We start from the raw sequence: 72,089 nt of genomic DNA on the forward strand, positions 1-72,089 counted from the left end.
CGTAAAGCACTTTGAGAAATTTTGACATAATCAACCATCATAGAAATGCAAGCAGTATTATTATTCATTATTATTTTAGGCTGCAGTTATATTACCACTTTTATATCAATGGGAAGTTATCTTGAGTGTAGTTTGACGTGAAAGAATCAGTATAACTTGGGAGTCGGGACTTAATCTCACTTGTCAATATGCTAAAGCCAAGTGGCATGAGAACGACTCCTAGTGGCATGAGAACGACTCCAGGACATCACCTCACACCACTTGGGATTGGTGCAAAGTGCAGTATAACTCCAATCTGGCGTGAAGCTGGTTTTAAAAAGTGCTCAGGTTATCCATTGGATCTAATAAGCACTTTCTAAATGTAATACAGTCTGCTTAATGTTATATTGTCACCTGCTCCCTCCCAAACATTAGAAACCGGCATCATGGGGAGTGAAACATTGTGCCAACATATAAGCACGCTGCAGCACCTAGTTGACAGCTTTTAGTTCAGTGTAGCATAACTGTAACATTAAATAGCACCTACAAACTCAGCATAGCTCTTTGTTAGATCCAGACTGTATTGGGGCAGGAGTTTCCGATAGGTTGCGTTGGTCTTTTCGCCGCAATTCGCCCAAAATCAGCCAAAACAACGCAAAAGATTGAGGAATTTTAAGTGCAAATTATGTTCAGCGCAAAAATACTTTCTGCAATCTTTTGCACTAGTTTAAAACACATATCAATGGAAGCTGGCCCCGCCCATAAAACTGGTCACTCCCCAGACTGAATTCATCATTATCGCGAGTTTCCGCTAATTGTGCCCGTTCAAGGAGGCTCTTAAAATTAAGCTGCTTTATTTAGCCACAGGGACACTAAAGGGGCACATTGTTAAAGCTTTTAAATGTTAATTTTTTTTTAATTGACTAAGAAACTGACTACTACACACCAATATAATTAGTAAATGTTTCTGTGTAGGTTTTTCTAAAGTAATTTTAAATTGATGGACTAGACACTCTGATTTAAAATGCTATTTTTTTGTGATAAACACATTTTCAGCTGTATTAATCAAACTGCACCAAGTTACCACTCTTAAATATATCAAGGAATATATTTTAATGCAAAAATGCTATTTTTTTATTACATTTTAGAAGTCTACCGATTGCCCTGGTTCATGGCAGATTTTACGTTCAGCAATATGCAAATGAGTTTGAGTGGAAACGAGAAAAAAACATGTCTAAAATTAGAGCAATTTTGAGCACAATTTGCACCCAGATCACCGATTGCAACAAAGCGAAAACTCTTGGCCACAATGATTTTGCTTTTATTTTTACATTGGGTTTTGTTCAGCAAATATTTGCAATGTGTTTTTTATATAATATGATTTTTTTTGTGTAATGACTTTTATTCCCTGTGTTTTTTTTCTCTAGCCTCCTTTTGTTCCAAAAATTTCTATAATTTATTTGCCATTCTTTGTTGTCAGGTCACGTTTTAATGTTTAGTGCTATTCTCTGGCACTTTTGTGTAACAGACCGTTTTCCGTGCCCTGCAGTCTGTACGATGTACTTGGTCTCTGCTTGCTGCATTTCTTCTTTTGGTGTCCATTCACTCTTTGAGGGATAAGAAAATCTATTTGGCAATGTTGTGCGGGGTTGAGTACTTCATTGCCATTGTCAGTAAGAATGTATTTCCATTGTTATTTCACGCCATGAAAGATTTCAAGACAAACATATGTCTGTCAAATGGATTTTCAACAGCCATTCGTGGCGTGAACAAGTGTAGGTGAAATACTGCTGTTCAGGGCTCAAGAGACTATTAGCAAGGAACTGAGTCAGAAGGCACAAAGACAGTGGCACCTTGCAACAGATAAACCTGTCATACCTCTGTGCCATTTGCATCTATGCTTGGGCCTTGAAATAATATAGTGCTATATGCATCTATACAGGAGTTTGCTGAGAAATATGTGCATGTGTTGTTGGAGCTGTACTCACCCAGGCAATTACACTCCTGATTTGTGCCTTATAGATGGTGGAAAGGCTTTGGGGAGTTAGGAGGTGAATCACTCCCCTCAGAATACGCAGCCTCTGATCTGTTCTTGTAGCCACAGTATTTATGTGGCTGGTCCAGTTAAGTTTCTGGTCAATGGTAGCTGCCAGGATGTTGATGGTGGAGATTCGGCGATGGTAGTGCCATTGAATGTCAAGGGGCGGTGGTTAGACTCTTGCTTGTTGGAGAAGGTCACGGCCTGGCACTTGTGTGGCACAAAAGTTACTTGCCACTTATGAGCCCAAACCTGAATGTTGTCCAGGTCTTGCTGCATATGGGCATGGACTGCTTCATGAGGACTTGTGAATGGAACTGAACACTGTGCAACCATCAGTGAACATCCCCACTTCTGACCTTATGATAGAGGGAATGTAACTGTAAATTGATAGTTTTATTAATAAAGTATTTAATTGCATATTGCAATGTGTTGTACCAACATTGATCAAAACTGTAATAAAATTGGTGAAATGCAAAATTAGATGCAGTCATGTTTATTATATATAACATATATTGTGATAACATTTACAATTATGCTGATTAATCTGAAAACTATGCTGTATTTTACATGCCATACCTGGTGTAAAATTAAGCTTAGAAAGGGTTACTTCAAGTAGATAAAGCATTAATGGTGTTTGTTTTAAAATATAGGGCTTTTAAAACATCAACACAAAAAAAAATGTCTCCAATACTTATCCTTTGCTACTTGATAGAATTCAATCAACAATGAGAGCATTATCATAAATTAGAATTTGCAGCTGTAAGTACAAAGAATAGAGGCACAATATACTCCAGACGATTCTCATTTTCACCATCAACTTCACATTGGATACACCAGAAGTGAATATAGTTGATTTTAACAAAATTAAAAGTAAGTTTGGTCTTAAGACAAGTGGGATAGTAGTTCAGTACCAATATTTCCAAGTGCCTTTGCTGCACTGACAGGATTCAGGAGCACACCTCTCCATCCCACCCCCCCATCCCTGACCCGTCGCACACACAACATAACTGGGGATGTGGCAAAAGTAGAAAGAACAAAACAAAATCCACTAAAAATGTCTGCACGGAGCTGAGCAGGAAATGTGAAAAAATCTGCCTTCTTCCTATTGCCTATTGTCATGGTCTAGCCAAGAAGTCCGCAACACTTGTTAGGAGTAGGTGAGAAGGGCCCACTTCACCCCACACATATGGTAACCGATAGAATTATGATGGCACAACCAAAAGTCAGCAGAAGATGCAGGAGTTCCTCTTAACACTACTACCACTCTCTACTGAAAGCCACTTTGTAAGAAGCACTCAATACCGTATGTATCGTATCAAGCATACTAGGTGTTGGAACTATTGCAATAATTGCAATAAAATGCTAAAGGAGAAGGAGTAAAAGAGAAATACGATTACCTTGCATCTCATCTTATTTAATAACTATCTACTTACAACAGTGACTACACTGCAAAAGTACTTCATTGGTTGGAAAGTGCCTTGGGACATTCTGAGGTCATGAAAGGCGCTATATAAATGCAAATCTTTCATTACTGAATTTCCTTTGCTATTATTGACAGTAAGTCAGAATGTACACAGTTTAATAATGCCAACAATATAGTACTATGTAACACACAACATATTATTCTCCTGTTAATGCGGAGATGAGTTTGAATAGGCCTGTCCCTTAAAGGCTTTGCACGATCATACCTTTTGTCATTTAATCACTCCTGCCTTCCACCCTATCACAGTCCTTTTCTTTTGTTCTTTCCTCCCCTCCCCCCTTTCGCTGCCCCTGCACTTGCTTAAAATCTGTTACATCTCTTAACTTTTTCCAGTTCTGATGAAAGATCATCGACCTGAAATCTTAACTCTGTTTCTCTCTCCACAGATGCTGCCTGACCTGCTGAGTATTTCTAACATGTTTTGTTTTTATTGCACCTAATTGCTGTTTGGTGAGGGAAGTGTGCAGATGGAGGTGCTTGTAAATTTCTGGCTCCAAGTCAGGAAAACAAAGGCATGGAATGACTGCCTCTCATTTTTTATATTATTTTAATACTTCAAAGTGTGGCACCTGGAGTTTAAAAACGAATAACACTACATACATAAATAGATACATTGACAGATATATAGACAGACCGACAGACAGACAGACAGGCAGGCAAACAGATAGATAGATAGATAGATAGATAGATATAGACAGAGTTTTCCAGGAAAGCGGTAATGTTAGAAAGTTACTGGAATAGTTGTGATTTAGTCAGCTGTGTTCTATTGCTCTGTGTTAACTGGCCATATGTAAAAACAATGGGCCCAAATTTCCCCATGGGTTGCACCGTTTTTTTTGGTGTAACTTGATTTTTCTGGTGTATCTTTTTAGTTGCAAATATGGCCATTTAATTTGCGCCAGTGTGAGTGAGTTAGTTAGGTTTTTTGTTAGGTCAGTTATTTTTCACTTACACCATTTATGCCAATTTGGCCTGAAAAAGGTTGTACTAAACTAACTTAGGGCAGCGTATGTGTCCACTTTTGTCCGCACAGAAAGACCTTACTTACAGTTAAGGAATCGGCGCAAGTAACTACATTTAAAGCACCACCAAGCACCAAACAAAGCACAAAAAGTAATAAGCAATTAATTAACAAATAAAATAGAAGGAACCCTGCACCTAAAGCACCAAGACCAAAGTAATAAGCAAACAATAAATAACAAATAAAAAAAGAGAAGGAACCCTGCACCTAAAGCACCAAAATCAATCAGTAAATAACAAATAAAAACTAGAAGTCCTACCTTAGGGAACGCAGTAGGCCGCTGATGAGGGAGCCCAATCGGCCAGGGCTAGGGGCGGCGTGCTTCGGCCCCTCCCACACAGCCTGCAGCGCGCATTTGCAGAAACAGCCTGCCAGGTGCTACTGCACATGCGCGCAGACTCTAGCTTGCAAATGCAAAGCTCCTGGCACTGTTTTCAGCGCCGGGACCTAGCTCCGCCCCCCTCTCTTTCTTCTGCGCCATGCCAGTTCCACAGACGGCCCGAGAATCGGCCATGATCGCAAGGATTTTTTTTGGCGCTGATTCTGATGTAAAATGTCGGCGGGAGGCTCGGAGGTGTGCCGAATAAACCGGAGGGACAAATTTAGGCCCATAAGAACATAAGAAATAGGAGCAGGAGTAGGCCATACAGCCCCTCGAGCCTGCTCCGCCATTTAATACAATCATGGCTGATCCGATCATGGACTCAGGTCCGCTTCCTGCCCACTCCCCATAACCCCTTAATCCCTTATTGGTTAAGAAACTGTCTACCTCTGTCTTTAAATTTATTCAATGATCCAGCTTCCACAGCTCTCCGAGGCAGCGAATTCCACAGATTTGCAACCCTCTGAGAGAAGAAATTGCTCCTCATCTCAGTTTGAAATGGGCGACCCCTTATTCTAGGATTATGCTCCCTAGTTCTAGTCTCCCCTATCAGTGGAAACATCTTCTCTGCATCCACCTTGTCAAGCCCCCTCATAATCTTATATGTTTTGATAAGAGCACCTCTCATTCTTCTGAATTCCAATGAGTAGAGGCCTAACCTACTCAACCTTTCCTCATAAGTCAACCCCATCATCTCCGAAATGAACCTAGTGAACCTTCTCTGAACTGCCTCCAAAGCAAGTATATCCTTTCTTCAATATGGAAACTAAAACTGCATGCAGTATTCCAGGTGTGGCTTCACCAATACCCTGTATAGCTGTAGCAAGACTTCCCTGCTTTTATACTCCATCCCCTTTGCAATAAAGGCCAGGATTCCATTGGTCTCCCTGATCACTTGCTGTACCTGCATACTAAACCTTTTGTGTTTCATGCACCAGGACCCCCAGGTCCCGCTGTGTTGCAGCACTTTGCAATTTTTCTCCACTTAAATAATAACTTGCTCTTTGATTTTTTTCTGCCAAAGCGCATAAGCTCACACTTTCCAACATTATACTCCATCTGCCAAATTTTTACCCACTCACTTAGCCTGTCTATGTCCTTTTGCAGGTTTTTTGTGTCCTCCTCACACATTGTTTTACCTCCCATCTTTGTATCATCAGCAAACTTGGCTACGTTACACTCAGTCCTTTCATCCAAGTCGTTAATATTGATTGTAAATAGTTGGGGTCCCAGCACTGATCCCTGTGGCACCCCACTAGTTACTGATTGCCAACCCGAGAATGAATCATTTATCCCGATTCTCTGTTTTGTGTTAGTTAGCCAATCCTCTATCCATGCTAATATTACCCCCAACCCCGTGAACTTTTACCTTGTGCAGTAAACCTTTTATGTGGCACCTTGTCAAATGCCTTCTGGAAGTCCAAATACACCACATCCACGGGTTCCCCTTTATTCACCCTGCTTGTTATATCCTCAAAGAATTCCAGAAAATTTGTCAAACATGACTTCCCCTTCATAAATCCATGCTGACTCTGCCTGATTGAATTATGCTTTTCCAAATGTCCTGCTACTGCTTTTTTAATAATGGACTCCAACATTTTCCCAACCACAGATGTCAGGCTAACTGGTCTATAGTTTCCTGCTTTTTGTCTGCTTCCTTTTTTAAATAGGAGCATTACATTTGCAGTTTTCCAATCTGCTGGGACCTCCCCAGAATCCAGGGAATTTTGGTAAATTACAACCAATGCATCCACTTTCATTGCCGCTACTTCTCTTAAGACCCTAGGATGCAAGCCATCAGGTCCAGGGGATTTATCTGCCTTTAGTCCCATTTTCTTACTGAGTAACACCTCCTTATGATTGTGATTGTGTTAAGTTCCTCTCCCCCTATAGCCCCTTGACTATCCACTGTTGGGACATTTTTAGTGTCCTCTACCGCAAAGACTGATACAAAATATTTGTTCAGAGTTTCTGCCATCTCCATGTTCCCCATTACTAATTCCCCGATCTTGTCCTCTAAGGGACCAACATTTACTTTAGCCACTCTTTTCCTTTTTATATACCTATAGAAACTCTTGCTATCTGTTTTTATATTTCATGCTAGTTTACTTTCACAGTCTATCATCACTTTCTTAATCATTTTTTAGTCATTCTTTGCTGGCTTTTAAAAGCTTCCCAATCTCCTGTCCTCCCACTAGTTTTGGCCACTTTGTATGCCCTTGTTTTTAATTGGATAAAATCCTTTATTTCTTTAGTTAGCCACAGATGACTATCTTTTCTTTTACACCCTTTCCTCCTCACTGGAATATATTTTTCTTGAGAGTTATGAAATATCTCCTTAAATGTACACCACTGTTCATCAACCGTCCTACACTTTAATCTATTTTCCCAGTCCACTTTAGCCAACTCTGCCCTCATACCTTTGTAATCTCCTTTATTTAACTTAGTACGCTGGTTTGAGATCCAACTTTCTCACCCTCCATCTGAATTTGAAATTCAACAATGCTATGGTCATTCATTCCGAGGGGATCCTTTACTAGGAGATTGTTTATTAATCCTGTCTCATTATACAGGACCAGATCCAAGGTAGCCTGCCCCCTGGTTGGTTCTGTTACATACCGCTGAAGGAACCCATCCCTTATGCATGCTATGAACTCTTCCTCAAGGCTATCCTGACCAATTTGATTTGTCCAATCAATATGGAGGTTAAAATTGTCATGTATTCAACTGTCATTGTAATCCATGTATAAACTGACCAAAGTTGTACACCATGAGAACACTGACCACTAGGTGGTGAACTTGTGGGAGACACTCCTAACCTGGACTTTCAGGTATAAAAGGGGAAGGTCCACCCACCTTCATCACTTCAGTGCTGGTTAATAAAGGTTACTGATCACAGAGTGACCTTCTCTCAAATATGGACCTCGTGTGCATTTATACTGTATAGTAAGGACATATTATTGGCGACGAGAAACTGGGATTTAAACCACGCGAGCATGACCACTAGCAGCACAGATGAGAGGTACTGTGTTGGTGATGATTGTGATGATTTTATTGAGCGACTACAGCAAAGTTTCGTCACCAAGGAATGGTTGGGACAGGATTCGGCCGACAAACACAGGGCTCATCTCCTGACGGTTTGTGGAGCCAGGACATACGCCCTGATGAAGGACCTTCTAGCGCCAGAGAAGCCGGCGGACAAAACTTTTGAAGAGCTCAGTAAGTTGATTGGTGAACACTTTAAACCGGCGAGCAGCATGCACATGGCGAGACACCGGTTTTACACGCACCGGCAGCGAGAAGGGCAAAGCGTTCTAGACTTCGTGGCAGACCTCCGGCGACTGGCGAGCCTATGTAAGTTCGCAGATGCATGCAGAGCGGAGATGCTGTGAGACTTTTATTGAGGGCATCGGGAACGCTGGGGTTTTCAGGAATCTGATTGAGACCAAAGACCTGACCCTGCAAACGGCGGCTTTGATGGCCCAGACATTTATCTCAGGGGAGGAAGAGACCAGAATGATGTTTGACAAAAATTTTGGCTTAAATGCAGCAAATGGACAGGGAGCACGGTACACAGTTCTCCAGGCAGGCAGGGGCAATCGAACATGCCCGAGCATGTAGTCGAACCCAAAGGGGGAATTCAACAGAGACAATGGCTAGCTGATTGGATCTGACCTCAGCTTACATGACCCAGGAGTGGCAAGTGAATCGAAGAAGCTGACGACCATCACAACACACAAGGGGTTGTTTGAGTACAACAGATGTCCGTTCGGGATTCGCTCGGCCGCCGCGATCATTCAACGAAATATGGAAAGCCTCATCAAGTCGATTCCAAGGATGGTGGTTTTTCAAGACGACATCCGCATCACGGGTTGCGATACTGAAGAACACCTCCACAACCTGGAGGAGGTGCTAAGCAGACTGGACCGGGTAGGGCTGCGACTGAAAAAGGCGAAGTGCGTTTTCCTTGCTCCAGAGGTAGAATTCCTGGGGATGAGGGATCAGACCTACTGCGTCCAAAACGGAAGTGATCCAGAGAGCACCCAGACCCCGCAACATGACGGAGCTGCGTTCATTCCTGGGGCTCCTGAACTATTTTGCTAACTTTATTCCCAAATTGAGCACGCTGTTAGAGCCGCTACAGGTGCTCCTACACAAAGGTCACGATTGGCTCTGGGGGGACAGCCAGGAAAGGGCTTTTGATAGAGCACGCAATTTGTTATGCTCCAACAATCTGTTAACGCTATATGACCCATGTAAGAAACTTGTTTTAATGTGCGATGCGTCGTCCTATGGGGTCGGGTGTGTGTTGCAGCATGTTAATGCCAAGGGTCAGTTACAGCCGATAGCTTATGCCTCCAGAAGTCTGTCCCAGGCAGAAAGGGGTTACGGGATGGTAGAAAAGGAAGCGCTTGCATGTATATATGCAGTAAAAAAAAATGCACCAGTACCTGTTTGGCAGGAAATTTGAGCTGGAGACAGATCACAAATCCCAAAGTCCCTTTTGGCCGACAACAAGTCCATAAATGCAAATCCATCGGCCCGCATACAGAGGTGGGCACTCACGTTAGCCGCCTATGACTATACAATTCGTCACAGACCGGGCACTGAAAACTGCGCCGATGCACTCAGCAGGCTCCCACTAGCCACCATCGAGGGTCAACCGAGCATGCTGCTGAGATGGTCATGGCTTTTGAAGCTTTCGAAAGCGAAGGCTCACCCGTGACAGTCTGTCAGATCAAAGTCTGGACAAATAGAGACCCGCAACTGTCTTTAGTCAAGAAATGTGTCCTGAATGGGGACTGGGCAGCCATGTACGGGGCATGCCCTGAGGAATTTAAACCATTTCACAGGCGCAAGGATGAACCCTCGATTCCGGCCGATTGCCTACTATGGGGAAACCAAGTAGTCATGCCCAGATGGGCAGTGGGGTGTACATCAGAGAACTCCACAATGAGCACCCGGGCATTGTCATGATGAAGGAAATTGCCAGGTCACACGCTTGGTGGCCAGGGATAGATGCAGACCTGGAACTTTGTGTTCGAAGGTGCAACACGTGTGCCCAGCTGGGCAATGCGCCCAGGGAAGCCCCGCTTAGCCCCTGGTCCTGGCCCTCCAAGCCATGGTCACGCATCTATGTGGACTACGCAGGTCCTTTCATGGGAAAAATGTTTTTGGTTGTAGTGGACGCCTACTCCAAATGGATTGAGTGTGACATTCTTAATTCAAGCACATCCTCTGCCATGGTAGAAAGTCTACGGGCATTGTTCGCCACCCACAGACTACCGGACGTCTTGGTCAGTGACAATGGCCCATGCTTTACAAGCATTGAATTCCAGAACTTCATGCCAGGAAATGGTATCAACCATGTCAGAATGGCACCGTTCAGGTCGGCCTCAAACGGCCAGGCGGAATGAGCAGTGCAGATAATCAAACAGGGGATGTTCAGAATCCAAGGGGGTTCCCTACAAAGCCGCTTATCACGCCTCCTGTTGGCCAATAGATCCCGACCACACTCGCTCACAGGGGTTCCACCCGCAGAGCTGCTAATGAAAAGGACGCTCAAAACCAGGTTATCCCTTATACACCCCACCATGAAAGAAATTGTTGAGAGCAGGCGCCAGTCACAATGTGACTACCATGACAGGATTGCGAGGGCGCGATGTATTGATGTCAATGACCCTGTCTTTGTCCTCAACTACGCTGCAGGGCCCAAATGGCTCGCAGGTACTGTGATTGCCAAAGAGGGGAATAGGATTCTGGTAGTTAAACTTACCAATGGACAAATTTGCCGCAAACACATGGATCAAACAAAAAGGAGGTTCAGCAACCCCATAGAAGCAGCAGAGGAGGAACACGATGTAGAGTTCACTCCACCACAGCTGACCGAACACCGAAACCAAGTGGAGAAGAGCCCAGTCACTGTGGGTAGTCCGGACAGGCCTGAGGCACCGCAAACAGCAGACACTCAGGCCAGTGTCCAACAACCGGAGCCCCAACTCAGGCGCTCTACAAGGGAGCGTAAACCACCAGAGTGACTTAACCTGTGATCCCAATAAGACTTTTGGGGGGAGGTGATGTCATGTATTCAACTGTCATTGTAACCCATGTATAAACTGACCTAAATTGTACACCGTGAAAACATTGACCACTATGTGGTGAACTTGTGGGAGACACTCCTAACCTGGACTTTCTGGTACAAAAGGGGAAGCTCCACCCACCTTCATCACTTCAGTGCTGGCTAATAAAGGTTACTGGTCACTGAGTGACCTCCTCTCAAGTATGGACCTCGTGTGCATTTATACTGTATAGTAAGGACATATTAAAAATCACCCATGATTATTGCAGTTCCCTTTTTACAGCCCCCACTATTTCTTGGTTTACACTCCGACCAACAGAGTTGTTACTATTTGGGGGCCTATAGACTATGCCCATCAGTGACTTTTTCCCCTTATTATTCCTTATCTCCACCCAAACTGTTTCAACATCCTGATCATTTGAGCAAATATCGTTTCTCACTATTGCAGTGATTCCATCCTTTATCAACAGAGCTACCCCAGCTCCTTTTCCTTTCTGTCTGTCCTTCCAAATTGTCAAGTACCCCTGAATGTTTAGTTCCCAGTCTTGGTCACTTTGCAACCAAGTCTCTGTTAAGGCTACCAGATCATACCCATTTGTAACTATTTGTGCCGACAGCTCATCTAATTTGTTACGAATGCTGCATGTATTCAGATAAAGAGCTTTTAAATGTGTTTTCTTACCATTTTCTCCTGCTATGGTTCCCAGTTTCTGATACACTCTTATGTTTATAGATTCTGTCCCTTCCTGTCACCCAGGTTTTTGTTTCCCCCAATGCTACCCTGCTCTATTGCCTTCACCTTGTTCTTTGGGTTTTTAGGTTTCTGCTCACCTGAACCCTCCTCCCCACTAATTAGTTTAAAGTTCTCTCTGCAGCCCTAGTTATTCGGTTCACCAGGACCCTAGCCCCAGCACGTTCCAAGTGGAATCCGTTCCGACAGAACAGCTCCCTCTTAGCCCGGTACCGTGAACCAAAACCCATTTCTCCCACACCAGTCTTTGAGCCACGAGTTTAGCTCTCTGATCTTATTTAACCTAGATAAATTCGCTTGTGGCTCTGGTAGTAATCCACAGAATATTACCTTTGTGGTTCTGCTTTTTAATTTTGCCTCGAACTGCTCTTAATCTCTAAGCAGAACCTTCTTGTCTGTCCTATCTATGTCGTTCATACCCACGTGGACCACGACAATTGGATCTACCCCCTCCCACTCCAAGTTCGTACACCTCGGTGAAGATATATAGAAAGAAATTTGCATTTGCAGAAATCAAATACAAAAAATACTTTTATCTTTAGAAAGATAATTGCATGTCCGCAGCTAGGTCAGAAATACATAGACATAATACAAATATATAATACGACGCTTGCATCTGCGCACATTCAGAGGCTGAACTCCAAGCCATCGTCAACTTCTTCACTGAGGCGTACGAAAGCATAAGCCTTACACTAAACATCCGTAAGACAAAGGTCCTCCGCCAACCTGACCCTGCCAACCAGCACTACCCCCCAGTCATCAAAATCCATGGTGCAGCCTTGGACAACATGGACCACTTTCCATACCTCGGGAGCCTACTATCAGCAAGGACAGACATCGACGACGAGGTCCAACATCGTCTCCAGTGCGCCAGCGCAGCCTTCGGTCGCCTGAGGAAGAGAGTGTTCGAAGACCCGGCCCTCAAATCTGGCACCAAGCTTATGGTCGACAAGGCTGTAATAATACCCGCCCTCCTGTATGGCTCAGAGACATGGACCATATACAGTAGACACCTCAAATCGCTGGAGAAATACCACCAATGATGTCCCCGCAAGATCCTGCAAATCCCCTGAGAGGATAGACGCACCAACATCAGCGTTCTCGATCAGGCCAACATCCCGAGCATTGAAGCACTGACCACGTTGTACGCATGCCCGACACAAGACTCCCAAAGCAAGCACTCTACTCGCAACTCCTACACGGCAAGCGATCCCCAGGTGGGCAGTGGAAACATTTCAAGGACACCCTCAAAGCCTCCTTGATAAAGTGTAACATCCCCATCAACACCTGGGAATCCCTGGCCAAAGACCACCCTAAGTGGAGGAAGAGCATCGGGGAGGGTGCTTAGCACCTCGAGTCTCGCGTCGCCGAGAGCATGCAGAAAATAAACGCAGACAGCGGAAGGAGCATGCAGCAAACCAGACTCCCCACCCACCCTTTCCTTCAACCACTGTCTGTCCCACCTGTGACAGAGACTGTAATTCCCATCTTGGACTGTACAGTCACCTGAGAACTCACTTTGAGAGTGGAAGCAAGACTTCCCTGATTTCGAGGGACTGCCAATGGTGACATGGCAAACTTTCACATTTTAAGAGTTTTCTAAAATTTCATTAGTGACTATGAATGAACAAATTTCCAACCAGCACACATCCTCCATTCCTCTCTAAACCTCCTTTTTACTTTTGAACTATCACTGAAAATTATCAGAACTTCATGTTTGCAAATGGTACGACACAAGAAAAGGCCATTTTGTCCATCTGAAATAATACTTTCAACACTCAAAAGATTTAACGGGAAAAAAAAGATTAAACATTAAACACTGCTGGCAGATCGGAATTTAGGGAATTAAATCGATAAACAAATGTAAGGGACAGTAGTTGACCCTTGGCTCCAGGAGGCTGTAAATAGGTTTACTGGACCTGGTGCAACTTTATGAAGCCATGTTTTCACTTTTTTTAAATCTGTCATTCGGTTCTCAGGGCTTTCGCTTTCGATGCGAGTATTTATTCCCTTGGCCGTTAATTTTCAGTGAAATGAACACACGACAGTGGAATAACACATCACCAGTGTAATGGAATAGTACCTGAGCAGTACAATACATGTGCCTCTGATTGACGATATTCAACATGTTTACATTCTAGGTCATTAGTAAGTGGTTCGTAAGAAAACCAACGGTATCGCTCTGTTATCAATGGGTTGGTTGCCATTCTGCACCTTGGTGAGATGACAATTAGTCCCATTACTTACAAATTTAGCCCCGAAATCCTGGCGAATTCGTGAATAACTCATTACAGTCAAAATATTTATCACCACGTTTTTTTTTAAGTTTCCAAACTAATGCTGGTCACCAGCTCCTGTCTCAGTAGTAAAAAAATCCCAAGGCGCTTGGCAGGAGCTTTATCAAACAAAATTTGACTCCGAGCCACATGAGAAGAAATTAGGGCAGAAGACCAAAAGCTTGGTCAAAGAGCGGTGTTTTGTTTACCTTCAAATAAAGCTTTCCTGCCAGCGTTTTGTTTTATTATATTTAAGAACCGTTGTGGTCAGGCTGGTTAATAATTATTTGCACCAGCCATCTGGTATCTCGAAATTCCGCTTTAATGGGTTAGGAATCCCTGGCAAAAACTAACTCAGTTCTTATCAAGAGTTAGCAAGAGTAAAATTGCAGTAAGTGGCAACACGGTGGATATTTTCAAGTGCCCTTCACGGGAAGTGTTACTGGAACTCTAAGGGTCACACTGTACAATGTGGTCTGATGCAATGATTAGTACTGTACACGGGTTTGCTCTGAAGGCGTGGCGCCGTTTCTATGGGAATCCCATGGTGATCTGGGCGGCAGCAATCAAATTGCTTAAAACAAACAGACCTGCCGAGTGCCGCAAAGGCGTAAATGTAAAATATTCACAATTGCAGAGCAACTGTTCCTGGCTCCTTTCTAACTGGATGGTCGCTGGAGCCTTCTTGTTTCGATTACTTTCTAACTAGTTTCTCAGTGGCTTCCTATTGGGGAGGTTCAGACGGCCCTGGAACTGCACTCCCACCTTCCATCCGTGTTTACAGTAGCGAGTCCGTTGCGTATTTGTCTGGGGTGAACGGCAAATAGAGCTGGTTATTGTTTAACCGAGTTAGCCAGAGGCCGGAGCACGTGTTCAGCCCCCACTATGCGGAAGTAAATCATTTTCACTGATTTCATTCCACAGAAATAACGCCGCAGTTGCCGCGACCAGCTAGATCTATTACACAGCAACATATTACACTGGACAAGCTATATTCTGCAATCCCAATTCAGACCTAAAAAAGAGTAGAGATTGGCATGACATTCTATTTTATTGTAAAGAAGATACAATAAAAAGACCCTTAATGTAAATGTATTAAGCATAATTACACCAGGAGCACATCTATCATTTTGAAGATACAATATATTAGGATTTGCTTTTATATAGATTTAATTAAACATAATTTCCAAGCGATTGCAACATAATACCATATATTTTTGTGTATACTGTTAAATGTATTAATAATCAAACACAATTTAGCAAAAATACTAACTTGCAATTGTCATTATGACAAACACATCTTTATAACCAAGTAGGTCTTTGTTAGAAATAGTGAATGCTGGAATTAGATCTAAACCATAATCACTATTGGGAGCCAGAGAACTAGCTTCCAAATAACCTGTCTTTAGGTATTGAATATTGGGAAGACTGAAGCCATTATTTTCGATCCCCGCCACAAACTCCGTTCCCTAGCCACTGACTCCATCTGTCTCCTGTCTGAGGCTGAACCAGACTGTTTGCAACCTTGGTGCCATATTTGACCCTGAAATTAGCTTTCGACCACATATCCGCAGCATAAATAATACCGCCTATTTCCACCTCCATAACATCACCCATCTCCGCCCTTGCCTCAGCTCATCCACTGCTGAAGCCCTCATCCATGCCTTTGTTAGCTCTAGACTTGATTATTCCAATGCACTCCTGGCTGGCCTCCTACATTCTACCCTACATAAACTAGAGATGATCCAAAACTCGACTGCCCGTGTCCCAACTTGCACCAACTTCCGCTCACGCATCACCCCTGTGCTCGCTGGCCTACATTGGCTTCTGGTTAAGCAACACCTCGATTTCAAAAATTCTCATCCTTATTTTCAAATCCCTCTATGGCCTTGCACCCCCCTCCCTCCTCCTCCCCTCTGTAATCTCCTCCAGCCAAACCCCTCCTGAGCATCCCTGATTATAATCGCTCAACCATTAGTGGCCGTGCCTTCAGTTGCCTAGGCCCCAAGCTCTGGAACTCCCTGCCTAAACCCTTCCACCTCTTTTCTCTTTCAAGACGCTCCTTAAAATCTACCTCTTTGACCAAGCCTGCGCTAATTTATACTTATGCGGCTTGGTGGCAAATTGTTAACACATTATATTCCTGTGAAGCGCCTTGGGACGTTTGACTATGTTGAAAGCACTATATAAATACAAGTTGTTGTTGTTATAAAGTGCAAGTCTGACTTAAAGATGAGAATGAAGACAATGATACGATTTGCTTTGACAGATTTTTGCCCTACTTTAATGGTCTGGTGGAAAATATCACGTAAACATTATCTACAGTGTAACATTAATCATTAATGGGAGTGCAATCCTCTTTATCACTGGCTTTAGTAGTAAACCGTCATAGATTACTATCAATGAAACAGCTTCCTCTGGATATTCGGGGTGTTGAGGACTATTATCATTTTCAGCAGAGTAATTCCAAAGTATCCACCAAATGGGAGGCGTCTTAATTAGTTGAAATTTCCGTCATTTCTTAAGAAACCGGTTGGAAATGAGTTCAATAAAGCCCTGTGAATTGACACATTACCTTTATTGTATGGTAAACAAGTAAGTTGTAAAAACTAGAATGCTATTTTTCCATTCGTGGAAAAATTAAATGCTTCCATGTTCACGGGTTTAACGGGCGCATTATATTGACCACACGAGGAGAGCGTCTAGCCGGTACAATTTTTGGAGTCCATTGGCCATTCGGTCCCATAGATACCATTGAGGCGAATAGTCAGTCAATCTCTTTTCCTTGGTGTTGATTGGTGGAGAAATGTGAGCCAGAACACCAGGAGAACTCGCTGCCCTTCTTCCGAGATCTCCGTGAAATCTTCACCCGAGCTGACAAGCCTTAATGTTTTGGAGAACTTTAAATTCATCAGTTTAATGTGTTATCAGAAGGGTCGCGCTCCTGACACTGGAGGGCCAGCCGACAAGCTTGACCCAGCGTGCGGCCAACACCGATTTAAACCCACCAGTAATAGGCTGTTAATGCCTCCTAGTATATGAAATAAACATGTAAAACTCAGCAATAAATCTTCTGGAGTTTATTAACTTTAGAAAGTTCAAAACATTATGTCTTAGAACCACGAGAGCTATAAAAGGAGCGGTCTAAATGGGTTGGACGGTGTTGTTGTCAACATAGGTCAAAAGGAAATTCCATCTCTTCACAATAATTGACATTTTGAGCAAGCGAATGTCCATTATATATCCTAACAATGGGTTGTTTGATTTAAATGTTAGAATGTGGACTGTTCTTCCAACCGAACCAGTAGTTGCCCCACATAAAAATGTCTAGGGTAAAGATAAAGGTGATGCGTTTGGCATCTTTCGATTCTATTCAGGAAAAGGTGAAACGCCGATTGGGCTGTTCCATTATATGCAATGCCACGTCCCTGTTTTCTTGTTTGTAATAAGCCAATGGAATCTCCCTGGCGATTGCGGCTTTGCTTGTCACATGGTCTGGTCTGTAGGCAGGTAAATGAGGACAGAAAGCAGCCATCGTTTCCCTATGTCAGAGTGAAAGAGACAAGCTTTGTCAGTTTCGCCTCGTGAACGATCAAATCCATAAACACCTTGGGATCAGGTAGACTTCGTATAGCTACTTTTATTTTCTGGAAAAAAGACTTTCTTATCTTCCCTTCCTGTTTTTTCTTTCTTTGAGATTGGTAGAGGTGATCACTCGAAAGGTGAACACTTTTTTTTGTTTTTTTTTGTGTGTTTGAACCTCTGCTTCTTGTAGTTCTCCGTCATGACGGCTTCGCACGATTCTCTGGTGGTTTTGTATGGGGCAACAGCTGGTGCAAATGGGGCTAAACTAGGTTCGGATGAAAGGGAACTAGTTCTGGTGGTGTGGCAAGTTGTGGATCTCCACAACAAGAAGGTACGCAATCGACCTGGAATTTTTTTTGTGTCTTCTGTCTTTTGATTTATACACCAACCTGTCCACCCGGTGAATACATGCTCCTTTTATAGTGCTGCGTTGTGAACGACTTTGTTTCATGCAACATTGCTGCCCCTTTTCCCGCTTTAACAGGTGGGAGAAGTCCACCGAGTCTTGGTGAAAGCCGACAGCCCCGAGTTAAGCGAGCAGTGTAAAGAGGAGATAGGCGTTAGCCCGGAGGAGCTCGCCGAGGCGGAGCCGCTCGATCGAGTTCTTGTACAGGTGAGTCTGCTCCGACTTGGCCCGAAAAAGCTTTTAAACTTGTCGGGTAAACTTTGTAGGCGAACAGATCGAAAACCGAGCGGCGAGTTTGAGTGAAAAGGCACACACGAGTGTGAGGTCTGCACAAGACCGACAGGGGGGAACCAAGCCTTGGATGACAAGCACCATCGTTGTACAAATACAGGAAGCGGCTCCGGTCATAGGAGCGACCCAACTCAATCCTCAAGAAATCTCGTACTTGACTTCTTGTAACCAAGCTGCCGAGTTTTGTAGCGATCTGTTTTAAAACAGTGTACAAATCGTGAGAGATGGAAGACTTTTAGTTAACGTGTTGTCAGAGCTAGGATTTCAAGAACCGGAACTGTTTGGGTGGGGAAATAAACTTTGGGAGAGCTCAGTTCTCTGCCTATCTTTAAATTCGCTGGCAGTTTGCTCGGCTCAATCGGCCGCTGAATTGTATTCACCTGTGGCCTGCCTGATCTGTACTGCCCACAGCTGTTTGTAAAACAGGGGAGGGCTTCCTCCACTTTGACCATTGTTTGGAACAGTGGGTCCAAGTCGAGTTTATAAGAAACAAGTACACTTGTTTCTGAACTTGGAATGTTTACCAGAATTTAAATTCAAGTTTTTAAAGGCTCCTCTTGAGTGTAAATATACCATGGGTAAACTGAATCATTTTGTACTATTGGGCCAAAGCTTTGGAGTCCGAGATGAGATGGTCATTGTGCACCTCAGTGCTGATTTAAAAAATGAAACTTGTATAGCCGTACTTGTGAATGTTTGTTTTATTAAACATGTTCCATGTCATTATCGGTTGTGCCTTGTGTTCGTGAGTGAACACGGCTCACTATCGAATATGGCCATCTAATGGAAAGTTTTAGAGCAAGGTTGAGTTATAAAGGAATGGATTGTAAACAGCAATTTTAAACTCGCACCCCCCACCCCCCCCCCGAAGTTGAAATATTTACTTTAATAAAAAAAACTGTCCTCGATGCTATGTTGGAGCAATGATCCAAGATTTTGAAAACATACGGCTCATTATGTAGCGTGGGTCCCAGTTTTTCATCGTATATATAAGTAGCACGTGTATGTGGGTCCCAACGTGTTTGTTTAACGGTAACGAGGGATGTTGCTTTCAGTTGAAGGTAACTAGATCTTGTTAAATCCCTCTTGATTTAATCGGTGCCTGTCCCTCTTCCCCTCCCCTCCCCCAAATTGTTTCGTTTCCACTCCTTTTATCACAGTTCAACAAACAGCCTGAAGTTTAACTGAACTGAAATGATAGGTTCAAGTTAATCAAATGAACAGACGTGAAATCTTTTTCTGCTTATGCTTCTATTGGACAGTTGTTATATATAGATGTATAAACGTTTTATTTTGAGATCATTTCGGTTTTCAAGCTCTAAGGCTGGAGAAGAGGAAACCTCCCCAGGAGCCCCTTGTCTTGTAAAAAAAACCCCAAGTGTCAGACACTGCAACAATAGGACTTTTTCTATCAAACTGGTAACTCCTACATTTTGACAACTCTTACATCTGGAGTTCTGGAACTTCTGTTCCACACTACTCCTGGCTCCAGAAAGATAGATTCCACGCCCCCCCCCCCCCTTCCAAATCCTCTGGGATCTTCCTGTGGGCTCCCATATTTGAAAACCTGAGGCAATGGATGAGAGGTTTCAGAAATAGGGTCAATGTTGGGTACACTTTTTTTGTATTTCAAGCCCCTCTTGCCTACCAAGAATCTGCTTTTAAGAGATGGGTAAAATGGAGTTGAGGTGAATGGCAGAACAGGCTCAAGGGCTGAATGACATTCTTTTCCTATTGGAAAAGCACAACAGGTCTGTCAGCATCTGTAATAAAAAATAATAGATTATAGTTTCCAATGCATGACCTTTCCTCTGAGCGAAGGTTTGCTCTGAGAAGGGTCTTACACCCCAAACACTAGGCTACCTTTTTTTAATAAGCCTGTGTAATTCAGTGCCATCATTGTATCTGTTTTCTTTTTTCCTGCCTGCTGATGACTATCTGTTGGATTGGTTTGTAAATATAGTAAGTTCGACCAAAAAACCTCAGCCGCAGCCACTTGCAGGGCAAAACGTAATTGGCCTTTGAGTCTAATGTCCTCTCTTTACACATTTCCAAATTCTTAAGTCCTTATTTTAATGTTTTATTCTGATATAGATCTTGCTCCCTCACTTGCTGGAAAAGCTTTCTAAATGGCTAATCTGAAATCATGTTTGTAGCCATTTTTCTGTTTTAAAAAAAAATCTATTGAATGCTTTTTTTGTCTTTCAATCTTTGACGAGTCCATTTTGTGGAATTATGTCATTGTTTCGATGTTTTGGAACATTTTCATTATGTAAATGATTCTATAGTCCCTGTTTTTGCTTCCTGTCTCCTTGTTTTTCCTGTGTTGTGCAATATCCTCAGCGAATCACCCTGAAACAGATGTTTGAACATTGCAGGTGGAAGTGTCCCCCCCCCCACCCCCTTTCTAGTGAGATCACCAACTTGGAAGACATTGACATTTAGGCACCTCTTTCTGTAAAAGGTTGACATTTCTATTTAGTTACAAGATAACAATATTAAAACATTCTAATTGTAGGATACATAAGTCTTGCTGCTTTAAAGGGAGGCAGATTAAAGATTAATTTGTGTAGAGTGAAATATGAATTAAAAGACTTTATAATTAAAATAATGGGAAAATAATGTTGTGTATGCGATGATAGAGAATGGGCCATAACCAGATGATTCCCATAACTTATTTAAAACCAGTGATACTGAAGTATCTTTGGATACTGAACTGTGTCTGTAGGTCTTTTGAATTCGTATTGCTTTTCTTTTTCAAGCATTCTGCTTGTTTGTAACCAGTTGTATTCATACAGAAGAGTGTTTTGAACGAGGAGTAATCTGAGCATTTGGGGATGTTGGATTGTGGTGTGCATGGCTGATGGGCGATTAGTTGTCTTTTTAAGTGGTCAAACGTGTTATTCTGCCTTGTGGTCCAGACAATGACACACAGCTGCCAAACTAGTATTTCCACTTGTGAAACTTTGCATCTAAAACTAGTATTTCCTTTTAACCCTTTCCCAACTGGGTCACCTGTATATATAGTTTGAAAGCTGAGTTAAGAAGCCTATAGACTAGAGATGTCTGAGAACAGACAGCGTTTGTTTTCCTTTTAACCCAAGTTTAATTGTTTGGTAAAGGTCTAGTTGGTGGGATCACTGAGTGACATTTTGGGTGTTGTGTTCGGGATGCAAGTGGTTGTCATTTTGATGCTGCCATTGCTGCAAACCACTTTGGCGTTTGCAGACTTTGTGGAGCCATCCATAATTGTTAGGGGAGGACACTTCAGGTTCAGTTCTTTGTGGTCTGAAGTGTGTAATGAAAGGGATGACATGTTTTTGCAGATGTTAGAGCAAATTCAAATTTGATAACTTGATAAATCTTGAACTTTAAATGACTTGATCCTTTTTATACTTGATCATAATCCTTTAGTGTGGTCCCTGATGCAATCACACTTGATGAAATCAAAGAATAACAATCTTGTACACAAAATATTACTGCACAAAACTCGAATGATTGGCTTTATGTCTGAGAAATCCATCATGCTTAATTTGGCTTTCATCAGATTTAACAAGTTAATAAGTGACGGTCGCTTCAGCCCCCACCCCCCCCTACCCACTCCTTGCTATTATTGTGATATATTTGTACATATGTACTCTTCATTATAACCTGAAAATGCATTGCCAGATGATGTGCCCTTCTCCCAACAGACAACTAGACCTGTTAAACAGGGAATTGTTCTTTGCAGGCTTCTTTTGATATATCTACCTTGTATTTAAAAAGAAAATTGGTGCCCGCACAAATCTCAAAACGGTCGTGCGGATCTTTTGCTGTATAGTGCCATTTAAATGTCCTCTTGTGCAACAGCTTTTTAAATGGTTGCTGTTGATTTAACGCTTTTAAAGCATTATTTGTATTTTTACTTTAATGCTAATTATACAGTGGTCCTAGATGTACGTCTGTTAAATATATGTAAGTTCTGATTCACTTTGTTTTGAAGTGGAACATGCCTATTGGTATGGGAGTAGGAGAGTTGTCTATTGATCACCCTCCCCACCCATCAATCTAACAACCCACCCCTTAAGTACTGTAGCCGGGAACGATCAAGATTTAGGAAGCAGATACTTTGTGAATGTTGGCCAATGCAACCTTTTTGTGGTTTAAATGTTTTCAGTGTACCATGAGTCCTCCCACATTCTTTAGAAAGGTGTGAACCAATAATTGTAAATGTACTGAATAAACATATGAATCATTTTCTTTTCAGTTCAACCAGGTTGTGTCGAGTGAGTTGAAAGCACTTGGGAGAAGCTCTTACTGCCTTTGTACTGATGGCCAGTTACTGGTTCGGCAGGTCCTACACCCAGAAGCATCCAAAAAGGTGAAGTAATTTGACAGCTGTAAGGTTGTGAATGCTTGATCATCGAAATATTTAAATTGAGGTGTCAAATGGGTGTGGTCTAAATCCAATCTGGACTATAAGGGACATCATTTCAGTTTGTGTCTCTTTTATGATGCGCCCTCAGTTAGAAACTAAAGTCATGCAATTGGCTTGTGAGAGCACCATGTATACAGATCCTAGCTTTTTAAAAAAAAAAATTGACATTTTATCAGGCATCGCTTCCTGGTGCACAAACTTTCCCAGCAGCTAATGAGATTGATTTTCCTGTTACATTTTATGAGCTGGTGCTCCAGGAATTGGATCTGGTTGAATTTGGTAGTGATTTTTGATTGATCATAGAACTGAATTGCGGATGACTTTTTAAACAGACATTCTGTACATACATCTGAATCTTTTTGATTAAAACTTGAATAGCCTGCAATGACACAGCTGGATTAAGCAGTAATAGTAGATAACATAAGGAATGATCATTCAGTGAAGTTCATCCTTCTGGTATTCCAGCCCAGTTTAGCAGCTAATTGCACTTTGAGCTCTCAATGGGCTCAATTTTCCCCAAAGCTTTTTTTTGGTGTACTTGAAGAGTTATGCCCATTTTTTGGGGGCCCCAAGTAGGCCAAAAAAAAATGTTGTAAGTTTCCCCGTTGGATTTCTTCATTTTGGCACAGCTTAACCTGTCCTTCAGTTTTGGGAGTGGAGCTGTGATCTGTGCCAAAAATATCAGGCTGCCACGGGCATAATGCGGGTTGAATGAAATGGACAGCCAGCTCGCCAAACATTAAAATACATTGCAGCAACTTACCTCCAATTATTAAAGTGTCACCCGCCCGCCCCTAGCCCCGAGAGCCTTGTCGGTCTGCTCCCCTGCCTGCCCCTAGCCCCGGTGGCCTCCCGGTCCGCTCCCTCCGCCTCGAACCCAAGTGACTTCCCCTCACCTCTCCTGCTGCTGCTGTCCAGGCATCTGCTGCACTTGCCTGCGCCGATTTCCTTAACTCTCCAGAAGGTTTTTCTACAGCAGCCACATATGCTGGCCTAAGCAGAACTGGAGTAACTCTCAGCTGGCCAAACTTCCCTAAAAGGCCAGAATTGGCGTGGGTGACAGGTTACACCCCCTTTGGCTGAAAAAGAAACTTGCCTAAAAAAAAATTGTAACTGAGTTCTGCTGGTGCAAATTGATTGGGCAAACTGTTTTTTTTAACTTGGACGAAAAAAAAGCAGCCTGATCCAAAAAAAACAGTGCAAATCACTGGGGAAAATTGAGCCCACAATCTTTGGCATCACTACTTTTAGCTGGTAAATTATTCCAAACACTCATCACCCTTTTGAGTAGTTAAAATTTTCGTTCCTTTTGTGTACTTGGTAAATTAATATCCTCTTGTTCTCCTGGGTTACTCACCTTTGCAATATTCTGTGCTCACTTTATTTATGTAGTGTGTTAGCTGTGGCTCATTGGGTAGCACACTCGCCTCTGAGGCGGAAGGTTGTGGGTTCAAGCCCAACGCCAGGGACTTCAGCATAAAAAAAATCTAGGCTGAGGCTCCCAATGCAGTGCTGAGAGAGTGCTGCATTGTTGGAGGCGCCGTCTTTCAGATGAAATGTTAAAACCCTCAAGTGGATGTAAAAGATCCCACGATACTATTTCGAAGAAGAGCAGGGGAGTTATGCCCAGTGTCCTGACCAATATTTATCCTTCACCCTCAATCAACATAATAAAAACAGATTACCTGGTCATTAACACATTGCTGTTTGTGGCAGCTTGCTTGTGTGCAAATTGGCTGCTGTATTTTCCATATTACAACTATGACTACACTCCAAAAGTACTTAATTGGTTGTAAAGCGCTTTGAGACATCCAGTGGTTGTGAAAGGCACTATATAAATCCAAGTCTTTTAAGTCTTTATATACCTCAGTAAGTTTCTTGACCTCAAACTTAAGATCATCCAAAACTCTGCTGCCCATGTCCTAACTGAAGTCCAGTTCACCCTTGTGCTCGCTGACCTACATTGGCTCCAGGTTAAGCAACACCTCAGTTTAAAAAAAAAAAAAAAAAAATTCTCATCCTTGTTTTCAAATCCCTCTATGGCCTTGCCCCTCCCAATCTCTAATCTCCTCCAACCCTGTAACCCTCATATCTGTGCTCCTTTTAATTCTGGCCTCTTGCATAATTTCTGATTTTAATGGGCGGCTATGCCTTCAGCTGCCGAAGCCCTAAGCTCAGGAATTCTCTCCCTAAACCTCCAGCTTTCTTTCTTTCCTTTTAAGGCTTTCCTTAAAACCTACCTCTTCGACCAAGCTTTTGGTCATCTGCTCTAATATCTCCTGTGGCTTGGTGTCAAATTTGGTTTGATAATGCTCCTGTGAAGTGCCTTGGGACATTTTATTACATTAAAGCGCTGTACAAATGCATCTTATTGACACTGCCCTGTCACCACCCCCCCCACCCCCACCAACTTTCTCTGTAGACTGGAGCTTCACTTCAGCTTTGGTAATCTTTCCTCTTTACACTTGGGATCATTCTTGTTTCTGCACACTTCCCCATTCATCCACCAGCTGTGGTGAACAATATTCCAAGTCTGATCAGTGCATTATAAAGCACCAGCATAACCTTTTTATAGACATACTCCCAATTATTCTAGCTATGCCGACCAACATTTTATTTACTTTTTGTTGCTTCCCCATATTGTCTCAACATTATAAATGAGGCAGCTGCCATTCTCCGATCCCTTTCATAGTTTTTCAGTGCTCATTGTATATCTCTGCTGCTCATTATTGCCTCCTAAGATACAATATTTTTGTCTACTGAATATCATTTGTATTCTAATTGCACATCAGATCAAATCTTCTTGAGCAAACAATTGCTTCATTTATTCCTTCGGCTCTTCCTATTTTTTTTTTGCATCTATAATTAACAAGCTTGTGAAATTGGCTCTTGCGTGCAGGTGGGATCATAGAAACATAGAAAATAGGTGCAGGAGCAGGCCATTCAGCCCTTCTAGCCTGCACCGCCATTCAATGAGTTCATGGCTGAACATGCAACTTCAGTACCCCCTTCCTGCTTTCTCGCCATACCCCTTGATCCCCCTAGTAGTAAGGACTTCATCTAACTCCCTTTTGAATATATTTAGTGAATTGGCCTCAACTATTTTCTGTGGTACTGATCCATGTACTGATCCAGGTATATTCCATTATATATTCCATTCAGTATTTCTTCCAGCTTGATGGTGGTGCTCCAAAGGGTACTGTTTCCTTTAGTTTTAAATCCAATTTCTAAATCCAGATGCGCATTCTACTCTGGGTTCCCCATAGAATTGCTTATTAATAATTGTTATGCTAAACTTTACAAAACATTAGTTCGGCCTCAGCAGGAGTATTGTTCCATTCTGGGTGCCACACTTTAGGATGTCGAGGCCTGGGAAAGGGTGCAGAGGAGATTTACTAGAGTAGCATCAGGGATGAGAGACTTCAGTTATGTAGAGAGAGACTGGATAAGTTGGGGTTGTTCTCCTTGGAGCAGAGAAGGTTAAGAAGAGATTTGATAAGAGGTGTTCAAAATCATGGTTTTGATAGAGTAAATAAGGAGAAGCTTTTCAGTGGCAGGAGGGATGGTAACCAGAGGATGCAGATGTAAGGTGATTTGCAAAAGAACCAGCGGCAACATGAGGAAATTATTTTTAAGGAGCGCATTATGATCTGGAATGCAGTGCCTGAAAGGGTGGTGGGAGCAGATTCAATAGTAACTTTCAAAAGATATTTTGGAAAAATACTTCAAGGGAAAAATTTTACAGGGCTATAGGGAAGGGGCAGGGGTAATTGGATGGGTTTACCAAAGAGACAGCTTAGTCACGATGAGATGAATGGCCTCCTTCTGTACTATATCATTCTATGAATAGTCTCGTGACCTTGGAAAGCCTTTTGTAAGTCCAAACATTACTGTAGGGAGTTCATTATTGTCCTCTTCAAAGCAGTTAAGGGAGGTTTGCCAAACGGGACCATTCTCTTCTAGTCCATGCTACCTTTCTCTTCTAATCCACGCTGGCTGTTTCTTGTTTTGCCTTACTCAACCTATTCTTTGGTATTTACCCACTTCGATTATTTTACCCACTAACAATGTTGAGAATATAATTACCTGGGTTATATTTATCTCATCCTGCCAGTGCCTTTGAACTGCAATTTGGTTGTTTCCAATCCTAAAGTTCTCCAGTGACTAACAAAAATAGTTCAGGAAAATAAAGCCTTATATTTAAATAGCGCCTTTCACAACCTCAAGACATTCCAAATAGTTTTGCAGACAATGACGTATTACAATCAATGACCCATAAATTTCTCTCCTAGTTTGCTTCACCTTGGGATTATGACTTCTGGCATGAGTTTTAGTCCACTTGACCTTGAATGTAAATGTTGAATTCTCAGGCCTTTTGAATGTGTTTTTTTTATATACCTGCATGTAGTTAGATGCTAAAAGGAAGTTTGCAAAAATAGTTCAATGTGAACAGCAGAGGCTTGGAAGGTTGCTCAGAACTGTCATGTGGACAAGGGACAAACTTTGAACTATTTGCACAGGAAAAATGATTAGGATTGAGAGTTTGGGAGTGGGATGTAACCATGTTCCCCTCTGGAAGTGCAATGCCAGTATTTAATAGGTCAAATTATATAGGACTCTTATGGTATTTTAGATTCAGATTCTGATTTCAGTTCATTTATCAATGAAACCAATAAATTAGTGGACTTGCCACTGGGAGGATATCTAGTTTATTCTATTAATGAGGTACAATTCTGTGTCACTTGATCTGCTTGATAAACTTGCTGTGCTTTTGTTACAATAATGAGTGTGACTGTTATGGCATGTCGACTGTAGAATGCGGCTGCCTAGTTTTTGCAGTGATACCTACTGTTGCCCCACCACCTTGCCATATCCTTCAGTCCCAACTCTCGAGATCTAATTGCTGTTTTGAATCCATATGTACATTTCACTTCAATGGTCTTCTGGAAATTTGTCTATTCCCCCAATTTCATAAATTTGTCTATTTAAAAATGGACTTAAAAAAAGAACACATGATACTAATCATTAACGTCAAGCTGTAGTTATAAAGTGAATACTCTTATCCATTCATTATCTCGACCCCTCTATTGATTATTGTTAATCATTTTTGTGTTTCTTTTGGGTTTTTGTTTTTTTTAAAAAAAGAAAGTGTCCTAGAACTTTGTATGCCTTAGCTACTCACTACTGTTGAGTGAGTTTATGGTAGTTTAGTATTCCTCTAGGACTGCTCTCTCATGCTTTCAGACATGATGCTGTAACCTTGTTCCCCCTAAGCAGGGTTAGTAGTCCATGTTACTTAGTACTGATCTCGCAATGAATCTATGGATCGGGTTTGAAAAATTGTGTTGCTGGTAAACTTTTTTTTTTCTTGTCTCAAAACAATTACTTATAGCAATTGAAATATAAACTCTTCTGTTTTGAAGTCCTTAGCCTTAATCAGTGCTGGGACCCCAACTATTTACAATCTATATTCATGACTTGGAGGAAGGGACTGAGTGTAACTTAGCCAAGTTTGCTGACAATACAAAGATGGGAGGAAAAGCAACGTGTGAGGAGGGGGACACAAAACCTGCAAAAGGACATAGACAGGCTAAGTGAGTGGGCAAACATTTGGCAGGTGGAGTATAATGTTGGAAAGTGTGAGGTCATGCACTTTGGCAGAAAAAAAATCAAAGAGCAAGTTATTATTTAATTGGCGAAAGATTGCAAAGTGCTGCAGTACAGTGGGACCTGGGGGTATTTGTGCATGAAACACAAAAGGATAGTATGCAGGTACAGTAAATGATCAGGAAGCCAATGGATCTTGGCCTTTATTGCAAAGGGGATGGAGTATAAAAGCAGCAAAGTCTTGCTACAGTTGTATAGGGTATTGATGAGGCCACACCTGGAATACTGCATGCAGTTTTGGTTTCCATATTTACGAAAGGATATACTTGCTTTGGAGGCAGTTCAGAGAAGGTTCACAAGGTTGAGTGCAGAGATGAGAGGGTTGACTTATGAGGTAAGGTTGAGTAGGTTGGGCCTCTACTCATTGGAATTCAGAAGAATGAGAGGTGATCTTATCGAAACGTATAAGATTGAGGGGGCTTGACGAGGTGGATGCAGAGAGGATATTTCCACTGATGGGGGAAACTAGAACTAGAAGGCATAATCTTAGAATAAGGGGCCGCCCATTTAAAACTGATGAGAAATTTCTTAGATCTGTGTGGATCTGTGGAATTTGCTGCCTCAGATGTGGAAGCTGGGGCATTGAATAAATTTAAGACAGAAATAGACAGTTTCTGAAACTGTGGAGTAAAAATAAAACCGGGAAGGTGGCTCAACCGTGGCTAGCAAGGGACATTAAGGATAGTGTTAGATCCAAGGAAGAGGCATAAAAATTGTCCAGAAAAAGCAGCAAACCAGAGGACTGGGAGAAATTTAGTATTCAGCAGAGGAGGAAAAAGGGTTTAATTAGGAGGCTGAAAATAGAGTACGAGAGGAAGCTTGCCAGGAACATAAAAACTGACAGCAAAAGCTTCTATAGATATGTGAAGAGAAAAAGAATAGTGAAGACAAACGTAGGTCCCTTGCAGTCGGACTCGGGTGAATTTATAATGGGGAACAAAGAAATGGCAGAACAATTGAAGAAATACTTTGGTTGTGTCTTCGAAGGAAGACACAAATAACCTTCCGGGGACCGAGGATCTAGTGTGAAGGAGGAATTGAAGGATATTCTAATTAGGCAGGAAATTGTGTTGGGGGAAATTGATGGGATTGAAGGCCGATAAATCCCCGGGGCCTGATTGCCTGCATCCCAGAGTACTTAAGGAAGTGGCCCTAGAAATAGTGGATGCATTGGTGATCATTTTCCAACAGTTTATCGACTCTGGATCAGTTCCTCTGGACTGGAGGGTAGCTAATGTAACACCCCTTTTTAAAAAAAAAAAGGAGGGTTAGCCTGACATCATTAGTGGGGAAAATGTTGGAATCAATTATTAAGGATTAAAAAGGAGCGCATTTGGAAAGCAGTGACGGGATCGGTCCAAGTCAACATGGATTTATGAAAGGGAAATCATGCTTGACAAATCTTCTGGAATTTTTTGAGGATGTAACTATGAGAGTGGACAAGGGAGAACCAGTGGATGTGGTGTATTTGGACTTTCAAAAGGCCTTTGACAAGGTCCCACATAAGAGATTGGTGTGCAAAATCAAAGAGCATGGTATTGGGGGTAATGTACTGGCGTGGATAGAGAATTGGTTGGCAGACAGGAAGCAGAGAGTCGGGATAAACGGGTCCTTTTCGGAATGGGAGGCAGTGACTAGTGGAGTGCCGCAGGGCTCAGTGCTGGGACCCCAGCTCTTTACAATATACATCAATGATTTGGATGAAGGAATTGAGTGTAATATCTCCAAGTTTGCAGATGACACTAAACTGGGTGGCGGTGTGAACTGCGAGGAGGATGCTAAGAGGCTGCAGGTTGACTTGGACAGGTTAGCTGAGTGGGAAATGCATGGCAGATGCAGTATAATGTGGATAAATGTGAGATTATCCACTTTGGTGGCAAAAACAGGAAGACAGAATATTATCTGAATGGCGGCAGATTAGGAAAAGGGGAGGTGCAATGAGACCTGGGTGTCATGGTTCATCAGTCATTGAAAGTTGGCATGCAGGTACAGCAGACGGTGAAGAAGGCAAATGGCATGCTGGCCTTCATAGCTAGGAGATTTGAGTATAGGAGCAGTGAGGTCTTACTGCAGTTGTACAGAACCTTGGTGAGGCCTCACCTGGAATATTGTGTTCAGTTTTGGTCTCCTGATCTGAGGAAGGATGTTCTTGCTATTGAGGGAGTGCAGCGAAGGTTCACCAGACTGATTCCAGGGATGGCTGGACTGACATATGAGGAGAGACTGGATCAACTGAGCCTTTATACACTGCCGTTTAGAAGGATGAGAGGGGATCTCATAGAAACGTATAAGATTCTGACGGGACAGGTTAGATGCGGGAAGAATGTTCCCGATGTTGGGGAAGTCCAGAACCAGGGGACACAGTCTTAGGATAAGGGGTAGGCCATTTAGGACTGAGATGAGGAGAAACTTCTTCACTCCGAGAGTTGTTAACCTGTCGAATTCCCTGCCGCAGAGTTGTTGATGCCAGGTCATTGGATGTATTCAAGAGGGAGTTAGATATGGCCCTTACGGCTAAAGGGATCAAGGGGTATGGAGAGAAAGCGGGAAAGGGGCACTGAGGTGAAGATCAGTCATGATCTTATTGAATGGTGGTGCAGGCTCGAAGGGCTGAATGGCCTACTCCTGCACCTATTTTCTATGTTTCTATGTCTTTGAGAGCGGGTAGGGAAGTGGAAGTGGACCTGAGTCCATGATTGCATCAGCCATGATCGTATTAAATGGCGGAGCCGGCTCGAGGGGCCCTATGGCCTACTCCTGCTCCTAATTCTTATGTTCTTAAAACTTCATCCAGCTTGGTTTAGCATACTTAATGATTCTCTCTTTTCTTTTGTAGAATTTGGTGCTCCCCGACTGTTTCTCTTCATTTTATGACCTGCAGAAGGAGTTTCACAAATGCTGTCCAAATGCAGCCTCCGTGAAAGAACTCTCCATCAGTTCCATGGCTGAATGTATCCTTCCCTCTGGTTAACCATCTGTCTTGTGCCTAGGCACTTTTCAAGGCATTTGAATGATTTTCTGTGATTACAGCTCTGATCAGAAACCCCAGATATGGAAACCGATGCAAGTTTATTGGCTCCAAGAGCTTGTGACGGGGTTCTCTCTCGGCTTAATTTTAATTTGTAGTAATTTATGAAGCCTATATTGATACAAAAATCACCTGTGGAAGTTTCACCATTGCATTATTTTATAGTTGGATATCAGAAAGGATGGTGATGCATTGATCAATCTTGTGATCAAAACTGATTTACAGCAGAACTTCCATGATCTACTATAATGGAGATTCCCTCTTCCCCTCTCTCCTCCTTCTCGCCCCCCCCCCCCTCTCCCAAACTAAATGAAGAATATTCCTCATTTTCTAGTTTTGCACACAACAGCAAAATCTTAGGGAAACGATTTAAAGATTGGAACAATGCAAAGAATAAAATCAACATTAGCAACTTGTGTAAGGCAGATAGTTGGGCGTATGGATATTAGAGGTTCCAGTGTAGTTTGGGAAATTTATTTGGCGTATTGGTCAAGGTTTTGTAATCAATGTCCTTTTCCCCCTCTTCATTCACGCCCCCCAACCCCCTCACAAAAAAGCTCTACTTTGACCAATATCGGAGTAACATGTCTGTCTGCTCTGATGCAACATTATTTATCCTGTCCCATTCCTGAATTGCAAGCAATGGATGATTGTTTCCAATTTAACAAAGCCAGGCAAGATGTAAGCTTATGGGAAGTGTTAAGGATTCTGTTGATTCATTTTCCTTAATGCCATGTGCAGACTTGGAATTGAGCACAGACAGTACAGTCAATGGATTTGGTGCAGTTGAAGTGACCACCATGGGTGAAATTATTTTAAGCTTAATAAGTGAACCTTGCAGTAAGTCATGTCTTTTTTTTTAGATTCAGCACTTAGTCTTTCAAGTGACAGGTTGGTGTATAGTTACTTCCCTTTCTCTTTCAGATTATGAGTTCAAAAACTTTGAAACGGTCAACTATAAATTTGAAACTGGTCCATGGTAAGTGTTGACACACTTATATATTTGTGTTTGGTGTCCTATTGTAATTTAAGGAGAATTGCAGTGTAAGAATGTTCAGAAAATAATACTTATAAATTGTGTGTAAAAAAAAAAAAAAAAAATTAATTTGCCTTAAGAATGGAAGTAATGCATCTAGAAAAGTCTGAGCAAGGGCGACATGTTTTATTTCCCACAGAGAGCACAGAATGGGTTCATGCCTCTGACGTTTTTAATGCTTTAGTTCCCAGTCTTGAGCTATGCTGTTGTAAAGAGGCTTTGAGTAGACACTGGCCACTTTGGAGTAGGGAAGGAAAGTAGCTGGGCTGCTCATGCAAGTACCCCAGTTACTGGTTTTAAAAATGGCAGTAGTAGATGCCAGAAAACATAGTCTGAATGATGTGGGGATAACTCGAGAAGGAGAAAATACCTTAAAAGAAAATGAGATGTTTCATTTCAATGAAGCCAGTTTAGATAGTGACTTTCTGTGAGGAGACTAAATGTTTTGAATTGTTGCATAATGGTCATTTTTTTAATGTAACGGTGATGGGGAAATTGATGTAAAATGTTCTCTTGCAGCAGCAAGGCTGAAGGAGTAGATGGTGAAACAGTAATTAGGGCAAGAGGTCTACCATGGCAATCGTCTGACCAAGATATTGCAAGATTTTTTAAAGGACTAAACATAGCAAAGTAAGTGTGCTTTGAAATAAGGATGCAGTCCTGTGAATGTTTTATTGTTTTTAAGTTGAAATGAGTGCATAGCTCTACTTACCAGAGCTGTAATTGTTATACCTTTTTAATGGGATTTTCCTCCAATTGTCCCCTTTTTTAAAAAAAAAAATAACTTTTTTCAACTATGTTACCTGAATACAAGTGGGTGTAAATATCTTGTAATATTCCAGTTACTTCCGAGATTGTTAGCAGTGCCTGGATAATACTTTCCAGAGTGCCCCCTCCTAAACCTTTCCACCTCCCTCCTTTGATTGATTGATTTAAAATAAAAACCTTTTCATAACCCATCTCTACCAAGTTTTTGGTCATCCTTCCTATCCTTTCCTGGTTTGGCATCTTGTTTTCCTTATCCCTCCCGATCTGAAGTAGCTCCGATGTTCTTTACAATAAAACTACTGTACAAATGCTTGTTGAAGTCGCAGCCACTTGTTCCAATTACTGAAGGCAGTGCAGGTGTCAGAAGTATTTGCCTGTCGAGTTGCTGACTCTCCACTGAAGTAATTTCAGCGAGCGTCTTCAGAGACCACAGCAATACGGATACTACTTGCCGCCTCAGTTGCCCTGTAATGCCGGCTGCCATTTGTTTCTGGCTGTGGGTGGGCTGAACTCGCCCAGTCGAGTAGTGCAATATTCTCCAGAGTTTGCAAGTATGATCTTTTTTAGCCATAGAAGAATGGGTGGCAGTCATAAATTCCTAGAATCAGAAGATTTTTCAGCACAAGTTAGCAAAATTATAGCCCATGGCATTAAAGGGTCAGTGACAGCATGGATTAGAAATTGGCTAAGGGACAGAAAGTAAAGAGTAGTGGTTGAATGGTTGTTTATCAGGCTGGAGGGAGGTATACAATGGTGTTCCCCAAGGATTGGTATTGTAACCACTGGTCTTCGATATACTAATGACTTGAACTTGGGCATGCAGGGCATAATTTCAAAGTTTGCAGATGACACGAAACTCCGAAATGTAATAAACAATGAGGAGGATAGTAACCGACATCATGAGGACGTAGATATACTAGTGAAATGGGCAGACACGTGGTAGATTAATTTTAACGCAGAGCTGTGTGAAGTAATGCAATTTGGTAGGAGGAATGAGGAGCGGCAATATAAACTTAATAGTACAATTTAAAGGGGGTGCAGGAACAGGAAGACCAGGGGCTGTACGTATCTTCTAACCTTGCCTGTTTATGCTTCTAGTACTAATCATAAATTTATTCCTTTTGTTACAGAATCACTAATCAATGGCAATCTTCTATTATTTCCCTCCTCAAACCCTTTCAAAATGTTGAATACTTTTGTTAGATCTCTGTCCCTATTCACACTTTGTGTCTTTAATGATGCCTTAGTTTGTCAAGTCCCTAATTTTGTCAAATCTCTCAATGTTCTCTTCTCATCCCTGGTTATCATCCTAGTACATCTACATCATTCTGCTTTTCTCTGAAGTGTGCATTTTGTCTGCTCACTCCCTTAATTTATCTCCATTCTTCCACAGTCTTCCTTCATTTTCCATGCCCCCTAACTTGGTGGTATCAGCAAATTTGTGATGCAGTCTTTTGCCTTTTGCACAGGTGATTTTTAAGTGGGGATGGAGGTAGAGATATAGAGGCTTAAGGGTAGCCATCCCAGAGCCTAGGTAACTGAAGGCATGGCTGCATTAGTAGGGAAGGGGGACTGCATAAGAAGCCAGTTTGTGGGTGGGGGTGTATGGAGGGATTTGAACATGAGAATTGTATATTTGGTGTGTTGGGGGTGGGCAGGGTCTGGGAATCAATGTAGGCCAATAAGAACCAGTGTGATGGGTGAACTGGACTTGGTACGGGAATGGAGACAGGCAGCAAAATTTTGGATGAGCTGTAGTTTATGGATAATAAAGGAGTTGGCAAGAAAAGCATTGAAATAGTGTAGTCTGAAGGTGATGGGTGTGTACGAGGATTCCAGCAGAAGTGGGTGATGTTGGAGGTGCAATTAGCTGTTCTTTATGATAGAGGAGATATGGGGTCAGATTCTCCACTCGTGGTCAAATAGGACCACGAGCCAGGTTCAGGTTGAGACCATACCAGGCAAGGGCAATGGAATCAGTGATGAGCATATGGAGTTTGTGAGGCGGAAGACTGGCTTTGGTCTTCCCAATGTCTAGCTGAGAAAATTGTTACTCATCCAAGATTGGATGTTGTACAAGCGTTCTGACAACACAGGCAAGGGAGGCATCTTAAAAAGGTGGCGCTGAAGTAGAGCTGAGTGTTATCTCGTGTCTGTCGCCATCAGCAGCATGTAGATTAGGAAGAGAAGGGGGCCAAGGATTGGTGACTTTAGAAGTAGCAATGTGAGGGTTGGAAGCAAAGACATTGCTAGAGATGGGCAAGAGTGGAACCAAACATGTTATTACCACATTCTAGGATTAGTGTTCTTTGTAATAATTACTGGGTTCCAGCACGTGTTGCCTTCCAGGTAGCATCATGATGAATTTAATCTGGTAATTGCTCCCTGTAGCATAGTTTAGTGTCCTATTTATCACACTTTCCTATCGTTTTGAATTTAATGCTATGGATGACTAACATCCTTGCCTCCCTCCTCCCAGCCAGCAAAGCAGGTGACATGGTGCTTCCGGATACCAACTAGTTGTGTCATGGAGAAAAAGTGTGTGGGTTTGTTCTGTTTCCCTTTTGCAGTAGTTCCTGACTTTAGATGTGCTGTCTCCACCATTCCTTTGGGGAAGTGGACATTGGGGGGGGGAAGAGCAGGGCAGTGGGTTGGTGAAGGTAGGTGTGTGGAGAAGTAAAAAGAGGAAAATACTTGGTGCCAGTTACATCATAAACATCCAAATGTGTTCTTGGCTGGGAAATGGTGCATAGGTTGGTTTGGGATGAAATTGGAACAAAATAGACCTAGAGCCCATTTTGTGAATCTTTTATCAGGAGAACTGGCCAGTGTGGGTGACTTGCCAGCTGTACAAGCGATGAATCAAAAGTTTTTCTTTCCAATTTACTCTCCTCTTCTAAAAGTGAAATACTTTATTGAATGATTCTATCTCCCTCCTCTCCTCCAGCAACCATTGTTCTCTCGTAGACTGTCAAATAGATGTACACATGTCAGCTTAGACACTGAATGCCATGTATTTAACCATAAAGGGAATCACAGTTGAATTGATCTTGCCTTCGTCCACTGTTGCAAGCATTGCTGGATAGAGATCACGAGCAAAAATCCTGCCTCTTTCTGTGCTTAAATCAGAGTGCTAGGACCCAATTTGTAGCGCCTATACCATTCACAGTTGAGATGCATAGACTGAGGATTATTTCTGGGACCTTCCTGGTCTGCATAGCTCAATTACTCATTGGATAAGCTCGAGCTATCAAGGGAAGCCCCCCAAGAATTGCATAGACAATAACTGAATTGTATAGACAAACCTCAATAGTACAACACTGGGTATTTTTACTTTGTGTTATTGATGATGAAAGAAGTTGATAGGGTTAAAACCATTATTAAGTGCATTGATGGCTGTCAGATTTGTAGTTGGCAATAATGGCTGCATTAGTGAATATTTTTTACAATGGAATGCTGTGGCTTTATTGTAGAGGTGGTGTAGCACTGTGCCTCAACTCACAAGGAAGAAGAAATGGAGAAGCTCTAGTCCGGTTCATCAATCCAGAGCACCGAGACCTTGCACTCGAGAGGCACAAACATCACATGGGAAGCAGATACATTGAGGTGAGCACTAATGTGAAGTTACTTTTAATTTCACTTATTTTTTAGCTTTATTATTTAAAAGGAATGGTTGATTATATCAAACTTAATTTCCATTCAGGTGTACAAGGCTACTGGAGAAGAATTCTTAAAAATTGCTGGAGGTAAGTTGTTAGAAAAATCCAAATTCCTCCTGCAATCTGGTTAAAGACAGTGTATGACTTGGTAACAAGTTTTAAATTTATGCCCAGGCATAATGGGATATGTGATTTGGCCCAAGGCTGAAGAATTTATCATATTCACAAAAAAGATTTTGACTCATGTTATGTTTACCTCTTCAGTTACAATATATACATAAATAGAATAAATCTCAGATCAATGGTTTCTAATTACTTTATTCCCCCCACGCTAAATTGAATTCACTTTAAAACAATGGATATGGACCAAGTCCCCTGGCTTCCTATTGTACAGGCTGGTGCATTTAGTTAATGATTAGTGGCCTATTACAACTCCTTGATGAGATGCCTCTTGTATCGCCACATTCCTAAGACCAGGGCATTTTCATTTAGCGAGTGTGCTCATATCAGCAGCAGTACAGCTGGATCACCTGTCTGTTTGGGGTGGGGGGGATAGCAGCAGTAGAGGCAAGCAAGGGGGAGCTGCATGAAGAGAGGTATTTAACTCCATTGTAGGTATTTGCCTTTCATGAATCCAATGTATGGAAAAGACTGGCTCTGTTAAGAAAATTGGCTTTCAACTTCTGTAGTCCTGGCACCTGCAGGTGTAGGGTACGCTGTTGCCTACAGAGGTGGAATTGGCTGGAATTCTGATGTCATTCCGTCAGTTGTGCCTCTTGACACCGCCAAAGTGGATGGACACCAGAAACAGCTGCTGCCACTACCTGAGGAAACCCTGTGGTGAGCAGAGATGCAGGGTCCCACTCTAAAACATAACTAAAATGCCCCAAATCCACCTTGAAAGACTTTGCAGAATGAACCTCCTCCTCCATTGCAGCATAAAGCTATGGGGAGTGTTCGTTGCTACCATAATGTCAGCTGGTGCCTTCTATGCTAAAGTGCTTAAATCTGTCTGCAAATTGACTTCACTCCAGATCTCTCATTTTACAAAATTTGCAACCTACATAAAGGTGAGATTTCTAACCTGAAACCAAGATGGCAGCCAAGTCTTTGGATTAGTTTTAACACTGCTCTTTAAGATGAAGTTGGTGAGTGGCAGTCAAACCTAGAGAGAGGACTTAGCTCCTGATGGTCAAATGATGCTGTAAAAGAATTCTGACTTTTTATTGGGATAAATGATCATCCAAATTAGTTCATTTCTAAAATTCTGGCTTTTTTTTGGTAGCCAACTGCTGGTAGTCTTCTCTGACTCAGAACTTGTTCTTGGCCTTGCTTACCTTGTCATAAATTAATCTCTTGGGAGAAGAGGATTATTGTGAAGCAGGAGTCCAGCTATCTTTTTATAACAATACCAGCCGTGCCATTTTTCTCCTGATGGCAATAACTTATTAAGATGATTAAACCTGTTGTCATTGATCAGTTTTTTTTCAGTAAAGCCTTGGAGATTACAAGGCAATAAACTTATTTTTGGGATGAAATGGCATTGTAATCTGCTCAAGGTTTGTTCTTTTGTGATTTATTAAAATGATTGAGCTTACCACCTTGTAATTGTTTTTCTCTCTATTTAACTAACCTTGGGCCACTGTTGTACTCGCTGATATTTTCTTATTTTGACACGAGGGTGGTTACATAGTTCATGCACTGGTATCTACCATTTTGAAAGATTACTTTTTAATGCAGGTACTTCGAATGAAGTGGCACAATTCTTATCGAAGGAGAACCAAGTAATAATACGAATGCGTGGACTACCTTTCACAGCCACAGCAGATGATGTCCTAGGTTTTTTTGGAAATGAGTGTCCTGTTACAGGTGGCAAGGAGGGGCTCCTCTTTGTTAAATATCCTGATGGAAGACCAACTGGGGATGCATTTGTGTTGTTTGCATGTGAAGAGTTTGCGCAAAATGCACTTAAAAAACACAAGGAAATATTGGGGAAACGTTACATTGAGCTGTTCAGGAGTACTGCAGCAGAAGTACAGCAGGTTAGTATTCTTTACTGCATATTATAGTGCATCTGATTGAACATACATTATACACAACTGTGATATGAAACAATGTTGGGCTAAATAAACATTTGTCATTCTTTTATAGCCTCCCTCCAATTCATCCCCTTTCTCGCTCCCCTTCAAATTTGGTGTTAACTGTCCTCAATTTGAAGTCATCAAATCTTACGGCACAGGATAGGCCATTTGGCCCATCATGCCTGTGCCAGCTCTTTGAAAGAGCTGTTTAATTAGTCCCACGTCCCTGCTTGTTCACCATAGCCCTGCACACTTCCTTTTTCAAGTGCACATATCCAATGCCCGTTGCTATTGAATCTGCTTTCACCACCCTTTCAGGTGGTGCATTCCAGATTAAGGGATCATTCCCATCGACATCCTTTTCCATGGTTGTCATCCTTGACCTGGTAGAAGGTGTACTTGCACAGTCCTGGAAGGGAATATTCCCTAGTTGAGAACTTTTTCTTGGCTCCAACCACCTCTTTGCAAAAGCACTAACTGAGGGAAGCTGGGGATCTGTTGTGTCACAAAATGTGACTTGATTGCTTTATGCTTATTGCCAGCCAAAGAGTACAGATCACGACCCGTGCAACGTTTGTGAAGTGCAACTTCAGTTGGAGTATGTTGATTGACTTTCTGCGACTTTGCATTAAGCAGCTGCTCATAAGCCATGTTTGTCACTAAGTACTGACTGCAACTTTCTGCACTGGACTAGCTGATGGTGTAGGAGGAGAGAGTATAGCTGCTCTCCTTATGTGACTTTATGTAGGTGAGGAGGTATAATCTGTGTGTGTGTGTGTGTAGGTGTCACGTGGTGAGGAACAGGATTAAAGGCATGTTTTTAAGTTGGGAGTGCCAATGAATTAATAGGCTACATATACATATACATATATAAGCAAATCTGGGATGCTTTTTGTCCTGTTGAACACCTTAACACCTACTTTCAGTTAATGGGCTGTTTTTAAAGCAAAATTCAGTATTTTAAGAGAAAATATTAAAACTACTAGATGACTGGAATTTAACAATTGATAGGACAAACTTCATTCTCTTATCTAGACTGGCATTTTTTTTTTGATTGTTTCCCTAACAATGAGACATTACATTTTGAAGTAGAGGATGTGAATGTCTCGAAAGAAATGTGATGTCTGGAATTTATGTAGTATTAACCCCCAATAGATTAGAATATTACAAAATCTAGACTTAATCTCTGATAATATGGGCTATGTATTTTCTTGCACTATTTAACCATATCTCTGGAGCTTCATTTACAATACAACTGTAACATTGGTATGGGGTGCTACGTTGCAGTGTTAAGTCTGGAGCCAGGGCTCAATGAGACTCGAGCAAAGTGGAGTGATACTCCCTGAAGGACGGTCTTGCTTTGCATCAAGTTAAGGCAGGTTCTGACTCCAGCCTTGCACTCTTAGCATAAGTGAAGCAAAAGTGCTTTGCACTAACACAGCTGAAGTATAAATGTGACTTTAATCCATCTGTGTAAGTGGCACCATATGTTGGAGCAGCTATGCAATGATGCTAAAAGACAAGGTTTAAAAAAAACTGCATGCTCAGGACTTGTTAATACTTTTCAACTCTTTCCAATTGTTGATGCTTTTCTTCCCAACATCTCAGGTATTAAATAGATACATGTCTACACCACTAATTTCAACACTCCCAGCTCCTTTGATCCCTGTGCTACCTCAGCCATTCATTGCTACTGGAAATACAAGGGACTGTATCCGTCTTCGGGGCCTTCCCTACACAGCAAGCATTGAAGATATTCTGGAGTTCATGGGAGAATTTACAATTGACATAAAACCTCATGGTGTTCACATGGTACTAAATCAACAGGTAACTGGCAGTCTACTACTACTAATATTGTGATATTACCCTTTGAGAATGCATACTTGTAGTTGGGATTGGATAAATGACTCTTTGAAGCTTATTCATTTCAATGTGTATAAAGTTCTCAGGACTTTGACGTTACTTGAATTTATATAAACACTGAACTTTAAATCAAACGGAGCCTCTCCTTTTAGATGTGCTAATCCAGTTATGAATAATTTTTCTGTATGAAGCTATTTAAATTCTCTGGTTAACAAGTTGACCTACATTATATTTGTAATATATTGTGGATTGTAGCAATGGTTTAGCTTGTGGACAACCCTGCATATTAATCCTTGGTGGGGAGTGGGAGGGAATGGCTTTAAAGCCTCCTTGCAAACTTAGCTGGTGAGTTTGGTTGTTCCACCAGAGTTGTGGAAGTTGAGCTGTGGGAGTGTTGGATGGGATGTGTTGACCAGCTGTTGGCAATGGGGAAGCAAATTTTAAGGAGTCTCTAGTGGCTGGATCTCCTTTTTGAAGGCATTAAAACTACGTAAAGTTTACTGTGATTCTGATACTAATGAAATTTGTGTTGTCTCAGCTGACATCTGTTGCAGCTTGCACTGCAGTGAGAGTATTCAATCTGGATTTGTTTTTAATCCGCTCAATGTCTAGTTATTCTGTAAATTGGCATTTTGCACTTCTGTGCACTTGAGTAGATTTGAGATCGTCATTCTTGCCATTGAAAATGTTGATTGTTGAAGTTGAGCCACTCATGACTTAGAATAAAAATGCATTTAAAGGATATGCTATCTCTCTATTGCAATCTCCATTCTCTTCCTCACCTCCCCCAAACCCAAAGCTCCATTTTAGAGTAAAACTTTTTCTACCTTGGAATATATTTGCTGTTCTGTGTTGAAAAATGTACCATATCAAAATCCAATCTGCTCTGTCATAAAACCAAGCATTGAATTATAAATGTATAATTCAGTAACATTTGGAACTTGTATCCGTGTTCTAGTTCAGAACAAAAGAGCCTCTTACATAAAATCACACATCTCTTTACGAAGGTTTTCATTTTTAAATGTGTCCTCAAATTTTCTAGGGATTAATGGCACTGAGCAAAACAAATAATGGATGCAGAGACTAGCTCTGAGCTCAAACGTGTTTAGACAGGGAAGTACTTGAGGGTTGATACCTTTTTCACAGCGCCACTCCACAAGCAGAACATTGCTGACTCCAGTTGGCAGTGTAGAAACGTATGGGAGGTGTCAGCCCATCTCAATCCTGCATTAACTGCAGTTACAAGGAAACCCTATTCATATCCATGTTAATGAGCCCCCTGCTGGCAGGCAGCAATCGTGATTTGATGTTTTGAGGTTGTTTCTTTGGCCTTTTTGTTATTAACCACCTCACTGACCCTGGCTAACTGCATCTTGCAGATGTTCACAATCATGCCATTATATCCTTTGTAAATAATCATGTAGCACAGGTCCATATACTGAAGGTTGTCATCAATGAAGTGTTGACAAGCACCGACTTCTGGGTATTTTTGTCTTCATCTCCGATCTTGGCAAGCTGTAGCAAAACTTAGCTGCTTTTTAACTTTCAAAGTAAGAACATGTTCATTATTTGTTTTCATAAATGGTGATTTAAGCTTTTTAACCAAACTTTGGGTACAGGAAATAAGAGCCTGTGAATTAAAGTATTCTACATGTATTTTGTTTGGACATGTTGAGGGCATGCAAGCCTGGTAGTATTAACAAGTCCTGAGCATGCAGTTTTTTAAAAACCTTGTCTTTTAACATAGAAAATTGTTGAATTTATCTAACTTGCGTGTGACTTGGTTTTACTGGTGATTCACAAAACTGCGCCACGCATTAAGCAGTTTCGCAACCAGTAGGTGTGGATTGGGAAAGGCCACCAGGACCACAGCAACTCCCACACCCATGTCTTCTGACTTTTCATTTTCTGCTTGTGCCACAAAGTGAAGCTTTTAAGTAGAGAGGAAAGTCTTCAAATATCAAATGCAAATTCCCCATTATTTAAAATTTGATACATGAAGCAGGCAAGGCTCTCTCCATGAATGAATTTAGTACTGCGGTTGTGTTTTGAACTGGGATTATTTTTTTGATGGTGCCCTTGTCCTTGTCATAGTTGTGTCCAAGATTTCCTGGATCTCCAGGGTGGCTTCAAGTCAAGCCAGTTGAGGTTGGGATTGCATTGTTGAAAAGGTCCTGAGATTTAAGTGTAGACTTGGTGCAATTTATCGGTTTATTAATAAACATGTTTTATATCCTTGACTAGACTTGTACATTCACTTCATTTTAAAAGATAAACAGTTTTAAGCTTGCAATAACTTGTAACCCTCGCCCCTACTCACCTTCCCTTCTCTTTCTTCCCCCCTCCACCCCCAACCCCCAGGGCCGACCCTCCGGTGATGCTTTTATTCAGATGAAGTCTGCAGACCGTGCTTTCTTGGTTGCACAGAAATGTCACAAGAAGACTATGAAGGATAGATATGTGGAAGTGTTTCAGTGTTCTGGAGATGAAATGAGCTATGTTTTAATGGGTGGCACTTTAAATCGTAGTGGCTTGTCTCCGCCACCATGTAAGTTACCATGTAAGTTTTGAATTCTGACGCTCTCTTGCTGCTAACGGCTGAAATTGTGGTAGGTGGAGGCTGGAGCTTTGTTTACCTTTTCATCTTTACCTGGTTTGCCATGATCAGTAATTCATCAATCAAGGCTTGAGATTGAATAGGGGTTTTGATTTTTTTTTTTTCTCCCCACCCACCCCGCACTCCTTCAGCAAATGGCGAAATTAGACATTGTACTGGGCAAGTTTTGCTTTGTGGGGTACTTTCTGGAGCTCTGCAATAGGTCTGCCTGGTAGGATTTTTAAACTTTGGGGATGATGCTCGTGTAGTTGCCAATGGGGTGGAGATAAGGTGGCCATTCACTGGGGTGTAGTTGGGTGCCTCATATGCACATCCAAGATGTCATGCATGTTGAGATCACCATTTTAATTGCACTAAACTGAAATGTATAGTTTTTAAAATGTAGGGCTAAGCAATCTGCCCAATTAACTTGAAGGATATGCATGGAAGGCAGAATTGGATTGAGGAAGTTTGTTGGCAACAATGCACTGGCTGCCTGTGAAGTTCAGGCTCCTCCAATACTAATTATGCACTTGCATGTTTGGGACTCTCGTCAGAAACACAAGTTGATTTATTAAACACCTTTCTGTTCTCATTTGTCCCTGTTTGTTTACCTTGCAGGCCTTTCCCCACCAACATACCCAACGTTCTCGCCTGGCACTGCTGTAATACCAGCTGAAGCAGCGCTTTATCAACCCCAGGCCCTGTTGGCTCCAGCACGGACAGCACAGCCTGCACCACCTGCAGTTGCCTATTATCCTGCTCAGGCAACGGCCACTCAGCTTTATATGAACTACACGACCTACTATCCAAGGTAACTGTTTCCGTGGAATCCCTTTGTTTGTCGTATTTTTGCTAACAATGTAACACTTGGACCTTCTGTCCAAAAGGTGTGTTTAAGATGTGAATGCATTGTATGGGAGGGTACTGAACACACAGCCAAGAAACTTCTCGGGGAAATCTGCCCGCGTCACTCTTTTTTGTTGAATATTTTACTGATTTTTATGGTCGCTTTCCTTCTAGTCCTCCAGTATCTCCAACAACCGTAGGATACTTTGCAGCTCCCCAAGCAGCAATGGCTGCTGCAGCTTCATCTGCAACCCACGCTGTGTTACCACAACCAGGAGCACTAGTTCGCATGCAGGGTCTGCCTTATAATATTGCAACGAAAGACATCCTTAGCTTCTTCCAAGGATATCAGGTAAAGATCATTAATTTGTATTCCTTGGGGTTCTTTTCCTGTCCAGTACAACATATTTTGATTTGAGGATATTCTGCATATATACCTCCTTTTTTAAAGATTGCAGTGCAACAATGAAACTTAAGTGTGTCTATATTATGGTTCACCTATTGGATAAGGCCAAAGGCTATCTAACAGCAATTTCTTTCTCATGCGTTCCATTTCTCTTGCTCTCCTGGATGTGTTGAATGACGTGCTGATCTTAGTGAATACACTTTGGACCGCCTCTAGCTTGGTATGGCCGTGTGAAAATGGGCTTACTGTATACATTGCACTGTGTGTGGGTATTGATCTGCCAGGTGTTGATGGTGATGTAATTTAGTGGGAGTTTGGTCTCTACCATCTCTGGGAGAAATGAGATGGTGGGTTTTTGGATTCCTTGCCCCCCTCCTTCCTTCTCTCTCCCTCCCCCCTATATAGAATCCTTTCCGGTTTAATGGGGCTTTCGTACTGCATGTGTGAACACTTTAATGAGCAGTTGCAGTAATACCAGACCTGCCGTAGTATAAATACCATCTGTGCAGCAGTAAAATGTACTGTCTCCAAACTACAGTGAAGACCATTTAAATACAGTATTCTCCTGGGGGGTTGAAATTTGAAAATGGCTTAATTTAAATATGATGCCAGAATCATTATGCTTTGCATTGTGTTCGTTCTTGGTTGTTATTTGCTACCCTTCTCAATTGTCTTATCTTACTGACTGTTTCTAGTTGTGGAGATCTGCTTGTATCCAGTTCTGCCTGTCTTTGATAACGGAGCAGAAATACAACCAATTTAGGGTCAATCCATCTGGAGTACAGTTTCTTCAAATCTAATTGTGCCATTTTATTTTTGTGTTCCAATGGAAGGTCAGTGTTGAAGCCATTTGGTGTTAACAAAAATGTGCAATTATAGTCCAAGAAGGTCTTTCCATGGTGTGTACTTTCCCACTATTTCTGCTTGCAGCAAGACTAATGTATGAGAGGCTCCTGAAAGCTAAACATATGTATGGTCATGTTTGTAAGATGTACCTTAGCACTTTACTACAAGGGGGGTTTCTTCCCTAAATGCCCCAGTTCCAGGACTCTTATCTGTAGCATTATCATCAGATGCTAGGTGTGAGAGGAAAACATAATTTAAAAAGTTCTCCCTTCCTCTTGGGAGTGTGTAGCATTTTCTTGGTCCCTGCCCCCCAGCCTCTGATATATGAAAAGTAGTACTGTACAAATTTCTATCATTTCATTTGGTGAGTTCATTGAACTATCCTCAAACAGCAATATACACTCCCAATATATTAGATTTAAACATAATAGGTGCTTGATTTTTAGTATTAGAACCAATTAATCTGTACAGCTTGGATTTTTTCTCTTCCATTGGGTTGTGTGTGTGTGTGAGTCTTTTGGTCTCCTTTTTTGAACAGATGGCACTATTAGTATTTGATATTACTGTATATTTTCCATGTATTTAAAAAAAGTGACCAGTTATCAGATAATCAGAACATGTGATGTTTTGGAGTATATCTTTACAGAACTAGAACAGGCCAACAGGTTATCGGGAAGACAAACTAATCTTACAGATTGGAACAACAGTCTGTTTCTTTCTCACTGTCTGTCTCCTGGATTATTACATGGAATGAGATTGCACTGCATTAAATTTGCAGCAGTAATGAGTCATACAAGGCAGCCAAATATTTGAATTCCCTCACTTGCTAAAATTGATTTGGGAGATTTCCAGCTAACATTTTTGGGCTCATCTTCTCTCCCTTCATCCACTCAAAAAAAAAAAAATCACTTTAAAATTGCATTGTATGCAAGCAGGTCTGGTAATATGCTAATATTTGCACAGCCTTGCTGTCCCAACCTTGAATATTTTGTTGGGCAGGGTTAGTCACAAGGTAATGGTTTTTATAAAATGGTGGATGGGTCTTTGCCAAGAGTAATGATTCATCAACAGAGATTGCGTGACTGCGTTGTGAATTTGTTAATCGGGTTTGTGAATATACGCACGTCTGCTTTTATTGTAATTTTGACTCCGCTTCAGAAGTCGGATTTTTGTGGGGGGTTTTTTTGCACTCCTCGTTTGAATCTTGAAATTGGCGCGAGAGAATTTTTACTTTTTTACAGATATGAAAGCAAACTCAAGGCACCTTAGAAACTGGAAAAGACTAAATGGCGCCTCCAAATCCCATTTGTTTCCCCCCCACCCTCCGTCCACAACATTTTCTGTTGAACTGCGTAATTTAACTTTTCCCACCAATTTCACCATTTGAGCTGTTGTTCAAAATGCTCCCATTTTATCCCTGAAGATACTTTTGAGTACATTTTAAAAATACGAATTGATGCCTGATCTATGTTCACTTATCCATATTTAAACTCTTAGACTGCTGTTCCAGTGTTATTAATGAATACACAAGCCCTGATTTTCATCCGTTTCAATTTTGATATTCAAAACTTTATCAAGTTATCATCTTTATTCATAACCAAGTATTGTGCAGTAATCCGTAGGTTGTACATAATACAGGGGTTCTGAGCCTCTTTGCTTCCAAAGCACCCCGCCCCCACCTCCATGTTCGAAAAATTCCACAGACCTGAGTGGTTTTTTTTCTGATATTCTCAGTGCCACTCTCACTCACCATGTTACTGCTGCTGGTACTGCAGAAAATACTGGTCCCCATGGCTAACCCACTCCCTCTTTCTCTCCACGTGAACCCCAATCACCTGATCCCCAGTCTCCCTCTCTTTCCCGCACCCCCGACTCCCTCACCAACAGTTCCTGGCACATCAGCCGGCCTCTGTTCTCTACTTGATCCCTCAAACAGCCTTTATTCCTGCCACTCCAATATTTTTATAACTAATAAACAAAAGTAAACATTAAAAATGTAAAAACAATTTAAGGTCCATATGATTTATCTCCCAAATTGCTCGCAGCAGTGTCCAGATTAATGTTTTGTTCCGGGTGACTAGAGGACAATACTGGAAGGTTGAAATCCTAGCTGGGTGTGAACAATCGGCTCTGCCCTCTTTGGCAGAGCAAGATTGTTAAACTCAAGGTATAGACTCGCAGGTGAAGAATGAATGAGATTGGGCGGCCAGCACCCTGTAACTGTACTACAGTGAGAGTCAACACTGAGGGTGGTATTGTGGGAGGAGAGAATGGGACGTTAGATAGGTTTGCAAACTTTGTTTTGTTAATAAGTGGCAATCCTATAATAGTTCACTAATGTTGACATATTGCGCTCTTCTTCCTCCATGAAGACTGACTCATTTTGACCCCAGCAGCTGCTTCCATACTTGCAGCTGCTGTCTATTTCCTTACCCCTTCATTTTATTGACAATCACACCCACACGCATAACTAAAATAAAAAATTCAAATCTGAAACCGAACTAACATGCGCACTCTGAGCCGCCATTGGCTGATTTCAATAGTCCCTGGATACTTGAACTGAATGGGTTAGCAGTTGCTGTTGGAACGAGATCCAGGTAGGAGCCAGAGCTACCAGTTTACTCAGCTCGATCCCACCTTTGAGAGAGTGCTTTTATAAAAAGTTTTTTTTTAAGCCTGGCTCCCTTGAAATTGCGAACCCTTAAAATCCCCTGTTCTATAGCACTTGTGTTGGTTGTATGACCATTTATAATATAGCTCATGTACTAGTCAAATAGCAGCTCTCTTGTCTGTGTGACTTGTCCTGTTCTGCCATGATCAGCATAAAGCGATCATGGCAGAACATGAACTGCAGAGTCCAATTTGGTTGAAGTGTCCATGTTGCTTGCTTTTTTAACTTTTTCTAAAAATTCTAAAAAGCCTTTAGTCTTGCAGTCAAAAGGCCGTTAATTGATTCATGGTTTGTAAAAGTTAAAATTCTCTCGCCAGGTTAAAGCCCAGGTTTAGAACTTTCTAGGTTTGCAATTTGTGGTGAAGCATGCACTCACCGAGCAATGTTCCTTTTGACTGATGTATGTATTCAAACTTGTACTGTAGTATGCACCCGATGACTACAGCGGCCTTATTCAGATGAACGATCAAGCAAGGAGTATGTTTCAGGCACCCAAAGAGTGGGTCTGTTTGTAGATGACCGCCTTTACAAATTTCAATAAGGTAAGAGAGGAACTTCCCAGCTGGCTCTGTGGCCAGGCTTCACTCTCGAGTGAAATCACATGGTGTTTCAAAACTGGGATTTTTATTTCTCTCTCTCCACCTCATCTCTGGGATTACTATCGTCTTTCTTGACATCTTCCAATGATGAGCTGCAAACACATGGTGAGGTGGTTGCAGCCACCTTTTGAGCAATGGTGGTTTCAATGCTTAATCAATGGTAGAACAGAAATTGGTGCGAAGAAAAAGTTGCATTTTTTTTCCTTGCATGGCTAAGGTAATACTAATTCTCCACATTCGCTTTGTGCATACAACACTAAACCAGAAGTTATTTCCACATTACTTTAATGGAGATATTTCTTGCATGTAGATTCTTCTTTCCTCCAAGAAGGAACTGAATAAATGTCACAACAGGATTGGAAGTTAATAGAGCTGTGTATAGAATGATCAAAAATTCCATGGCCATTACGGTTCCTATGGTGCTTTGGAAGACTGGAAAGGTGTAAAGGGCAGCAAGACAAGGTTGAATAATTGAAGATGGATAAATAGTTTACTTGCTTACGATGAGGGCAATCAAGTATTTATACAGAATTTTTACCCCTCCAGAGATTAAATGAGTGGGTAGAATCAATGAAGGTTTGCACATGTTCTGTAGGAGAAAGACTTGGTGGGAAGAAAGATATAGGGCTAGACTTTCCGCGCGCCCTTCAATGCCCAATTGCCTGTCCAGAAAAAACGCTAACATTTTGCAACTAACGCTGGTGAGAATTTCCATAATTAAGTAAAAAATAATCGCCCGGTGAGAAAATGGATCTTGTACCAGTATTCTCAGCAGTGAAAGACGAAACGAAGTGAAATGGGCGATTCCTAAAATTGAAAAACTTTTTAGTCAAGACCGTGGTTGGGCCGATGGAGGGGGGAAAACTTTTAAAAATATATATATATTCCTCCCCCCCACCCCCAAAATAAAGTTAAACATTCCCAAGACAGTTTTAAAGCTAATCGCCATTTTACAATTTAAAAAAAAAAATAAAGAACCTTTAACTTGCCTTTCTTTGCAGAGTACTCGCCTACCACCCTGTTTAAGCAGCTTTCACAGGGCGGTTCCCTCAGCGATCTGGACGGGCTTCCATTGAGGCCAAACTTGTGCCCTGGTGATTTTCCCGGCGGTGCACATTGGTGGGTGCTTCGAGATTTGGGCGGTACCATTCAAAAAGTAAAGGGGGAAACTTTCGCCGGGCGTTTTCTCTCCCAAAAACAACTGTACCATGGAGAAAACCGCCGAAAATGAAGGTGAAGGTCTAGCCCATATTCTCAATTCATGTTTTCTTACGAATAGAGGACTGGCTCTAAAATTAGCTTTACAAAAAGTTATCTGGAATAAACCATTCCTTTACTTTCACCAGTTCAGTCTACCCAGGCACACTTCAGAAGTGTAAGTCTTTAAGTCCAATTCCAATGCCCTGCACTTAATCTTGATTTAAACGTATCTAGAACAGCATTTTATTTATTTAATGCTACCTTTTGCTCTCTGGTCTTATCCGCTGTGGTATTCTGTTTTGGAAGAATTGCAGAGCACTTTGTTCTCTTTTTTGTGGTTGTTACTCATTACTTTCCTGAGTTCTATTGCTTTCCTATGTTTTGTTTCTAACTTTTCATTTTATCCGTACCTGGTTAATATAGTACCAGTAGTTGAAAAACTAGATCCAAGAACAAGAGGGGTCCCTAGGAATTTAGCTAGATGAAAGACTGACCAATGTGAAGTACATTAAACCATAATAATCACATTTCACAGTTTAAAGATTGTGGCAAATCCTATTTGTTTAGCTAAACATTTTAAGTCTACCAGCTGGACAGGCCAAATCATTAAATTGACTTGGTCATTTACCAAAATATGCTGCTCCATTCAAGTTGCACAAGGCACGCTGAAGAAACTCCAACTTTACATCAAAGAATTTCCAAAAATCCTTGAGTCTTTTTTTCTTTCACCCTCAGATTCATGCAGATACGATCTTGGTTCTGTATAACTTTAATGGCCAGCCCAGTGGAGAAGCTTTGGTGACGTTCCCAACCCTTGAGATGGCTACACGAGCTGTGTCTGAAAAGAATGGACAACTTATTGGTCATCAGTGTATAAACCTCAGATTGGTGTAAGACCCGCAGATTGACTCGATGGCCTTCATACCCACCGGAAAAGCATGATGATTCCTTTTTTTTTTAAAAGGAGAGTGGCCTTGTACAGAACGTGGCAAAAAGAGGAAACTGCATGTGTAGGACACCCCCTTTCTGCCAAAGGGTTGTGCACTAATGCAAAAGCCATAATAGACTGCAATATTCTGCATCTACCTTTTTTTAACTGCCAACTCGCATTTATGATTTTGACTTTATACTGATGTGGAAGTGACTTGCAAAACTTGACAATGCTAAGTGTAGTTAAGTTATATTTTATTTAAACCTAGTAGCTTCAGAGCCATAAGTAGACTTGCCGTTCTTGATGTGCATGCAGTGTTTATGTTAAACCATTTGTATATTATGATACAAGGACGCTGCTTATAGGTAATGCCTTTAATGCATGCAATAGAATTTTTTGTATATGCCTATAAGCTATAAGGATGAATTTTTTTTTACACTAAGATGGCTAAGTGATAAACTATCTGCTGTTGGAGCACTAACACTTACGTTATCCATGATTTATTTTTTTTTCTTCCTGTGCCTTAATGCAAAGTGCAATATCAGCAGAACAAAGTTTTGAAAAGGCCTCGTGTGAGGCTGAGTTGTATGTACTTTAGTTAATAGAGCAAGTTTGAAACTTGCAACAGTATAAAATTGTATGCTTTGTATAGCCAAACAATAAAAGTTTAAAGATGCATAAACGAGTCTGTTAGCAATTTTTGCGAGGTCTTTGCTGTTTTTGTTATCAATTAATTACCATTCAACCTGATGGGTACAGCATTCCTCCATTACTGTGGCTTAACTCCTGCTTTCTTGAAGGCAGCAATTCATGCTGAAGCACTGTTCCAAGGGCAGTGGTTATCCTCTAATATCTCGCTCAAGTGGTCATTCAGTGTGTGTTAGCAGGCTTATTAGGTGTGAGAGGAGTTATTGAAACAAAGGCTGGCTTTCTGTTTTGCATAGCAAAGAGAAGTAAAAATGAGTTCTTGCATTCTTTCTTTCCCCTATCTTCTCCCCACCCACTGAAGAAAGAAAAAAAAAACCCAACGCCATAAGGCTAATTGTGTATACCAATTGTCTCTTGCATGGGATCAACCTATGACCTTCCTGGTCTGTGACTTTGTTAACCAGCTAATCAGACTAAAAATGCTAAATTAGAAACATCAGCAATTGTCCTGCGAGAGATGTAAACTTGCCCACATAACTCGAATATGACAGAGTAAGGACAGATTTGTAACTTGGGTGGGGGGCGGGGGGGAAATGGATAAGTTTACCAGAATGCTACTGTTGCTCATGAAACCATATCCCAGTAAGAGTTGCTGCCTTCAGGAGCAGGACTACATATGAAAAGACCCTTCAACAACCGCCCTCCACCCCCCCCCACCAAACAACCTCATTGAGTCAATGTCCAACCTCGCATACATTCAGTTGCACCTGGGAAAGGTAGAAAACTTGCGGCCAATTCATTAATAACCCTTGGAAATTCCTCTTCAACTTCCTATGGCAATCAATCAAATATTAGATCGGTGTTGAGCCCCATGCCTCGCAAAAGCTAGCATTTCACTCCCTGTAACTGGAAATGTCCTCATCCCTCAGGAACTGGTCATGTTCCTTTTTAAAGGATTGTATTCTCTAGGTTGAGCAGGTTGGGCCGATACTCATCGGTGTTTAGAAGAATGAGAAGTGATCTTATTGAAACATAAGCTACTGAGGGGGCTTGACAAAGTAGGTGCGGAGGGGATGTTTCCACTCATGAGGGAATCTAAAACTAGGGGGCACAGTTTAAGAATAAGGGGTCACCCATTTAGAACTGTGATGAGGAATTTCTTAGGGTTGTAAATCTGTGGCATTCTCTTCCCCAGAGAGCTGTGGAGGCTGGGTCATTGAATATATTTAAGATGGAGATGGATTTTTGAACGATAAAGGAGTGAAGGGTTATGGGGAGTGGGCAGGGAAGTGGAGCTGAGCCCAAGATCAGATCCGCCATGATATTAAATGGTGGAGCAGGCTCGAGGGGCCAATGGCTTACTCCTATTATGTTCTTGTGTTTATATCTCACCATGTGTATTGACCATTTTGTTCACAGGGCAATGACTGTGAAACATACTTGTTGGTGTGTAATATAACTTTGCTTACAGATATTCTAGATCTGACCTCTACTAGAGAAACTATCCAGTTTTTATTTTTTTAAACTTCATTTACATCCTGTCTAAGCCCCCAAAGTAAATATCCCTCTTAACTCTTAGAACTCACCATTTGGTCTCAGATCCTCCATGTCCTTCACCATTTTCAGGGGCCCCTACAGGAGAAGATCCATGTCTAGAGTTTTCTAACCTTACGTGCATGATCTTACACTTGTTCACGTTAAATAACATCTGCCATACATGGACCTATTTGTCTCATTTATCTAATTCAGCCTGCAACCCATTGATTCAATCTGAGCTGCTAAATCCAAGTGCGCATTTTTGTATCGACAATAAATCTATAATTTTTTGACTTTTCACTTTGGGCCCAAGTTTCTCTCCCCCCCACCCTGCGCCTTAGAACAGCGCACCTCCGTGAAGTACATCGACTTTGTAGAAGAAAAACTGTGCCTAAAACTTACCAAGGAATTCTCCTCGGGATGTCTTCGGCCTTGGCGTAGCGCACCACATCCAGTGGGTGGGCGGAGCCAGGTCCCGGCGCTGAAAATCGTGCCGGGACCTCTGCACGTGCGCGCTAGAGTGTGCACGCATGTGCAGTAGCTCCTCGGCCCCACCATCTCTACAGGCTGTGTGGGAGGGGCCTGAAGCATGCTGCCCCTAGCCCTGGCCGAATGTGCTCCCTCATTGGAGGCCCATTGCCTTATCCAGCCACACAGTTGCAGTAAGGGTTAAGATCAGGGCTCAGGCGTTTAAGTGGGAAGTGTTTATCGACTCAATAATGGCATCTTGTGAAAAAAATCCAGACAAGAAAGGCATGCCGATAAGGGCCAGGCTTCCGATGGTTAAAGAGGATGAGGTAAATGGCAGGAGTTTATGTAATCCACCCATTTTTCCAAATGTCTTGTTTGTCACTTAAGCTGTGGATAATTGAGCCTGAGCAAAGAAAAAGTATTGCCTTAAAGAAAGCGTGGGTGCAAATATGAAGACATGCAAGTTGGGGCTGATTTAGTCCAATTGTGTAACTATTATTAAGCCCGGTTGGCTTGCTGTTGAGAAGGCAACGATTTTTTTAATGTCATTTTGGGTGAGTGCACATGCGGCAGTAAATAGGATAGTTAAGGCCCCCAGGCAGAGGCATGTTAAGATATTTGATTGTCTTGTATTAGCAGGTGTAAACGAATTAATAGGAAGATGCCAGCGACAACCATGGTGCTGGAGTGGAGTAGGGCAGAGACTGGCGTGGGGCCTTCTATGGCCGCCTTACCTGTAAACCACCTGTAATCAGCCGACTTCTCCTTCCTCCCCCACCCATTCCGCATGATCGGATATGCCTCCTCCCACCCTTTCCAATATCAGCTCCCCTCCCGACAGCGGATGCCAGCTGTGGCCTGGAGCCACAGGCCTACCACCCGACAGCCAGGGGAGGTGCGTTGGAGGCCAAAATTGGTCAAAGAACCTGGCATAACCAGGGACATGGAATACTTATTTTTGTGCTCCCCACTCCACCCGCCCACTCACAGGCCTCCATGTCCAACCGATAGCTTTCCCCCCCCCCCCCCCCCCCCCCAGGTCTCCCAATCGATGGCATTCCCCCAGCCTTTCTAATCACCGACCAGGGCTGATGCTCCCTTCCCAGTACTGGGGACCAAACCCAAGGGTCCCAGGCTGCAGTCTCCTGCAACTGATGGTCCCTCCCACCCACCAGCCGGGCTGGACAGGAGACGGTATAGACTCTCCAACAGTACCCAGCTGCTAGTGTTTTTCTGCAGTAAAGCTTTGCTGAAGGTAGGACTTCGATTTTTATTTTTTTTATTTTATTTATTTATTTGATTGTGGTCCTAAATTCTTTGATTTACATTCAAGTTTACTCTTCTGCTTTCAAAAGGAATTCTGTAATAGTTTGGCTGAAACTCTTACTTACAGGACTTGCTATAATGTATTTGCTAGTTTACCAATCCATATTTAATCTAGTTTAGTGCTTTGTAAGTCTTGGTGCTAGGTGCAGTTCCTCTCAGCTTCCTTGTATTTTTTATGTTGAATACTTATTTTTGTGCTTTGTTTAGTGCTTGGTGCTTTAAATGTATTTGTGCTTTAATAAGGTGTTTAGTGCTTTGCAAGGTCCTCTCACTTCCCTTCATTTCCCTTCCCCCTCCGCACCGCCACCTCTTTTCTCCCCCCCCGCCCCCCGCCCCTCCCATCCCATCTCTGGCTACCTGTGCTGATTTCGTAATTCACCAAGGTTTTTCTGTGTGGACACAAGTGGCCACATACGCTGGCCTAAGTTAGTTTGGAGTAACTTTTAGCTGTCTAAACTTGCTTAAATGGCCAAAACTGGCTTAAGTAGCTGGATAATACCCCCTTTTGGGGAAAAAAAAACTAACTCACTTAGAATGGAGCAAAGAATGGGTGGTACCAGGCGATGGCCCCATGCTGTTCGGCAGGAGCTGGCTGGGAAAGATATGCTGGAATTGGGACGACGTCAGAGTGCTTTCGTCTGTCGACGATACCTCGTGCCCAGGTCCTAAGCAAGTTTCCCTCGCTGTTCGAACCAGGCATCGGGAAGTTCCAAGGAACAAAAATGCAGATCCATTTGATTCCGAGGGTACGATCCATCCATCACAAGACTAGAGCGGTACCTCCCATGATGAGAGGGAGGGTGGAGATAGAGCTGGACAGGCTGCAATGAGAGGGCATCATTTCACCGATCGAATTCAATGAGTGGGCCAGTCCGACTGTTCCAGTCCTCCAGGGAGATGGCACCGTCAGAATCTGTAGTGATTGCAAAGTAACTATCAATTGTTTCTCACTGCAAGATCAATACCCGCTACCAAAGGCAGACGACCTATTTGCGACGCTGCCGGGAGGGAAAACGTTCATGAAGCTGGACTTGACCTTGGCCTACATGACGCAGGAGCTGGAGGAATCTTCGAAAGGCCTCACCTGCATCAACACGCACAAAGGTCTCTTCATTTACAACAGATGCCCGTTTGGGATTCGATCGGCTGCGGCGATATTCCAGAGGACCATGGAAAGCTTGCTGAAGTTGGTCCCACACACAGTGGTCTTCCAGGATGACATCTTGGTTACAGGTCAGGACACCGTCGAGCACCTGCAGAACCTGGAGGAGGTTCTTAGTCGGCTTAATCGTGTGGGGCTCAGGCTAAAACGCTAGGCGCATTTTCCTGCCGTCTGAAGTGAAGTTCCTGGGGAGAAGAATCATGCCGGAAGGCATCTGACCCACCGATTCGAAGACTGAGACAATCAAAAACTCACCAAGACCACAGAACGTGACTGAGCTGCGGTCTTTTCTAGGACTGCTGAACTATTTTGGTAATTTCTTACTGGATCTTAGCACATTGTTAGAACCCCTGCATTCTTTACTGTGTAAAGGAGATGAATGGGTATGGGGTAAAGAAAATGCCTTTGAGAAAGTTAGGAAGCTGTTATATTCAAACACATTGCTTGTGTTGTACGATCCATGTAAACGTTTAGTGCTAGCATGTGATGCGTCGTCGTATGGGGTCCGCAACAAGCTAATGAATTTGGGAAATTGCAACCGCTTGCTTATGCATCCAGAAGTCTGTCTAAGACCGAGAGGGCCTACAGTATGATTGAAAAAGAAGCGTTAGCATATGTTTACGGGGTAAAGAAAATGCATCAATATCTGTTGGGGCTCAAATTTGAATTGAAATCCGACCATAAGCCGCTTATATCCCTCTTTTCGGAAAATAAGGGGATAAATACGAATGCATCGGCCGCATCCAGAGATGGGCGCTCACATTTTTTTAATTTCAAAATATACTTTATTCATATAAAAATTTGTACAGTACATTCAAAAGCAGTTCAGTACCTTTAGCTGCGGTCAGCAATCCCATACACTACATTTGGGTGCTGATGGCAGTTCCATTCGATACATTTCCTTGTTTTTCAGTTCAAGTACAATTCGGTACAATACGGGATACATTGTAGTACATTCAACAAATTACATTACATGTGTCACTATACAGTACATGGAATGGGTGACGGTACATTTACACTTTTCCTTTCCAACATTCATCACAAAACAGACCTTGCATTGTACATGGCACTACATAGGTGTTTATAGATCATGGTGCTCCATGTACACACAAAAGTTACAAGTACGGCCCGAGGGGGGTTTTGTACTGATTCCTGCCCCCGGGTTTACCGTGGCAGAAGGGCTTTAAACTGTGGCCCTTCCCCACCGTGCCTTTGCGGCGACTGCACCAATTTTAAGTGCGTCCCTCCGCACGTAATCCTGGATCTTGGATTGCGCCAGTCTGCAACACGCAGACATGGACATCTCCTTGCTCTGGAAGACCAGCAAGTTTCAGCAAGACCAAAGAGCGTCTTTGACCGAGTTGATGGCCCTCCAGCAGCAGGTGATGTCTGTCTCAGTGTGTGTCCCTGGAACAGCCCGTAGAGCACAGAGTCCTGTGTTATGGAGCTGCTCAGGATGAAGCTCGACAGCAACCACTGCATCTCTTTCCAAACCTGCCTTGCGAAGGCGCAATCCTGAAGGAGATGGGTGACCATCTCGTCCGCCCCGCAGCCGACTCTGGCACCGTGCCGTGCTGCTGAGATGTCGGCTGTGCATGAACGCTCTGAACGGGTAAGGTCCTCCTCACCGCCAACCAAGCTACGTCTTGGTGCTTGTGTGAAAGCTCTGGCGATGAGACGTTCTGCCAAACGAGTTTGACAATCCGCTCAGGGAACCACCCGACAGGGTCCACCCTCTCCTTTCGTAGGGCGTCCAGGACCTTACGTGCTGACCACTGTTTTATGGCCTTGTGGTCAAAGGTTTTTTTTGTGAAAAACTTTTCCACGAAGGACAGGTGGGCAGGCATGGTCCAGCTGGTGGGGACGTTTTGCGGCAGCGTGGCCAGGCCCATCCTTCGCAACAAAGGGGACAGGTAGAACCTCAGCATGTAGTGACACTTGGTGTTTGCGTACCGGGGGTCTGTGCACAGCTTGATGCAGCCGCACACAAAGGTGGCCATCAGGATGAGGGCCACGTTCGGAACATTCTTTCCTCCACTGTCCAGAGATTTGTACATTGTGTCTCTGCGGACACGTTCCATTTGGACCTCCAGACAAAGTGGAAGACGGCCCGGGTAACTGCCACGGCACAGGAGCGAGAGATGGGCCAGACCTGTGCCACGTGTAGCAACCCCGAGAACACCTCACTCCTGATGACCAGGTTCTTTCCTGCCATGGAAAGGAAGCGCAGCTTCCACAATCCCAGTTTTTGCTTCACTTTGGCGATACGCTCTTCCCAGTTTTTGGCGCACGCCCCGTCCGCTCCGAACCATATTCCCAACACCTTCAGGTAATCTGGTTTAACGGTGAAGGGAATAAAGGATCGGTCGGTCCAGTTGCCAAAGAGCATGCCCTCGCTTTTGCTGCGATTGACCTTTGCTCCAGAGGCCAGTTCAAACTGGTCGCAGATTGCGAGCAATCTGCGGACCGACTGCAGATCCGAGCAAAAGACGGCGACGTCGTCCATGTACAGGGAGGTCTTGACCTGAGCGCCTCCACTGCCTGGGATCGTCACCCCTCGAATGCCCGCATCCCTCCTGATGGACTCGGCAAAGGGCTCGATACAACACACAAGACAGAGGAGAGAGGACAGCCTTACCTGACTCCAGATCTGATTGGAAAGCTTTCAGTTTCCTACCCGTTGATTAGAACTGCTCTACTGATGTCTGTGTAGAGCAGTTGGACCCAATTGCGGATACCCTCCCCAAATCCCATTTTGGAGAGCATGTCCATCAGGTACGTGTGCGATATCCTGTCAAAGGCTTTCTCCTGGTCTTAGCTGATTAAGCAGGTGTCCACCCTCCTGTTCCGCACGTAGGCGATCGTATCCCTGAGTAGCGCGAGGCTAGCAGAGATCTTCCTGCCGGGGACAGCGCAGGTCTGGTCCGCGTGAATCACCAGCTCAAGAGTAGACTTGACCCTGTTGGCGATGACCTTTGACAGGATCTTGTAGTCCACATTGAGCAGCGAAATGTGCTGCCAGTTTTTGATTTCCTCCCTCTCCCCCTTCTGCTTGTAGGTGAGGGTGATGATGTCTTTCCTCATCAATTCTGACATGTTGCCGGCCAGAAGCATATCCCCGTACAATTCCAGCAAGTCTGGGCCCATCCAGTCCCACAGAGCCGAATACAACTCGACCGGTAAGCCGTCACTTCCGGGAGTTTTATTCATCTCGAAGGACTGGACGGCCTTTGTCAGCTCATCCAGAGTTAGCGGGTGGTCCAGACACTCCCGCTCGCTGTCGTCTAAGACCTCCGAAATAGACGACAGGAAAGACTGGGAGGCCGCGCGGTCTGTGGGCTTGACGTCGTACAGCCCGGCATAGAAGGATTTGCTGATCCTCTGCATGTCAGGCTGCGAAGACGTCACAGAACCGTCTTCTTCCTTTAGGCTGGTGATCACAGAACTCCCCCTGTGTACCTTTTGGAAGAAGAAGCGCGAACACGTCTCATCCTGCTCGACGGAGCGGACTCTGGAACGGAAGATGATTTTGAAGGACTCTGAGGCAAAGAGCGAGGCTTGCTGGCCCTTCACCTCTTCGAGTTCCTCCACAACATCGACCCCCATCGACTGCAGCAGGAGCAGGTTTTGCATATTCGTCTGGAGTTGGGACAATTCCCTCTGTTTCCCTCTCGCCTCCTGAACACCTTTGAAGATGAAGAACCTCTTGATGTTCGTCTTGATTGTTTCTCACCAGTGCATCGGGGAATCGCAGAGGGGTTTTACGGTTCTCCAACCTTTGTAATCCCTCTTGAGTTCCTCCAATGTTTTCCGGAGTCAACAGTTTCACGTTCAGCTTCCATATCCCTCTGCCAACTTTCTGGTTTTCCTGTGGGTGACAGTCGGCCAGTAGGAGGCAGTGGTCAGAGAAGAATACCGGCATGACGTCGGTGGATCTGACCTTGAGCGTGTGGGACACAAACAGGAAGTCTATTCTGGAACGGATGGACCCATCTGGTCTCGACCAGGTGTATCTGATCGGTGCTCCATCTGCAGGATTGCTGAAGACGTCGCACAGCTTGGCGTCTTTTACCGCATCCATCAGGAGTCTGGACGTGGCGTCCAGTTTGCTGTCGGCTCTGCTGAATCATCCAGCCGCATCGATGATGCAGTTGAAGTCAGCGCCCAGAATGACCGGCCTGGATGTCGCCAGCAGCAGTGGGAGCTGCTGGAAGAGGGCCAACCGCTCGCTTTGGAGAGGCGAGGCATACACATTAATTAGCCTTAGAGGGGAATTTTTGTACATTACATCTGCTACGAGGAGGCGGCCGCCCACCACCACCTTAACTTCGGTGATGGTGAAGTGGCCTCCCCGCAGCAGAATGCCTAGGCCGGAAGACCGGCTGTCGTTGTCTCCTGACGATATGGATGGTCCATGGGCCCACCATCGTGACCACTGCAGGAGTGCGGCAGACCGCACTCCTGCAAGAACAGCAGGTCTGCTTTGACCTTGGCAAGGTACCCCAAGGTGGAAACACATCACGTAGTGGATTTTACAATACGCACATTAATAGTCGCTATTTTTAAATCCATTTTAAAGTTACTGTTTACAGCTACAAACATTACACTTCATGGGCGCTCACGTTGTCCATATACAACTGTACCATCCACCACAGGCCAGGCACAGAAAACTGTGCCGATGCTTTCAGTAGGCTGCCATTGCCCACCAGCGGGGAGATGGCACAGCCTGCAGATTTAGTTACGGTAATGAAGCATTCAAGAGTGAGCAATCACCTGTTACCGCCCGACAGATTAGAACCTGGATGAGCCAGGACCCATTGCTGTCCTTAGTAAAAAAAAAAAACTGTGTGCTCCACAGGAGTTGGTCTAGTGTCCCGTTAGAGATGCAGGAAGAAATAAAGCTGTACCAGCGGCGCAAAGGTAAAATGTCTATACAGGCAGAGGTAATTGGGTAGTTGTGCCAAAAAAAGAGCAGGGACACTTTCATTAGTGATCTCCCCAGCACACACCCAGGCACGGTGATGATGAAAGTGGTGGCCCGGTATCGATGCAGACTTAGTCCTGTGCGCACAAATGTAATACGTGTTCCCAGTTAAGCAATACACCCAGGGAGGCGCCACTAAGTTTATCGTCTTGGCCCTCCAATAATAATGTCGGCAAGCACATCCACTGCCACCATTGAAAGCCTACGGACCATGTTTGCCATGCATGGTATGCCTGATGTCCTTGTAAGTGACTGGGCCATGCTTTACCAGTGCCGAATTCAAGGAATTCATGACCCGCAATGGGGTTAAACATGTCACATCTGCCCCGTTTAAGCCAACGGTCAGGTAGAATGAGTAGTTCAAACAATCAAGCAGAGCTTGAAAAGGGTAACTGCGGACTCGCTTATCCCGAGTCCTGCTTAGTTACCGCACAACTCCACTTGCTCACCGGGGTCCCTCCCGCTGCACTGCTCATGAAAAGGGCACTCAAGACAAGGCTCTCGTTAGTCCACCCTGATCTACACAAACAGGCTCTCTAAGCAGGTGCAAATGTGTCATGAGAAATTGACGTAAATGATCCTGTATTTGTGTTGCACTATGGCTAAGGTCCCAAGTGGATTGCTGACACTATTGTGGCCAAAGAGGGGAGTAGGATATTTGTGGTCAAGCTTGCAAATGGACTCGCCTGCTGAAAACACTTAGACCAAACCAAACTCCGATTTACGGATGATCCAGGACAACCCACAATAGACTTTACCTTTTTCGACCATGAAGCAGAATCCATCACCTGCAGCAGCCCAGAAAGACACTCCACCCCCAGGAGTCCAGTGAGGCCAGCTGCGCAGCAGCCCAGTGAAGACCCAACAAATGACCTATCGACACCAGCATTTGCACCGAGACGATCAACCAGGGAAAGGAAAGCCCCAGATTGACTCACTTTATAAATAGTTACACTATTGACTTTTGGGGCAGGGGAGGGGGGATTGGGGAAGGGAAGGGGAGGGGAGGGGGGATTGGGGAAAGGAAGGGGAGGGGAGGGGGGATTGGGGAAGGGAAGGGGAGGGGAGGGGGGATTAGGGGAGGGGAGGGGAGGGGGGATTGGGGAAGGGGAGGGGAGGGGAGGATTGGTGAAGGGGAGGGGGGATTGGGGAAGGGGAGGGAGAGAGGGGAGGTGGGGTGAGGGGGTAGGGGGAAGGGAGGGGAGAGGAGGGGGAGGGAGGGAAAGTCATCGCAAGAATCCTACTCGATTTTCTTCTCCCAGTGGCTGAAGAACTCCTCCCAGAGTCGCAATGCGCAAAGGGACACAATGGACATGATCTTCACCGCACGTCAAATTCAAGAACAAGTGGGCAGAGGAAACACTTCAAGGACACCCTCAAAGCCTCCTTGAAAAATGGCAACATCCCCACCGACACCTCGGAATCCCTTGCACAAGACCACTCAAAATGGAGGAGAAGCATCCGGGAAGGCACCGAGCACCTTGAGTCTCTTCGCCGGGAGCAAGCGGAAGCCTAGCGCAAACAGCGGAAGGAGCGCACAACAACCCAAGCACCCTACCCACCCGTCCCTCTGACCACCGTCTGCCCACCCCCCTCCCATGACAGCGACTGTAGGTCCCGCATTGGACTCATCAGTCACCTGAGAGCTCATTTTATTAATGTGTGGAAGCAAGTCATCCTCGACCCCAAGGGACTGCCTAAGAAGAAGGTGGTTGTGGGATGGAGGGTGGTGATGGAGTAAAGTTGTCAGCATATATAATTAATACGTGCCTGGTACATAATGTTTCTGAGGGGGTAGCACATAAATGAAAAGGAGGAGTGAAGGATGGAATCATAGGTTACTCCTGTAGTCAGGTGGGGAGAGAAGGGATTGCCGGAGACGTGCTGACTACACTCGGATGAGTGAATGGAAATGAGCAGGAGGATGCAGCGGGTAATTGTGTTGAACACTGTGGAATGGTTATGAAAGGATAATGTGCTATACTCAATCAGAGAGAATGTAATTGGTGACTGTGGTTTAGCCCATCCCAGTGCTCAGTTCTACTTTCTGAAACTTCCTCCCTACACCTCTTCACCTTGCTACTTCTCTCTCAGTTTTGAAAAGTCTCCTCAAAACTTTTCTTTTACACTATCCGTTCAGTCATCTCTCCTAACTCTGCTATTACTACTTGGCGCCCAGACTCCTACGCGAAGCACCTTGGGACATTTTATTACGTGAATGGCTCCATAAAAATGCAAGTTGTTGCTTTGAAAATCTTCCTATCTGTGTTAGTGTCCTGATATAATGAAATGTGCCTCAGGAGATCAGGTAGTTTTGCCATCAAAGTTCTAGAGATAGTCTGCCTTTATTTGCATAGCAATAAATCTGGTTAACTTTTGCTAATAGCTGCCAGCATTGTGGCAATAAACTCCTCTCCAGCTCTAGCTGGGTTCTAAAAGGTTAATGTTAATCGTAAAATAAAAGCCTTAACATCTGAACGAGAGACTTGTTAATATTTGTACGCTTGTACACACTTCCTCTATCGTTAGATCTCAGTTGGTTTGTGTTTGAATGAGTTCTGAAAACTTACTGTCAAGTATTCAACTATCAATGTAACCCATGTATAAGCTGACCTAAGTTGTACACCTCGAGAACATTGACCACAAGGGGCGAACTTGTGGGACACATTCCTAACCTGGACTTTCAGGTATAAAAGGGGAAGTTCCACCCACCTTCATCACTTGAGGTCTTGGTAATAAAGGCAACTGGTCACAGAGTGACCTTCTCTCAAGTATGGGCCTCGTGTGCATTTATACTGTATAGTAAGGACATATCATTGGCGACGAGAAACATGCACACGAGCATGGCCACTAGCAGCACAGAAGAGAGGTACTGTGTTGGTGATGATTGGGACAACTTTATTGAGAGACTACAGCAAAGTTTTGTCACTAAGGAAGGGTTGGGACAGGATTCAGCCAACAAACAGAGGGCTCATCTCCTGACGGTTTCTGGATCCAGAATGTACTCCCTGATGAAGGACCTTCTAGCACCAGAGAAGCCGACGGACAAGACGTTCGAAGAGCTCAGTAAGTTGATCGGGGAACACCTTAAACCGGCGAGCAGCATGCACATGGCGAGACACCCGTTTTACACGCATCGGCGGCAAGAAGGGCAAAGCGTTCCAGACTTCGTGGCAGACCTCCAGCGACTGGCGAGCCTATGTAAGTTCCCAGATGCATGCAGAGCGGAGATGCTGCGAGACTTTTTTATTGAGGGCATCGGGCACGCTGGGGTTTTCAGGAAACTGATTGAGACCAAAGACTTGACCTTGGAAGCAGCGGCTCTGATAGCCCAGACATTTATCTCGGGAGGAAGAAACCAGAATGATGTATGATAAAAAATCTTGGCTCAAATGCGACAAACGACCAGGGAGTCAACATTGTTAATGCGGCACACAGTTCTCTAGGCAGACAAGGGCAATCATACATGCCCCAGCATGTAGTCGAACCCAAAGGGGGAATTCAACAGAGACAATGGCTAGCTGAACAGCGAATCATGCCATCGCAATGGACAATGCGGCCAGTAATGGGGCCATCAACACCTGTTAATGGTGCATTTAAGGACAGTTTCAGAGACGATTGACTGGTAATGGACCTTTTGTTTCCAACAACGGGGCCTCCAGCTCATGCTGGAGGTGTGGAGGCAAACACCCAGCCAGAGCTTGCAGGTATCAGCAATATACCTGCAGAAACTGCAACGTCAGCGGTCACTTGGCGCGTATGTGCAGGAAACCTGCAGCCAGGTTGATGTACAAGGAAGATGGGCCCGATGTAAGCCCTACGAGGCCAAATGAATACTGGGGGAAATCGCTGGAAGCTGAAGTTCAGCGAGTTCATGTGGAGCACATATACAGTTCATATACCAGGACGCCACCGATAATGATGAAAGTGCTCCTCAATGGCATCCCAGTATTAAAGGAGCTAGACACGGGGGCCAGCCAGTCCATGATGAGTATCAAACAGTTCGAAAGGTTGTGGATGTCCAAGGCCAGGAGGCCAAAATTATTGCCGATTGACGCACAGCTACGGACATATAAAAAGGAGATGATTCCGGCGCTAGGCAGCGCTACGGTAGTCGTGACCCACAAAGATTCGGAGAACAGGTTGCCACTCTGGATTGTCCCGGGGACGGTCCCGCACTACTGGGGAGGAGTTGGCTTGCTGTCATGAACTGGAAATGGGGTGATGTCGATGAAATTTCTTCTATGGAGCGAGTATCATGCTCACAGGTCCTGGACAAATTTGACTCATTATTTCAACACGGCATCGGCACTTTCACGGAGGCCAAGGTAGTGATTCACATAAACCCGGACGCCAGGCCAGTACACCACAAGGCCAGAGCGGTGCCGTACCTGATGCGGGAAAAGATAGAATGTGAATTGGACCGCCTGCTGAGGGAAGGCATCATCTCGCCAGTCGAATTCAGTGACTGGGCAAGCCCGATTGTGCCGGTGCTCAAGGCGGATGGGTCGGTCAGGATATGTGGCGATTACAAGTCCACCATCAATCGGGTGTCACTCCAAGACCAGTACCCGCTACCGAGAGCGGAGGACTTCTTTGCGACGTTATCCAGTGGCAAACCTTTTTCAAAATTCGACCTGACCTCAGCTTACATGACCCAGGAGCTGGCGAGTGAGTTGAAGAAGCTAACCACCATCACGACACACAAGGGGTTGTTTGAGTATAACGGATGTCAGTTCGGGATTCGTTCGGCCGCCGCGATCTTTCAGCGAAATATGGAAAGCCTCCAAGTCGATTCCAAGGACGGTGATTTTTCAAGACGACACCCTCATCACGGGTTGCGATACTGAAGAACACCTCCACAACCTGGAGGAGGTGCTACGTAGACTGGACCAGGTAGGGCTGCGACTGAAAAAGGCGAAGTGCTTCTTCTTCGCTCCAGAGGTAGAATTCCTGGGGATGAGGGTAGCAGCAGACGGGATCAGACCTACTGCGTCCAAAACGGAAGCGATCCAGAGAACACCCAGACCCCGTAACACGACGGAGCAGCGTTTGTTCCTGGGGCACCTGAACTATTTTGGGAACTTTCTTCCCAAATTGAGCACTCTGTTAGCGCCGCTACACATGCTCTTATGCAAAGGTCATGATTGGGTCTGGGGGGACAGCCAGGAAAGGGCTTTTGATAGAGCACGCAATTTGTTATGCTCCAACAAACTGTTAACGTTATATGATCCATGTAAGAAACTTGCTTTAACGTGCAATGCCTCATCCTATGGGGTTGGGTGCGTGTTGCAGCATGTGAATGCCAATGGTCAGTTACAGCCGGTAGCTTATGCCTCCAGAAGTCTGTCCCAGGCAGAAAGGGGCTATGGGATGGTAGAAAAGGAAGCACTAGCATGTGTTTATGCAGTAAAGAAAATGCACCAGTACCAGTATGGCAGGAAATTTGAGCTGGAGACAGATCACAAACCCCTAACGTCCCTTTTGGCCGACAACAAGGCCATAAATGTGAATGCATCAGCTCGCATACAGAGGTGGGCACTCATGTTAGCCGCCTATGACTACACAATTCAGCACAGACCGGGCACTGAAAACTGCGCTGATGTACTCAGCAGGCTCCCACTAGCCACCACTGAGGGGTCAACTGAGCATGATGCTGAGATGGTCATGACTGTTGAAGCTTTTGAAAGCGAAGGCTCACCTGTGACAGCCCATCAATTTACAAAGACCCGCTACTGTTAAGAAATGTGCCCTGAATGGGGACTGGGCAGCCACGTTTGGTGCATGCCCTGAGGAATTTAAACCGTTTCATTGGTGCAAGGATGAACTCTCGATTCAGGCCAATTGTCTACTGTGGGGAAACCAAGTAGTCATGCCCCAGATGGGCAGAGAGGTGTTTATCAGAGAACTTCACAATGAGCACCCGGGCATTGTCATGATGAAGGCAATTGCCAGTTCACACGTTTGGTGGCCAGGGATAGATGCAGACCTGGAACTTTGTGTTTGCAGGTACAACACATGTGCCCAGCTAGGCAACGCACCCAGGGAAGCCCCCCTTAGCCCCTGGTCCTGGCCCACAAAGCCATAGTCACGCATTCATGTGGACTACGCAGGTCCTTTCATGGGAAAAATGTTTTTGGTTGTAGTAGACGCTTACTCTAAATGGATTGAGTGTGCCATTTTAAATTCAAGCACATCTTCTGTCACGTAGAAAGTCTAAGGGCAATGTTCACCGCCCATGGTCTACGGGATGTCTTGGTCAGCGACAATGGCCCGTGCTTCACAAGCTCTGAATTCCAGGACTTCATGGCAGGCAATGGAATCAACCATGTCAGAACAGCACCGTTCAAGCCGGCCTCAAACGGCCTGGCAGAGCAAGCAGTGCAGATAATCAAACGGGATGCTCAGAATCCAAGGTGGTTCCCTACAAAGCCGCTTATCACGCCTCCTGTTGACCAATAGATCCCGACCACACTTGCTCACGGGTTCCACCTGCAGAGCTGCTAATGAAAAGGATGCTCAAAACCAGGTTATCCCTTATACAACCTACTATGAAAGAAATTGTTGAGAACAGGCGTCAGTCACAATGTGACTACCATGACAGGAATGCGAGGGCGCGATGTATTGATGTCAATGACCCTGTTTTTGTCCTTAATTACGCTGCAGGGCCCAAATGGCTTGCAGGCATTGTGATTGCCAAAGAGGGGAATAGGGTTTTGGTAGTTAAACTTACCAATGGACAAATCTGCCGCAAACACATGGATCAAACTAAAAGGAGGTTCAGCAACCCCATAGAAGAAGCGGAGGAAGAACACGACATAGAGTTTGCACCACCACAGGTGACCGAACACCGGAACCAAGTGGAGGAGAGCCCAGTCACTGTGGGCAGTCCGGACAGGCCTGAGGCACCGCAAACAGCAGACACTCAGGCCTGTCCGGACAGCAGACACCCAACAACCGGAGTCCCAACTCAGGCGCTCTACAAGGGAGCGTAAACCACCAGAGAGACTTAACCTGTGATCCCAATAAGACTTTGGGGGGAGGTGATGTCATGTATTCAACTATCATTGTAACCCATGTATAAGCTGACCTAAGTTGTACACCTTGAGAACATTGACCACAAGGGGGCGAATTTGTGGGAGACACTCCTAACCTAGACTTTCAGGTATAAAAGGGGAATCTCCACCCACCTTCATCACTTGAGGTCTTGGTAATAAAGACAATTGGTCACAGAGTGACCTCCTCTCAAGTATGGGCCTCGTGTGCATTTATACTGTATAGTAAGGACATATCACTTACCATTGAAGCTTTGCAACAGGGGGAAAACCATTAACCTCTTTCTCAATTCCAGCTCAAATGCAAAACACTGCAGATGCTGGAAATCTGAAATAAAAACACAAAATGCTGCAAATATCCAGCAGGTCAGGCAGCATCTGTGGAGAGAGAAACAGAGTTCACGTTTCAGGTTCTGCTGAAAGGTCATCGACCTGAAACGTTAACTCTGTTTCTCTCTCCACAGATGCTGCCTGGCCTACTGAGTCCAGCATTTTCTGTTTTTATTTTTGGTTGTCATTCACTGTTTGAAGCTTGGTAATATTTCTGCACCAAAATCAAAGAGACAGATTGATTTAGTTTTCAACTTATTTTGGATACAATGAATTCTATATATTTTTTATATTTGTTTCTGTAATTCTGTTTAATAAAGCCAATCCTTAGAAATGTTGCAGAAAAGGGTAGTAATTCAAATTAATGTGGGCCAAGGTGTTTCATCATCATAGGAAGTCCCTTGGAATCGAGAAAGACTTGCTTCCACTCCTGGAGTGAGTTCCTTGATGGCTGAACAGTCCAATCCAAGAGCCACAGACTCTGTCACAGATGGGACAGACAGTCGTTGAGGGAAGGGGTGGGTGGGACTGGTTTGCCGCACGCTCCTTCCGCTACCTGCGCTTGACCTCTGCACGCTCTCAGCGTTGAGACTCGAAGAGCTCAATGCCCTCCCGGATGCACTTTCTCCACTTAAGGCGGTCTTTGGCCAGGGACTCCCAGGTGTTAGTGGTGATGTCGCACTTTATCAGAGAGGGCTTGAGGGTGTCCGCTGCTCACCTTTGGCTCATTTGCCATGAAGGAGCTCTGCATAGAGCACTTGCTTTGGGTGTCTCGTATCTGGCATGCGACTATGTGGCCTGCCCAGTGGAGCTGATCGAGTGTGGTCAGCGCTTCAATACTGGGAATGTTAGCCTGGTCGAGGACACTGATGTTGGTGTGCCTGTCCTCCCAGGGGATTTGCAGGATCTTGCGGAGACATCGTTGGTGATATATCTCCAGCGACTTGAGGTGTCTTCTGTATATCGTCCATGCCTCTGAGCCATACAGGAGGTCGGGTATTACTACTGCCCTGTAGACCATGAGCTTGGTGGTAGATTTGAGGGCCTGGTCTTCGAACACTCTCTTCCTCAGGCTGCCGAAGGCTGCACTGATGCACTGGAGGCGGTGTTGAATCTCAGCATCAATGTCTGCTTTTGTTGACGAGGCTCCCAAGGGAAATGGTCCACGTTGGCGAGGGCTGCGCCATGGATCTTGATGACTGGGGGGCAGTGCTGTGCAGCGAGGACAGGCTGGTGGAGGACCTTTGTCTTACAGATGTTTAGAGTAAGGCCCATGCTTTCATATGCCTCAGTAAATACATCGACTATATCCTGGAGTTCAGCCTCAGAATGTGCGCAGACGCAGGCGTCGTCCACGTACTGTAGCTCAACGACAGAGGTTGGGGTGATCTTGGACCTGGCCTGGAGGTGGTGTAGGTTAAACAGCTCCCCACTGGTTCTGTATTTTAGTTCCACTCCAACGGGGAGCTTGTTGTCTGTGAGGTGGAGCATGGCAGCGAGGAAGATTGAGAAGAGGGTTGGAGCGAAGACGCGGCCCTGTTTGACCCCGGTCCGGACGAAGATTGGGTCTGTAATGGAACTGCTGGTAAGGATCACGGCCTGCATGTCGTCATGCAGCAGGCGTAGGATGTTGACAAACTTTTGGGGACATCCGAAACGGAGGAGGACGCTCCATAGACCCTCGCAGTTGAAAGTGTCAAAGGCCTTTGTAAGGTCGAAGAAGGCCATGTATAAGGGCTGGCGCTGCTCCCTGCATTTTTCCTGCAGCTGCCGCGCTGCAAAGATCATGTCCGCCGTGCCCCTTAGGGGATAAAATCTGCACTGTGACTCGGCCACAGCGAGAAGACGGTTGAGGAGAACTCTCGCGACAACTTTCCCAGTGGCTGATAGCAGGGAGATTCCCCTGTTGTTGCCGCAGTCAGACTTGTCCCCTTTTTTAAAGATGGTCACAATCATTGCATCTCTGAGATCTCCCGGTATGCTCTCCTCCCTCCAGATGAGAAAGATGAGGTCATGTATCCGCGTCAACAGCGCCTCTCCGCCATACTTTAGCACCTCAGCAAGGATTCCATCCGCTCCTGTAGTTTAGTTGTTTTTGAGCTGTTTTATGGCTTTTCCTACCTCGTGCAACGTTGGGATTTCACTGAGGTGATGGTGGGTCGCATGCTGTGGGATGGAGTCAAGAACACTCGAGTCAAAGGCAGAGTCTCGATTGAGGAGATCTTCGAAGTGCTCCTTCCAGCGTGCCCTGACAGCCTCGGTGACCTTGATGAATGTTTCCCCGTTCTTGGCCAGCAGTGGGATGGGGCCTTGGGAGTTTGAACCATAGGTGGCCTTGACTGCATATCGTGGCTGTTGACCAATTGTTGTATCTCCTGTGCTTTCTCCATCCACCACCTGTTCTTTAGGTCCCGAGGTTTTTGTTGGACCTCAGCCTTGAGCCGTCTATAATGTTGCTTTGCTGCTCCCGAGTTGGGTTGTTGCTTGAGGCTCAGAAATGCTCTGTGCTTGCGATCTATTAGTTCTTGGATCTCCTGATTATTTTCATTAAACCAGTCCTGGTGTTTTCTGGTTGAGTGACCAAGTGACTCTTCACTTGCCTGATTATGGAGGCCTGGAGGGCAGACCAAGTGCTGTGGGCATTCAACATATCAGGGTCATCAAGGCACACCAGATTAGCTGTGAGGCGCTGGCTGTATAGGGCTCTTTAAGCTGGGTCTTTAAGTGCCCTGGCATTGACTTTTTTGCGGCACTGCTTCTGCTGTCACCTCCACTTTAGGGCTATGTTAATGTTGCTGATGGATCGGATTAGGTGGTGGTCCGTCCAGCAGTCGTCGACTCCTGTCATGGCGTGGGTGATGCGCATATCCTTGCGATCCTTGGCTCGGACGATGACATAGTCGAGCAGGTGCCAGTGCTTGGAGCGAGGGTGTTGCCACGATGTCTTGTATTTGTCCCGCTGGCGGAACAGAGCGTTGGTGATGAGTTCATGTTCTAGACATTTTGTCAAGAGTAGGGTACCACTGGAGTTGGCTTTCCCTACCCCCACTCTGCCCACCACGCCTCCCCAGAGGGCTGTGTGTTTGCTGACCCTGGTGTTGAAGTCACCTAGGAGGATCAATTTGTCGCCCATGGGGACATGGGACAAGGATGTTTCGAGGTTGGAATAACAACCCTCTTTGGTCTCATCCGTTGCATCGAGTGTAGGGGCGTATGCACTGATGACTATGGCGCACTGGATAGGGTGAGTCGGAGAGTCATGAGGCTTTCGTTAACCCTGCAGGGGGAGTCTTTGAGGCGGCCGACCAGCTCATTTTTGATGGTGAAGCTGACTCCGTGAAGGCAGCGTTCTTCCTCTGGTTTTCCTTTCCAGAAAAAGGTGTAACCTCTAGCTTGTTCCTTGAGCTCGCCTTCCCCTGCCCGTCGGGTCTCGCTTAGGGTGGTGATGTCGATGTCAAAACGTCTAAGTTCCCGGGCGACTATGGCAGTGCGGCATTCCGGTCTGTCACCGGTGGAGTTGTCCATGATGGTCCTGACGTTCCAGGTTCCAAACTTCAAGTTAATGAAGTGGAAGATGCCTGTGTGTGAGTTCTTTTAACGTGGGGTGGCCGCTACAAGGCCAGCGACTAAGGTGTTTAGGTTGGGATCGAATGCTGGAGAGTGAGG

The 72,089-nt window shown here is 44.0% G+C and overlaps 1 protein-coding gene across 4 annotated transcripts; it reads left to right on the forward strand.

The window, feature by feature from the left end:
* Positions 1 to 17,465: 17,465 nt before the first annotated feature.
* On the forward strand, positions 17,466 to 50,801 carry esrp2 (epithelial splicing regulatory protein 2). 4 transcript variants are annotated; one of them, XM_070897981.1, is made up of 17 exons: positions 17,466 to 17,522; positions 17,788 to 17,928; positions 18,082 to 18,210; positions 22,541 to 22,654; positions 31,215 to 31,329; positions 32,148 to 32,246; positions 32,331 to 32,385; positions 32,962 to 33,072; positions 36,684 to 36,816; positions 36,914 to 36,956; positions 38,610 to 38,911; positions 40,559 to 40,777; positions 43,175 to 43,373; positions 44,031 to 44,223; positions 44,433 to 44,610; positions 48,607 to 48,723; positions 50,716 to 50,801. In XM_070897981.1, the coding sequence occupies exons 1-16, from the start codon at positions 17,466 to 17,468 to the stop codon at positions 48,694 to 48,696; spliced, it is 2,178 nt and encodes a 725-aa protein (XP_070754082.1). In that variant the 3' UTR covers positions 48,697 to 48,723; positions 50,716 to 50,801. The 4 variants fall into 4 exon arrangements, with proteins under 4 accessions (XP_070754082.1, XP_070754079.1, XP_070754081.1 ...); XM_070897978.1 differs by lacking the exon at positions 17,466 to 17,522 and adding an exon at positions 17,545 to 17,631; XM_070897980.1 differs by lacking the exon at positions 17,466 to 17,522 and adding an exon at positions 17,545 to 17,631 and having other exon boundaries at positions 43,175 to 43,361.
* Positions 50,802 to 72,089: the final 21,288 nt, after the last annotated feature.

The sequence above is a fragment of the Pristiophorus japonicus genome, chromosome 13, assembly GCF_044704955.1.
Source record: "Pristiophorus japonicus isolate sPriJap1 chromosome 13, sPriJap1.hap1, whole genome shotgun sequence".
Lineage (NCBI taxonomy): Eukaryota > Metazoa > Chordata > Chondrichthyes > Pristiophoridae > Pristiophorus > Pristiophorus japonicus.

What these genes read in the sequence shown, in the direction of transcription:
- esrp2 (XM_070897981.1), top strand. Translation starts at nt 17,466, where the DNA reads ATGGAATCTCCCTGGCGATTGCGGCTTTGCTTGTCACATGGTCTGGTC. An exon ending in ATGGTCTGGTCTGTAGGCAG is followed by an intron (nt 17,523 to 17,787) that starts GTAAATGAGGAC and finishes TGCTTCTTGTAG; the next exon opens with TTCTCCGTCATGACGGCTTC. An exon ending in ACATGGTACTAAATCAACAG is followed by an intron (nt 40,778 to 43,174) that starts GTAACTGGCAGT and finishes CCCAACCCCCAG; the next exon opens with GGCCGACCCTCCGGTGATGC.